Below are 72089 nucleotides of genomic sequence, written 5' to 3' on the forward strand. Positions count from 1 at the left end.
GTTACGTCAAAATGTCATAGAAAACAAAAGATAGAGCAGACTTCAAGCTTTCCAAAAATATCCCCACATGAGTTGATTGATAACACCGTTTGGCCGCTAGAGGGCGTCAAATTTCCTTTACCATAATATCACATATTATATTGTAAATATTTTTTAGTCAGATTTCATGTAAATCTTAATCCGGCCGAGTTTCTGGCAAAGAAATCGTTAAAATGTTTAATTTTAGGTCTGACTCTGTTAGTTTTTGAGATATCAAAAAACCGACTGCACCAGCGTCTTTTCCGGGAAATTCTAACATAAAATGACACCGAAACGTCAACTGTAACTTGACAAATAAAAAAGTTGTATTTTTTGACAGTTCCAGGCCGCCATTTTGAATTTTCTGTCAAAATATTGACTTGCACCTCATTTTAAAGGAAATTTCACGTAGTTTCAAGAAATGACCGACAAAATGGCGTTTCAGGCCGCCATTTTTAATTTTCTGTCAAAATATTGACTTGAACCTCATTTTAAAGGAAATTTCACGTAGTTTCAAGAAGGGACAGACAAAATGGCGTTCCAGGCCGCCATTTTGAATTTTCTGTCAAAATATTGACTTGCACCTCATTTTAAATGAAATTTAACGTAGTTTCAAGAAGGGACAGACAAAATGGCTTTTGAGGCCGCCATTTTGAATTTTTTGTCAAAATATTGAGTTTGCATTCTGAAGGAAATTTAACACAAAATCACATATTTTGGGACACACCTTGCTTTGATCCTAAACTACTATCTTACTTGACAAGTTACGTCAAAATGTCATAGAAAACAAAAGATAGAACAGATTTCATGCTTTCCAAAAATATCCCCACATGAGATGATTGGTCATACCGTTTGGCCGCTAGAGGGCGTCAAAGTTGCTTCACCATAAAATCACTGATTTTTAGACACCCGCTTCTTTCACCCTAATTTACTCTCTTACTTGACAAGATACGTTAAAATGTCATAGAAAACAAAAGATAGAGCAGATTTCAAGCTTTCCAAAAATATCCCCGCATGAGTTGATTGATAACACAGTTTGGCCGCTAGAGGGCGTCAAAGTTGCTTCACCATAAAATCACTAATTTTTAGACACCCGCTGCTTTCACCCTAATTTACTCTCTTACTTGACAAGATACGTTAAAATGTCATAGAAAACAAAAGATAGAGCAGATTTCAAACTTTCCAAAAATATCCCCACATGAGTTGATTGGTCATACCGTTTGGCCGCTAGAGGGCGTCAAAGTTGCTTCACCATAAAATCACTAATTTTTAGACACCCGCTTCTTTCACCCTAATTTACTCTCTTACTTGACAAGATACGTCAAAATGTTATAGAAAACAAAAGATAGAGCAGATTTCAAGCTTTCCAAAAATATCCCCGCATGAGTTGATTGATAACACCGTTTGGCCGCTAGAGGGCGTCAAAGTTGCTTCACCATAAAATCACTAATTTTTAGACACCCGCTTCTTTCACCCTAATTTACTCTCTTACTTGACAAGATACGTTAAAATGTCATAGAAAACAAAAGATAGAGCAGATTTCAAGCTTTCCAAAAATATCCCCCCATGAGTTGATTGGTCATACCGTTTGGCCGATCTCGAACTGAGTGACAGCTACTGTCAGTTTGACAGCTGTAATGGATTCCCCGTCCCCAAATTAGTCGAAAATGAGTACCATCAACCCTAGTGAAATCGGACTGGTTTTGACGTTATTAGCTGTCAAAGTGACAGAATAACAATAACGAGTCTCAAGCGTTATTAACCGGAACCAAATAAGTGAAGTGGTTTATTTGGCCAAAATTGCACAAAATTCCGTTTGGACTCGTTTTAGACTAAATCGAGGGTGGTTAATCCAACCAGTTTGGTTAATTTTGGACAAAATTGGTTTAAAAACTAAAAAATGAGCAAAATCATAAAAATTTATCAAAATCACGAAAATTGGGTTGAAAACTAAAAAATAGCAAAATTATGAAAATTGATCAAAATCATGAAAATTATGAAATTTTGCTTATTTTTTAGTTTTTATACCAATTTTCATGGTTTTGAACCAATTTTCATGATTCATTTCCATTCATTTTCATTTTTCATTTTTTTTTTTTTTTTAATTTTTCCATCCTGTGCATTGGAGCAAATTAAAAATTTGCCAAAAATGCCCTTTTTGTCGAAATAGCATATTTTTTGACACACGTCGCTTTCACCCTAATTTACTCTCTTACTTGACAAGTTACGTCAAAATCTCATAGAAAACAAAAGATAGAGCAGACTTTAAGCTTTCTAAAAATATCCCCGCATGAGTTGATTGGTCATATCGTTTGACCGCTAGAGGGCGTCAAATTTCCTTTACCATAATATCACATATTATATTGTAAATATTTTTTAGTCAGATTTCATGTAAATCTTAATCCGGTCGAGTTTCTGGCAAAGAAATGGTTAAAATGTTTAATTTTAGGTCTGACTCTGTTAGTTTTTGAGATATCAAGAAACCGACTGCACCAGCGTCTTTTCCGGGAAATTCTAACATAAAATGACACCGAGACGTCAAATATAACTTGACAAATAAAAAAGTTGTATTTTTTGACAGTTCCAGGCCGCCATTTTTAATTTTCTGTCAAAATATTGACTTGTACCTCATTTTAAAGGAAATTTCACGTAGTTTCAAGAAATTACTGACAAAATGGCTTTCGAGACCGCCATTTTGAATTTTCTGTCAAAATATTGACTTGCACCTCATTTTAAAGGAAATTTCACGTAGTTTCAGGAAATGACTGACAAAATGGCATTCCAGACCGCCATTTTGAATTTTCTGTCAAAATATTGAGTTTGCATTCTGAAGGAAATTTATCACAAAATCACATATTTTTTGAACCTCTATGTTCACCCGGTATAACAGTAGGAAATTGCGTCCACGTGCTATTTTAGCACGTTTTCTAGTACCAAAGCAAATACAGACATTATATTATCATATTAAGGTCCTTTGGTGTAAATATGTCCTTTGCATTGGAACCCTTCTGAAGTAAAATAAAAAAATTGCACTTTTTGTAAAAATAGCATATTTTTTGACACACGTCGCTTTGATCTTAAATTACTCTCTTACTTGACAAGTTACGTCAAAATGTCATAGAAAACAAAGGATAGAGCAGACTTTAAGCTTTCCAATCATATCCCCATACGAGTTGATCGGTCACACCGTCTGGACACTAGAGGGCGTCAAATTTCCTTCACCATAAAATCACATATTTTGTGACACCCACTGCTTTAATCCTAAATTACTCGATTATTTGACAAGTTACGTCAAAATGTCATAGAAAACAAAAGATAGAGCAGATTTCAAGCTTTCTAAAAATATCCCCACATGAGTTGATCGATAACACCGTTTGGCCGCTAGAGGGCGTCAAATTTCCTTTACCATAAAATCACATATTATATTGTAAATATTTTTTAGTCAGATTTCATGTAAATCTTAATCCGGCCGAGTTTCTGGCAAAGAAATGGTTAAAGTGTTTAATTTTAGGGCTGACTCTGTTAGTTTTTGAGATATCAAAAAACCGACTGCACCAGCGTCTTTTCCGGGAAATTCTAACATAAAATGACACCGAGACGTCAACTGTAACTTGACAAATAAAAAAGTTGAATTTTTTGACAGTTCCAGACCGCCATTTTGAATTTTCTGTCAAAATATTGACTTGCACCTCATTTTAAAGAAGTTTTCACGTAGTTTCAGGAAATGACAGACAAAATGGCGTTCCAGGCCGCCATTTTGAATTTTCTGTCAAAATATTGAGTTTGCATTCTGAAGGAAATTTATCACAAAATCACATATTTTGGGACACACCTTGATTTGATCCTAAACTACTCTCTTACTTGACAAGTTACGTGAAAATGTCATAGAAAACAAAAGATAGAGCAGACTTCAAGCTTTCTAAAAATGTCCCCCCTTTAGATTTAACTCTGTTAGTTTTTGAGATATCAAAAAACCGACTGCACCAGCGTCTTTTCCGGAAAATTCTAACATAAAATGACACCGAGACGTCAACTGTAACTTGACAAATAAAAAAGTTGTATTTTTTGACAGTTCCAGGGCGCCATTTTGAATTTTCTGTCAAAAACCGAGTTGCACCTCATTTTAAAGGAAATTTCACGTAGTTTCACGAAATGTCAAAAACAAAATGGCGTTGCTGGCCGTCATTTTGAATTTTCTGTCAAAATATTGACTTGCACCTCATTTCAAAGAAAATTTCTGGTAGTTTTAAGAAAAAACATCTCAAAGTTTCTGTCAAAAAAAAAAAATGTTGTCTGACAAGCCCGGAAAATCTAATACAAATTCTACTTAATTTTTTCTACCGAATTATTTTTCTACCAAAAATCCACGCCGCAAATTACGCAACAATAAACGAATCAACCGTCAATCAAGTTGCCATGGCAAACGGTCCCAGACAAAAGACGGCGGTACCGCGACGTGGGTATTCCCCTCCTACCTCTTCCATCCCACCCAGACAGGTGAACCCAGGTTACCAGCGGTTTGGGTATCAGTCTCCAAACGGTACCCGAGCACGTCGCCCCAAAAATCGGTAGAAAAAAAAATCGCAATAGTGAGTGAGAGTGTGATTTTTGAGTGAAAATTTAGTAGATTTTTGGATGGTTCTAGTGGATTTTTCCGGTAAGTTTTTCTACCGATTTCCGTGTTTTTATACCGAAACCGACTTAGTGTGATCGCCTTATGGTGATGGTTTTACGTAATTTTAGTTGGAATTCGCCAAAACTGTAATCTACCGAAAAATCGGTAGATTCGTTTTTTTCCTCACTTTTACCGATTCAGTTCCTTGTAACGGTATGAAAAGTAAAAGTAAGGTCATACATGATTGTATTATATGCATTCCGACCTCGATCGGTAGATTATGCGGCTGTCAAGGTTCGATTCCCCGTCCCTCTAGTTCGATTCTATTGCTGGCACAACCCCCAGTCACTTTAACCCCCTGTAACTCGGTTTCTGGTCGAGTTACTGTTAAAGTGTATAGAAGTAAAATTGTAGGAAATTTAATTCTCTACAGGATTCGTAGAAAGCGTTTTTGTCCTACGGGGTCTACCAAGGAAGATATTTGCCAAAAACTGTTCTTAAAACAGCAAAGTGCTTCGAGATAGCTCCATTCAAACCCCCCCGCCCCCTTTATTTGTAAAGATACCAAAAAAATGTAAAGAAGGAAAGTTGTAGAGAATCTTATTCTCTACAAGATTGCTCCTAAGCATTTTTGTCATATAAGGTCGTCCAAGGAAGATATTTGCCAAATTTGCCAACACTAACACAAAAAAAAAAATATCTTGATTACGGCCCTGATTTCTAATTAATTTAACTGAAAATGTTTGTGGGTGTAAATCAGGCTTAAGTGAGCATACACTAGAAATTTTACGGTCATAGCGTGTACGCAGGTCCAGAGTAGTAAATTTTGGAAATATTATCACTTTTGTCAAGATTTTCTGCACAAAAAGACTAAAAACTGAAATTTTTGAAAAAGAAAAAAAAAATTGTTTGCCATATAAAATCAAAGAAAAAAATCGGAAAAATCGTTTATAAGCTAATTTGGACCAGCCCAACATAATGCCCTAATCAGAAAATTTTTATCTCCTCTCGTTCACGAGATACCATTTCTAGCAACGGTTGCCTTGGGCTGTACAGCCATATACAATCAATGGAAAAATTTGTAAAAATCGTTTTTAAGCTAATTTGGACCTACCCAACATAACGCCGGAATCACAAATTTTTTTATCTCCTCCCGTTCCCGAGATGTCGTTTATAGCAACAGTTGCCTTGGGCTGTACAGCCATATACAATCAATGGAAAAATTTGGAAAAATCGTTTTTAAGCTAATTTGGATCTGCCCAACATAATGTCGTAATCAGAAAATTTTTATCTCCTCCCGTTCCCGAGATATCGTTCTTAGCAACGGTTGCTTTGGGCTGTACCGCCATATACAATCAATGGAAAAATTTGGAAAAATTATTTTTAAGCTAATTTGGACCTACCCAACATAACGCCGGAATCAGAAATTTTTTATCTCCTCCCGTTCCCGAGATATCGTTTTTAGCAACGCTTGCTTTGGGCTGTACAGCGATAAACATTGAATGGAAAAATTTAGAAAAATCATTTTTATGCTAATTTGGACCTGCCAAACATAATGCCACAATCAGAACATTGTTATCTCCTCCCGTTCCCGAGATGTCGTTTATAGCAACAGTTGCCTTGGGCTGTACAGCCATATACAATCATTGGAAAAATTTGGAAAAATCGTTTTTAAGCTAATTTGGATCTGCCCAACATAATGTCGTAATCAGAAAATTTTTATCTCCTCCCGTTCCCGAGATATCGTTCTTAGCAACGGTTGCTTTGGGCTGTACCGCCATATACAATCAATGGAAAAATTTGGAAAAATTGTTTTTAAGCTAATTTGGACCTACCCAACATAACGCCGGAATCAGAAATTTTTTATCCTCCCATTCCCGAGATATCGTTCTTAGCAACGGTTGTTTTGGGCTGTACAGTCCTAAACATTCAATAGAAAAATTTAGAAAAATCGTTTTTATGCTAATTTGGACCTGCCAAACATAATGCCGTAATCAGAATTTTTTTTATCTCCTCCCGTTCCCGAGATATCGTTTTTAGCAACGGTTGCTTTGGGCTGTACAGCCATAAATATTCAATAGAAAAATTGAGAAAAATCATTTTTATGCTAATTTGGACCTGCCAAACGTAATGCCGTAATCAGAAAATATGTATCTCCTCCCGTTCCCGAGATATCGTTTCTAGCAACGGTTGCCTTGGGCTGTACCGCCATATACAATCAATGGAAAAATTTGGAAAAATTGTTTTTAAGCTAATTTGGACCTACCCAACATAACGCCGGAATCAGAAATTTTTTATCCTCCCATTCCCGAGATATCGTTCTTAGCAACGGTTGTTTTGGGCTGTACAGTCCTAAACATTCAATAGAAAAATTTAGAAAAATCGTTTTTATGCTAATTTGGACCTGCCAAACATAATGCCGTAATCAGAATTTTTTTTATCTCCTCCCGTTCCCGAGATATCGTTCTTAGCAACGGTTGCTTTGGGCTGTACCGCCATATACAATCAATGGAAAAATTTGGAAAAATTGTTTTTAAGCTAATTTGGACCTACCCAACATAACGCCGGAATCAGAAATTTTTTATCCTCCCATTCCCGAGATATCGTTCTTAGCAACGGTTGTTTTGGGCTGTACAGTCCTAAACATTCAATAGAAAAATTTAGAAAAATCGTTTTTATGCTAATTTGGACCTGCCAAACATAATGCCGTAATCAGAATTTTTTTTATCTCCTCCCGTTCCCGAGATATCGTTTTTAGCAACGGTTGCTTTGGGCTGTACAGCCATAAATATTCAATAGAAAAATTGAGAAAAATCATTTTTATGCTAATTTGGACCTGCCAAACGTAATGCCGTAATCAGAAAATATGTATCTCCTCCCGTTCCCGAGATATCGTTACTAGCAACGGTTGCCTTGGGCTGTACCGCCATATACAATCAATGGAAAATTTTGGAAAAATCATTTTTAAGCTAAATTGGATCTGCCCAACATAATGTCGTAATTAGAAATTTTTTATCCCCTCCCGTTCCCGAGATATCGTTTTTAGTAGCGGTTGCTTTGGGCTGTACAGCCATATACAATCAATGGAAAAATTTAGAAAAGTCGTTTTTATGCTAATTTGGACCTGCCAAACATAATGCCGCAATCAGAACATTGTTATCTCCTCCCGTTCCCGAGATATCGTTTCTAGCAACGGTTGCCTTGGGCTGTACAGCCATATACAATCAATGGAAATTTTCTGAAAAATCATTTTTAAGCTAATTTGGACTTGCCCAACATAATGTCGTAATCAGAACATTTTTATCTTCTTCCGTTCTCGAGATATCGTTCTTAGCAACGGTTGCTTTGGGCTGTACAGCCATATACAATCAATGGAAAAATTTAGAAAAATCGTTTTTAAGCTAATTAAGACCTGCCCAACAAGGTGCCACAAACACAAAAATTCTACCGCATACCATTTTGGAAAAACCGTCCGTAGCAACGGTTGCTGTGGGCTGTACAGGCATAAACAACAAATAAAAAAAAAACGAAAAAATCATTTTTTGACAAATTCGAACCTGCTCTGCGCGATGCCGCAAACAGAAGTATATTACCTCTAACCGTTTCGGAGATATCGTTCCTAGCAACGGTTGCTAAGGACAGATGTTTTACTAATTTTAGCGACACGAGTCGCCACTGACCCAACAAACGTAAAAAAGTATTCAAACGGTCTGGTTTAAGCCTTTCCCAACCCATAAAGCCGACCGACAGGCGAGATCAAGCAAGCCTTGTCTGGGCCGTTATTCTTTTGTTTTTCTTGTTTTTTTTTTCTTTGCGTTATTGTTGCGTAAGTTGCACGTAAAACAGATTTTTACTAAATTAAACTTGGAATGTCCGAATAAATGCGTTTTCTCCGTAACCAAATAAGATGCGACTTTCACTATACCGGTTGAACCCTCGGGCTAAATTAACCGGTCGTTTTAACTACGTTATCTCGTAAACGGTTAAAGGTAGAATTTTTCTGTTAGCTGCATCGCGTTCAGCAGGTCCGAATTAGTCAAAAAACAATTTTTTCCAATTTTTCCATTGATTGTATATGGCTGTACAGCCCAAGGCAACCGTTGCTAGAAACGATATCTCGCGAACGGGAAGAGGTACAAATTTTCTGATTACGGCATTATGTTGGGCAGGTCCAAATTAGCATAAAAATGATTTTTCTAAATTTTTCCATTCAATGTTTATAGCTGTACAGCCCAAAGCAACCGTTACTAAAAACTATATCTCGGGAACAGGAGGAGATAAAAATTGTCTGATTACGACATTATGTTGGGCAGATCTAATTTAGCTTAAAAATGATTTTTCAGAAATTTACCATTGATTGTATATGGCGGTACAGCCCAAGGCAACCGTTGCTAGAAACGATATCTCGGCAACGGGAGGAGATAACAATTTTCTGATTACGTCATTGTGTTGGGCAGGTCTGAATTAGCTTAAAAACGATTTTTCCAAATTTTTCCATTGATTGTATATGGCTGTACAGCCCAAGGCAAGCGTTGCTGGAAACGGTATCTCGTGAACGGGAAGAGATACAAATTTTCTGATTACGTCATTGTGTTGGGCAGGTCTGAATTAGCTTAAAAACGATTTTTCCAAATTTTTCCATTGATTGTATATGGCTGTACAGCCCAAGGCAACCGTTGCCAGAAAAGGTATCTCGCGAACGGGAGGAGATACAAATTTTCTGATTACGGCATTATGTTGAGCGGGTCCAAATTAGCATAAAAACAATTTTTTCCAATTTTTCCATGGATTGTATATGGCTGTACAGCCCCAGGCGACTGTTGCTAGAAATGGTATCTCGCGAACGGGAGGGGATAAAAATTTCTGATTACGTCATTGTGTTGGGCAGGTCCAAATTAGCTTAAAAACGATTTTTCCAAATTTTTCCATTGATTGTATATGGCTGTACAGCCCAAGGCAACCGTTGCTAGAAACGGTATCTCGCGAACGGGAGGAGATAAAAATTTTCTGCTTGCGGCATCGTATTCAGCAGGTCCGAATTAGCCAAAAAAAACCGTTTGATTTCCAGTTTGCCAATTAATTTCCACTAATTAGCGCATTCACCATTTTGTCAAGAAAAAAAAACATTTTGTGTGGAATAAATTCAATTAAAATTCATCTTTCAGAAAAGGGTGTACCAAAATTGAGCTACAAACCAAACTTATAATTTTTTAAATAGGATGACATTGACTTTTTATTGGATTTTTGGAATCTAAAAAAAAATTGGAAAATCGTGAATAACTCGCTTATTTGAACCATCCGGTATATATGACTCGTATAACAAAAAAAAGCTGATGAATGGTACTCTCACGTGACGTTGAGCAAACCCGGACAAGTTTCCCGGTTCGGCCGCTAGAGAGCGTCAAAGTTGTTTTTTATAGTTTTTTCGAAATATCTCAGGAACGCTTCAAGTTAGAAGTCTGAAATTTTTACCACAAACCTAACTTGAGGAAGTGCAACTTTTACCTTCTATGCGCTTTTTTGGTACCAGGTACCGTTTGTCTTTGAAAAATTAAAAAACAAAAATTTGTCAAAACATTTTGGACACGCTGTATAATAAATGACGTTCCGATTGGTCTAGAAAAAACATGGCGGAATGCCAACAATTGGGCAGCGTTGCCGCTTCCTACGCCGATTGCATTAGAAAAGAATGCGGTCGCGGTGTTGCGCAATTTACCGGTTTCAGCGGCGGCCATTTTGGTTTTTTTCTTGCACGTGCACGTAAAGCGAGCTAAAATGCGCGTTTTTTTCCTCTCGTACAATCTTTGTATTGTAATTATTGCAACGAAGCGTAAATTGAATTATTGTTATTTAATTTTATACGGAAATCATTTTTGAGGTTATTAAAAATTACGTAAAAATTAATTGAAAATTCAAATTTTGTTTGTTATTTCTTTAATCTACCAGAAATTTCCTTTAAAATGAGATGCAACATCGCTTTTTGACAGAAAATTCAAAATGGCCGAGCTGGGACGCCATTTTGGTTGTCATTTCTTTAATCTACCAGAAATTTCCTTTAAAATGAGATGCAACATCGTTTTTTGACAGAAAATTCAAAATGGCCGAGCTGGGACCCCATTTTGGTTGTCATTTCTTTAATCTACCAGAAATTTCCTTTAAAATGAGATGCAACATCGCTTTTTGACAGAAAATTCAAAATGGCCGAGCTGGGACGCCATTTTGGTTGTCATTTCTTTAATCTACCAGAAATTTCCTTTAAAATGAGATGCAACATCGTTTTTTGCCAGAAAATTCAAAATGGCCGAGCTGGGACGCCATTTTGGTTGTCATTTCTTTAATCTACCAGAAATTTCCTTTAAAATGAGATGCAACATCGTTTTTTGACAGAAAATTCAAAATGGCCGAGCTGGGACGCCATTTTGGTTGTCATTTCTTTAATCTACCAGAAATTTTCTGTGAAATGAAATGTAACATCATTTTTTGACAAAAAATTCAAAATGGCCGGCCTGGGACGCCATTTTGGTTGTCATTTCTCCGACACTTGAAATGTTGAAAATGACAGTTGAAACACAAAATGGCGGCCATTACGTCATTCTGACACTTGAAATGTTAAAAATGACAGTTAAAACACAAAATGGCGGCCATTACGTCATTCTGACACTTGAAATGTTGAAAATTACAGTTGAAACACAAAATGGCGGCCATTACGTCATTTTGACACCTGAAATGTTGAAAATTACAGTTGAAACACAAAATGGCGGCCATTACGTCATTCTGACACTTAAAAGGTTAAAAATGACAGTTGAAACCCAAAATGGCGGCCTTTACGGCATTCTGACACTTCAAATGTTGAAAATGACAGTTAAAACACAAAATGGCGGCCATTACGTCATTCTGACACTTGAAATGTTAAAAATGACAGTTAAAACACAAAATGGCGGCCATTACGTCATTCTGACACTTGAAATGTTGAAAATTACAGTTGAAACACAAAATGGCGGCCATTACGTCATTTTGACACCTGAAATGTTGAAAATTACAGTTGAAACACAAAATGGCTGCCATTACGTCATTCTGACACTTAAAAGGTTAAAAATGACAGTTGAAACCCAAAATGGCGGCCTTTACGGCATTCTGACACTTCAAATGTTGAAAATGACAGTTAAAACACAAAATGGCGACCATTACGTCATTCTGACACTTGAAATGTTAAAAATTACAGTTAAAACACAAAATGGCGGCCATTACGTCATTCTGACACTTGAAATGTTGAAAATGACAGTTAAAACACAAAATGACGGCCATTACGTCATTCTGACACTTGAAATGTTAAAAATGACAGTTAAAACACAAAATTGCGGCCATTACGTCATTCTGACACTTGAAATGTTGAAAATTACAGTTGAAACACAAAATGGCGGCCATTACGTCATTTTGACACCTGAAATGTTGAAAATTACAGTTAAAACACAAAATGGCTGCCATTACGTCATTCTGACACTTAAAAGGTTAAAAATGACAGTTGAAACCCAAAATGGCGGCCTTTACGGCATTCTGACACTTCAAATGTTGAAAATGACAGTTAAAACACAAAATTGCGGCCATTACGTCATTCTGACACTTGAAATGTTGAAAATTACAGTTAAAACACAAAATGGCGGCCATTACGTCATTCTGACACTTGAAATGTTAAAAATTACAGTTAAAACACAAAATGGCGGCCATTACGTCATTCTGACACTTGAAATGTTGAAAATTACAGTTGAAACACAAAATGGCGGCCATTACGTCATTTTGACACCTGAAATGTTGAAAATTACAGTTGAAACACAAAATGGCTGCCATTACGTCATTCTGACACTTAAAAGGTTAAAAATGACAGTTGAAACCCAAAATGGCGGCCTTTACGGCATTCTGACACTTCAAATGTTGAAAATGACAGTTAAAACACAAAATGTCGGCCATTACGTCATTCTGACACTTGAAATGTTAAAAATTACAGTTAAAACACAAAATGGCGGCCATTACGTCATTCTGACACTTGAAATGTTGAAAATGACAGTTAAAACACAAAATGACGGCCATTACGTCATTCTGACACTTGAAATGTTAAAAATGACAGTTAAAACACAAAATTGCGGCCATTACGTCATTCTGACACTTGAAATGTTGAAAATTACAGTTGAAACACAAAATGGCGGCCATTACGTCATTTTGACACCTGAAATGTTGAAAATTACAGTTGAAACACAAAATGGCTGCCATTACGTCATTCTGACACTTAAAAGGTTAAAAATGACAGTTGAAACCCAAAATGGCGGCCTTTACGGCATTCTGACACTTCAAATGTTGAAAATGACAGTTAAAACACAAAATGGCGGCCATTACGTCATTCTGACACTTGAAATGTTGAAAATGACAGTTAAAACACAAAATGACGGCCATTACGTCATTCTGACACTTGAAATGTTGAAAATTACAGTTAAAACTCAAAATGGCGTCCAGCTGCCGCCATTTTGATTTTTAAACCAAAAATTGTAATTTTTAAAATGCGATATCTCGGGAACGAAACAAGCTACCCGGATCGTTCAAGCGCCATTTTAAAGCGTTTTTAATGCTCTTTTCAACGTTATACTACAACACCCTGTATAATTTCACCTAAACAGCGCAAACTTGTAAATTTCTCTAACAAGCAATTAATGCGAAAATAAGAAAAAACAACGTTACAATCAACATGTTTTACTGTTTTTTTTTTGCATTGTCGCTATGCTAGAAAGTAGGAAATGAGGGAAAACTTATCGTTCAACTGAAAATTTCTAGGTTATTATGATTGGTTAAGTAACGAAAGTTCCAACCAATCAGGGCCGAACTTTGGAAAATTCATATTTCCAAAACAGGTAGAGGCACGTGACAACTCATTTAAATGCCATTTTGTAGATATTTTCATCCTCTTTCCAATGACGTGTTAAAAGTCAAAATTGGAGTACAAATTACAGCTACACAAGGATTTAAACCTGGCAACAACGCTGCAAACTCAGACAATTTTTGAACTAAAATATCTCAGAAACTAAAAATACTAGAAAAATAATTTAAACGCCATTTTGTAGCATTTTTCATCCTCTTTCCAATGACGTGTTAAAAGTCAAAATTGGAGTACAAATTACAGCGACACAAGGATTTAAACCTGGCAACAACGCTGCAAACTCAGACAATTTTTGAACTAAAATATCTCAGAAACTAAAAATACTAGAAAAATAATTTAAACGCCATTTTGTAGCATTTTTCATCCTCTTTCCAATGACGTGTTAAAAGTCAAAATTGGAGTACAAATTACAGCTACACAAGGATTTAAACCTGACAACAACGCTGCAAACTCAGACAATTTTTGAACTAAAATATCTCAGAAACTAAAAATACTAGAAAAATAATTTAAACGCCATTTTGTAGCATTTTTCATCCTCTTTCCAATGACGTGTTAAAAGTCAAAATTGGAGTACAAATTACAGCGACACAAGGATTTAAACCTGGCAACAACGCTGCAAACTCAGACAATTTTTGAACTAAAATATCTCAGAAATTAAAAATGCTAGAAAACCCATTTAAACGCCATTTTGTAGCATTTTTCATCCTCTTTCCAATGACGTTTTAAAAGTCAAGATTTCTGTTTAAATTACAGCGTCACAAGAATTTAAACCTGGCAACAACGCTGCAAACTCAGACAATTTTTGAACTAAAATATCTCAGAAACTAAAAATACTAGAAAAATAATTTAAACGCCATTTTGTAGCATTTTTCATCCTCTTTCCAATGACGTGTTAAAAGTCAAAATTGGAGTACAAATTACAGCGACACAAGAATTTAAACCTGGCAACAACGCTGCAAACTCAGACAATTTTTGAACTAAAATATCTCAGAAACTAAAAATACTAGAAAAATAATTTAAACGCCATTTTGTAGCATTTTTCATCCTCTTTCCAATGACGTGTTAAAAGTCAAAATTGGAGTACAAATTACAGCGACACAAGAATTTAAACCTGGCAACAACGCTGCAAACTCAGACAATTTTTGAACTAAAATATCTCAGAAACTAAAAATACTAGAAAAATAATTTAAACGCCATTTTGTAGCATTTTTCATCCTCTTTCCAATGACGTGTTAAAAGTCAAAATTGGAGTACAAATTACAGCGACACAAGGATTTAAACCTGGCAACAACGCTGCAAACTCAGACAATTTTTGAACTAAAATATCTCAGAAATTAAAAATGCTAGAAAACCCATTTAAACGCCATTTTGTAGCATTTTTCATCCTCTTTCCAATGACGTGTTAAAAGTCAAAATTGGAGTACAAATTACAGCGACACAAGGATTTAAACCTGGCAACAACGCTGCAAACTCAGACAATTTTTGAACTAAAATATCTCAGAAACTAAAAATACTAGAAAAATAATTTAAACGCCATTTTGTAGCATTTTTCATCCTCTTTCCAATGACGTGTTAAAAGTCAAAATTGGAGTACAAATTACAGCGACACAAGAATTTAAACCTGGCAACAACGCTGCAAACTCAGACAATTTTTGAACTAAAATATCTCAGAAACTAAAAATACTAGAAAAATAATTTAAACGCCATTTTGTAGCATTTTTCATCCTCTTTCCAATGACGTGTTAAAAGTCAAAATTGGAGTACAAATTACAGCGACACAAGAATTTAAACCTGGCAACAACGCTGCAAACTCAGACAATTTTTGAACTAAAATATCTCAGAAACTAAAAATACTAGAAAAATAATTTAAACGCCATTTTGTAGCATTTTTCATCCTCTTTCCAATGACGTGTTAAAAGTCAAAATTGGAGTACAAATTACAGCGACACAAGGATTTAAACCTGGCAACAACGCTGCAAACTCAGACAATTTTTGAACTAAAATATCTCAGAAATTAAAAATGCTAGAAAACCCATTTAAACGCCATTTTGTAGCATTTTTCATCCTCTTTCCAATGACGTATTAAAAGTCAAGATTTCTGTTTAAATTACAGCGTCACAAGAATTTAAACCTGGCAACAACGCTGCAAACTCAGACAATTTTTGAACTAAAATATCTCAGAAACTAAAAATACTAGAAAAATAATTTAAACGCCATTTTGTAGCATTTTTCATCCTCTTTCCAATGACGTGTTAAAAGTCAAAATTGGAGTACAAATTACAGCGTCACAAGAATTTAAACCTGGCAACAACGCTGCAAACTCAGACACTTTTTGAACTAAAATATCTCAGAAACTAAAAATACTAGAAAAATAATTTAAACGCCATTTTGTAGCATTTTTCATCCTCTTTCCAATGACGTGTTAAAAGTCAAAATTGGAGTACAAATTACAGCGACACAAGGATTTAAACCTGGCAACAACGCTGCAAACTCAGACAATTTTTGAACTAAAATATCTCAGAAACTAAAAATACTAGAAAAATAATTTAAACGCCATTTTGTAGCATTTTTCATCCTCTTTCCAATGACGTGTTAAAAGTCAAAATTGGAGTACAAATTACAGCGACACAAGGATTTAAACCTGGCAACAACGCTGCAAACTCAGACAATTTTTGAACTAAAATATCTCAGAAACTAAAAATACTAGAAAAATAATTTAAACGCCATTTTGTAGCATTTTTCATCCTCTTTCCAATGACGTGTTAAAAGTCAAAATTGGAGTACAAATTACAGCTACACAAGGATTTAAACCTGACAACAACGCTGCAAACTCAGACAATTTTTGAACTAAAATATCTCAGAAACTAAAAATACTAGAAAAATAATTTAAACGCCATTTTGTAGCATTTTTCATCCTCTTTCCAATGACGTGTTAAAAGTCAAAATTGGAGTACAAATTACAGCGACACAAGGATTTAAACCTGGCAACAACGCTGCAAACTCAGACAATTTTTGAACTAAAATATCTCAGAAATTAAAAATGCTAGAAAACCCATTTAAACGCCATTTTGTAGCATTTTTCATCCTCTTTCCAATGACGTATTAAAAGTCAAGATTTCTGTTTAAATTACAGCGTCACAAGAATTTAAACCTGGCAACAACGCTGCAAACTCAGACAATTTTTGAACTAAAATATCTCAGAAACTAAAAATACTAGAAAAATAATTTAAACGCCATTTTGTAGCATTTTTCATCCTCTTTCCAATGACGTGTTAAAAGTCAAAATTGGAGTACAAATTACAGCGACACAAGGATTTAAACCTGGCAACAACGCTGCAAACTCAGACAATTTTTGAACTAAAATATCTCAGAAACTAAAAATACTAGAAAAATAATTTAAACGCCATTTTGTAGCATTTTTCATCCTCTTTCCAATGACGTGTTAAAAGTCAAAATTGGAGTACAAATTACAGCTACACAAGGATTTAAACCTGACAACAACGCTGCAAACTCAGACAATTTTTGAACTAAAATATCTCAGAAACTAAAAATACTAGAAAAATAATTTAAACGCCATTTTGTAGCATTTTTCATCCTCTTTCCAATGACGTGTTAAAAGTCAAAATTGGAGTACAAATTACAGCGACACAAGGATTTAAACCTGGCAACAACGCTGCAAACTCAGACAATTTTTGAACTAAAATATCTCAGAAATTAAAAATACTAGAAAACCCATTTAAACGCCATTTTGTAGCATTTTTCGTCCTCTTTCCACTGCCGTGTAAACAAACTTAAAATTCAGTTTCAGATCGTACCAGGCTGAGAACAAACATTGCCAACCAATGCTAATTGGACCCAACGAATTAACATAGAAAAGGTGAGTAGTCATGGGATTAAATTTTTAAATTAAACAGTAAATAATCGCGATTTAGTGCCACGGAAAAAGGAAAAAATTATAGAACTTTACCGGTTATCCGTAAGGTTAAGGAGAGAAAGAGCGAACATCAAAATTACTTTCCATTTTAAACGAAAGTATTGATAATAGTCTTGATGACATCATTTAATAAAACGACACACTGTATACACATAGTTTTGAAGAAATTTCCACTTTTTTTGACAGTTTTCTAGGCGATTTTCAACGATTTTACTGGTTTGCGAAATATTGACGTGATGACAAATTTGACAGTCCGTATCTCGGTTGTTTTTTGGGTTAGATGGTTCGTTCGCCAACCAAACGAAAGCCCTCAAAATTCCCTATAAATTTGCTTTTTAAGTTTTTTCTGGTCCAATGTACTGGACATGAGTTATTTGGTGTTTTATTCGACAGTGCAGCTTTGGTGCAGTGCTTCTTTCAATCGTGAATAACTCGCTTGTTTGGTACACTCTGTATACACTTTTGTATATCATTGGATAGCCAATGAAATGAGCTTTCCAATGATATGGCAACATTGGTTGATTGGTTTAACGTTTTGGCCGCTAGAGGGCTTCAAACTTGACCTATAATTTTTTTCACTTTTTTGATGCACTCCTTTATTCAGTCGCAAATAAATCGCTTTTTTGGTACACTCGGTATAACATTTTATATATCGTTGGATAGCCAGTGAAATGAGCTTTCCAAAGATATGGCAACATTGATTGATTGGTTTAACCTTTTGGCCGCTAGATGGCTTAAATTTGACAGTAAAAAATGATTTTCTTAATATGACTTATTCGAGACACCGACCAGTAGAATAGCGTATAACTCCTTTCGAATGCATTTCTCAAAAATATTATATAAATACAAATTTTTATAGAATTTCAGGGGCTATCGATTGGTTATAGAAGGAACTTTCTAACCCAAAAACTAACCGAGTTATGACGTTTCAAACATCGAGACCAATCAGGTTTGTAGTGGCCTGCACGTTCACCCGACCTAAATCTGCTCGATTTTTTTTCGGTTTTTTCTTGGTTTTTCCTTATTTACAACGTTATTCCTATCAGTCTAGGCCAACTTGTCCATTCTAGACCAACATATAAGTTAATGTAACCAGTGACGTAGATGTGGGGAATTTTTTCTTCGGAAAAAATGGTTGTGCAGTGCAAAATTCACAGTAATTTGACAGTTTTTAAATTTATGAAAATTTCTCTAAGTAGAACAGGTCAGGACGCAACTTTTTTGATTCTTGACATTTTGGCGTGCAATGCACCGTTTTTTGAAAAAATCGCATTTTTTTTTGAAAATCTTCCCCAGATGTGTGGTGCAACAAAATGGCGCCTAACTTTTTTCCAGTGAGTTTTATGAAAAAACTTAATAAATACGAATTTTTGTAGAATTTTAAGGGCTTCCCAATGATGTATTGAATCATCCTGTAACTGCCCAAATAACGAAGTTACCGTTGATTTTCTGCTAGAAACCACACATTTTGAGCAATATCTCAGAAACACTGTAAAGGAACATTTTTAAAAACATTTCTCTAAGTAGAACAGGTCAGGATGCAACTTTTTTGATTCTTGACATTTTGACGTGAGACGCACCGTTTTTGAGAAAATGGCAATTTTTTGAAAATCAGGGTTATGGTGCAACACGGTGCCCTAAAATGGCGCCCAACTCCATTCCAGTGCGTTTTACGGAAAAAACACAAAAATACAAATTTTTAGAAAATTTAAGGGGCTTTCGATTGCCGCGCGAACGAACCGCTTAACCTAAAAAACAACCGAGTTACGGAGCGTCAAAGTTTGGTTAGTGAATATCTCGAAAACTGCTGGAGAAAGGTTGTCCGAACTTGATTCACCGTCACTCCTTTCAATTGTGACGTCACCCGTACAACGAAACAATCGAAAGTCGTCGTGAAATCGACAGTTTTGATCAAGTAGCAGTGGCAATATGGCGGATGGGGAAACAAGTGTACATAACCTCAATTTTTGACCAATTATCGACGTTTTCTTTAAATAAAAATTTGATAGTAATAATTAATGAATTATGCTAAACCGTTTAATTATTTAATAAGCGAGTTATTTAAGGTTAAATGGAACAGTGCATAAAAATTTCTAAGAAAAATATTGGTAAATTTTGACGCCCTCTAGCGGCCAAATCCTTTAACCTACTCGACCATGTTGCCATATCGTTGGAAAGCCCTTTTCATTGGCTATCCACTGGCATAAAAAAATGTATACATAGTGGACCAAATAAGTGAGTTATTTGAGATTAACTGGAACAGTGCATGGAAATTTTCATGATAAAGTTGAGCCAACTTTGACGCCCTCTAGCGGCCAAACCGTGCAACCTTTTCAACAGTGTAATCATATTGTTGGAAAGCCCTTTTCATTAGCTTTCCATTGACGTATAAAATTTTATACAGAGTGGACCAAATAAGCGAGGCATTTATGGTTAAATGGAAAAGTGCATAAAAATTTCGAAGAAAAACATTGGTAAACTTTGACGCCCTCTAGCGGCCAAACCTTTTAACCTACTAGACCATGTTGCCATATCGTTGGAAAGCTCTTTTCATTTGCTATCCACTGGCATAAAAAAATGTATACAGAGTGAACCAAATGAGTGAGTTATTCACGATTGTTTGAACCAGTGCACCAAAAATGTGCAAAAAAAAACAATCGTTAATAACTCACTTATTTGGTCCACTCTGTATAAACTTTTATACGGCATAGGATAGCCAATGAAATGGGCTTTCCAATGGTATGTCCCTATTGGTTGATTGGTTAACAAATTTGGCCGCTAGAGGGCGTCAAAGTTGACCATAGATTTTTTGCACATTTTTGGTGCAGTGGTCCAAACAATCGTAAATAACTCAGTTCTTTGGTCCACTCTGTATAAACTTTTATTCGGCGTTGGATAGCCAATAAAATGCGCTTTCCAACGGTATGTCCCTATTGGTTGATTGGTTAACAAATTTGGCCGCTAGAGGGCGTCAAATTTGACCATAGATTGTTTGCACATTTTAGGTGCAGTGGTTCAAACAATCGTGAATAACTCACTTATTTGGTCCACTCTGTATAAACTTTTATACGGCGTTGGATAGCCAATGAAATGGGCTTTCCAACGGTATGTCCCTATTGGTTGATTGGTTAACAAATTTGGCCGCTAGAGGGCGTCAAAGTTGACCATAGATTTTTTGCACATTTTTAATTAATGAATTATGCTAAACGGTTTCCGCGCTTAAAATGCGTCATTTTGGTACCGTTTGGTGCTGCTATTGGTACCATTTTCTCTCTCGGTACCATTTGCGGAGAAAAGTGGTCGTCCTTGGGTACCCACAGTATCCCATTCATACATCTCGTGTATTTCTACACATAGAACGCATATTGGAACCGCTTTGAACGGTTGCGGCGTTGCCAGTTTGACCGATTTGTTGCCGGTTCTAAGAAAAACTCGTTTCAGTCCTAACTCGGTTATTCGTGCAGTTATGGGGTGGTTCAATATATCATTGGAAAGCCCTCTAAATTCTCTACAAATTTGTATTTCTATGGTTTTTCCGTAAAACACACTGCAAGGGAGTTGGACGCCAATTAACCAGAGTTGACGTATAAAGAAAAAATCAACAATTTTAGGGAAAAATTTCTTTAAATTTGGGAACAACCATTTGGCAACACTGTCCACTTTTAACCGTTGCACAAAACCTTTTCGTGTGTCATTCCAGTCTGAGGCAAAATTCCCCACATCTACGTCACCGGCTACCGTAACCTATATGTTGGTGTAGAATGGACAAGCTGGCCTAGACTGGGACTGTGAATCAGAAAAAAAAAAAAAAAAAAGTCGAACGGATTCAGATCGGGTGTGCGTGCAGGCCACTACAAACGTTGGATTGTTTGGGGTTGATGTTTGACGCGTCATAACTCTGTTAGTTTTCAGGTTAGGAGGTTCCTTCTTGAACCAATCGAAAGTCCTTAAAATTCTCTATATATTTGAATTTTTGAGGTTTCTTTGAGAAACGTACTGGAAATGAGTTATGAGCTATTCTAGTGCACGAGTGCACCAAAAAGTGCAAACAAACTTTAGTCAATTTTGACGACCTCTAGCGGTCAAACGGTTCAACCAATCAAGTTATGTAGCCATTTCGTTGGAAAGCCCATTTCATTGGCTATCCAACGCCGTATAAAAGTTTATACAGAGTGGACCAAATAAGTGAGTTATTCACGATTGTTTGAACCACTGCACCAAGAATGTGCAAAAAATCTATGGTCAACTTTGACGCCCTCTAGCGGCCAAATTTTTTAACCAATCAACCAATAGGGTCATACCGTTGTAAAGCCCATTTCATTGGCTATCCAACGCCGTATAAAAGTTTATACAGAGTGGACCAAATGAGTGAGTTATTCACGATTGTTTGAACCACTGCACCTAAAATGTGCAAAAAATCTATGGTCAACTTTGACGCCCTCTAGCGGCCATATTTTTTAACCAATCAACCAATATTGCAACACTGTTGGAAAGCCCATTTCATTGGCTATCCAACGCCGTATAAAAGTTTATACAGAGTGGACCAAATAAGTGAGTTATTAACGATTGTTTTTTTTGCACATTTTTGGTGCACTGGTTCAAACAATCGTGAATAACTCACTCATTTGGTTCACTCTGTATACATTTTTTTATGCCAGTGGATAGCAAATGAAAAGGGCTTTCCAACGATATGGCAACATGGTCTAGTAGGTTAAAGGGTTAGGCCGCTAGAGGGCGTCAAAGTTTACCAATGTTTTTCTTCGAAATTTGTATGCACTTTTTCATTTAATCATAAATAACTCGCTTATTTGGTCCACTCTGTATAAAATTTTATACGTCAATGGATAGCCAATGAAAAGGGCTTTCCAACGATATAGCAGCATGGTCTAGTAGGTTAAAGGGTTTGGCCGCTAGAGGGCGTCAAAGTTTACCAATGTTTTTCTTCGAAATTTGTATGCACTTTTTCATTTAATCATAAATAACTCGCTTATTTGGTACACTCTGTATAAAATTTTATACGTCAATCGAAAGCCAATGAAAAGGGCTTTCCAACGATATGGCAACATGGTCTAGTAGGTTAAAAGGTTTGGCCGCTAGAGGGCGTCAAAATTTACCAATGTTTTTCTTCGAAATTTTTATGCACTATTCCATTTAACCTTAAATAACTCGCTTATTTGGTCCACTCTGTATACAATTTTATACGTCAATGGAAAGCTAATGAAAAGGGCTTTCCAACAATATGATTACACTGTTGAAAAGGTTGCACGGTTTGGCCGCTAGAGGGCGTCAAAGTTGACTCAACTTTATCATGAAAATTTTCATGCACTGTTCCAGTTTACCTCAAATAACTCACTTATTTGGTCCACTCTGTATACATTTTTTTATGCCAGTGGATAGCCAATGAAAAGGGCTTTCCAACGATATGGCAACATGGTCGAGTAGGTTAAAGGACTTGGCCGCTAGAGGGCGTCAAAGTTTACCAATGTTTTTCTTAGAAATTTATATGCACTGTTCCATTTAACCTTAATTAACTCGCTTATTTGGTCCACTCTGTATACAATTTTATACGTCAATGGAAAGCTAATGAAAAGGGCTTTCCAACAATATGATTACACTGTTGAAAAGGTTGCACGGTTTGGCCGCTAGAGGGCGTCAAAGTTGTCTCAACTTTATCATGAAAATTTTCATGCACTGTTCCAGTTTACCTCAAATAACTCACTTATTTGGTCCACTCTGTATACATTTTTTTTATACCAGTGGATAGCCAATGAAAAGGGCTTTCCAACGATATGGCAACATGGTCTAGTAGGTTAAAGGATTTGGCCGCTAGAGGGCGTCAAAGTTTACCAATGTTTTTCTTAGAAATTTTTATGCTCGGTTCCATTTAACCTTAAATAACTCGCTTATTTGGTCCACCCTGTATAAACTTTTTTACACCAATAGAAAGCTAGTAAAAAGGGCTTTTCAAAGATATGGTAAAATTCCAGATTATGGAGGCTGTCCCCGATGGAAACCACGTGACCACCTCCAGCGTCACCCCCCCAACCGTTGACGTCACAGACCACCAGAGTGACGTCACCCCCGACCATCACAGTGACGTCAGCACGACAACCAACCAGTACTACCACAAAAACGAGGTTACCATGCCAATTCACTATGGCGACGATGACGTCACACCCCAACAGGACCATAACCTCAAACAGCCGCATTACATGTCCACCATCAATTTGAATATTAAGCAAAGTTTGGAAAATCACAGTAATTTGGAGGTTATGAGCCGAAATTACCGTAGCACGAGTCGATTGAATGGGGATGAGTCGCCGGGGAGTGTCAAAAAAGTGTTGGGGGTGGAAAATGACGGTTTCGAGCCCGAGGAACCGTACAGTAACGGAGATGGTGAGTTGTTTAGGTTTTTGTTGAATATCTCAGCGAGGGGACGTTTTAGGGCAAAAGTGCCTTCTAGTGAGTTGATAGAGCGTGAAATTCCCTACAGCTTTCCATATTAACAATTTTTTGATATTTTTCAAAATAACCGAGTTATGCGTGGTTGAACTTGTTGAGGGTGGTTTAAAAGCACTTTTTTGTGCTTTGACACAGTTTTTAAGGAATATCTCCCTTTGGAAACCTTTTAGAGCAAAAACTCATGAATACAATCTGATAGAGAATGAAATTTCCTACAACTTTCTCTTTTCACAATTTTTTTATATTTTCCAAAATAACAGAGTTATGCGTGGTTGAACTTGTTTAGGGTGGTTTAAAAGCACTTTTTTGTGCTTTGACACAGTTTTCAGGAAAAATCTCCCTTAGGAGGCCCTTCAGGGCAAAAATACCTGAATACAATCTAATAGAGAATGAAATTCCTCACAACTTTCCCTTTTAACAATTTTTTGATATTTTCCAAAATAACCGAGTTATGCGTGGTTGAACTTGTTTAGGGTGGTTTAAAAGCACTTTTTTGTGCTTTGACACAGTTTTTAGAAAAAATCTCCCTTAGGAGGCCCTTAACGACAAAAACATCTGAATACAATCTGATAGAGAATGAAATTCCCTACAACTTTCTGTATTAACGATTTTTTTATATTTTCCAAAATAACCGAGTTATGCGTGGTTGAACTTGTTTAGGGTCGTTTAAAAGCACTTTTTTGTGCTTTGACACAGTTTTTAGGAAAAATCTCCCTTAGAAGGCCCTTAAGGGCAAAAACGCCTGAATACAATCTGATAGAGACTGAAATTCCCTACAACTTTCTATATTAACGATTTTTTGATATTTTTCAAAATAACCGAGTTATGCGTGGTTGAACTTGTTTAGGGTCGTTTAAAAGCACTTTTTTGTGCTTTGACACAGTTTTTAGAAAAAATCTCCCTTAGGAGGCCCTTAACGACAAAAACATCTGAATACAATCTGATAGAGAATGAAATTCCCTACAACTTTCTGTACTAACGATTTTTTGATATTTTCCAAAATAACCGAGTTATGCGTGATTGAACTTGTTTAGGGTCGTTTAAAAGCACTTTTTTGTGCTTTGACACAGTTTTTAAGGAATATCTCCCTTTGGAAACCTTTTAGAGCAAAAACTCATGAATACAATCTGATAGAGAATGAAATTTCCTACAACTTTCTCTTTTCACAATTTTTTTATATTTTCCAAAATAACAGAGTTATGCGTGGTTGAACTTGTCTAGGGTCGTTTAAAAGCACTTTTTTGTGCTTTGACACAGTTTTTACGAAAAATCTCCCTTAGGAGGCCCTTCAGGGCAAAAACACCTGAATACAATCTGATAGAGAATCAAATTCCCTACAATTTTCCATATTAACTATTTTTTATATTTTCCAAAATAACGAAATTACGCGTTGTTGAACTTGTCTAGGGTCGTTTAAAAGCACTTTTTTGTGCTTTGACACAGTTTTTACGAAAAATCTCCCTTAGGAGGCCCTTAAGGGCAAAAACACCTGAATACAATCTGATAGAGACTGAAATTCCCTACAACTTTCTATATTAACGATTTTTTGATATTTTTCAAAATAACCGAGTTATGCGTGGTTGAACTTGTTTAGGGTGGTTTAAAAGCACTTTTTTGTGCTTTGACACAGTTTTCAGGAAAAATCTCCCTTAGGAGGCCCTTCAGGGCAAAAATACCTGAATACAATCTAATAGAGAATGAAATTCCTCACAACTTTCCCTTTTAACGATTTTTTGATATTTTCCAAAATAACCGAGTTATGCGTGGTTGAACTTGTTTAGGGTTGTTTAAAAGCACTTTTTTGTGCTTTGACACAGTTTTTAGAAAAAATCTCCCTTAGGAGGCCCTTAACGACAAAAACATCTGAATACAATCTGATAGAGAATGAAATTCCCTACAACTTTCTATATTAACGATTTTTTTATATTTTCCAAAATAACCGAGTTATGCGTGGTTGAACTTGTTTAGGGTGGTTTAAAAGCACTTTTTTGTGCTTTGACACAGTTTTCAGGAAAAATCTGCCTTAGGAGGCCCTTCAGGGCAAAAATACCTGAATACAATCTAATAGAGAATGATATTCCTCACAACTTTCCCTTTTAACGATTTTTTGATATTTTCCAAAATAACCGAGTTATGCGTTGTTGAACTTGTTTAGGGTGGTTTAAAAGCACTTTTTTGTGCTTTGGCACAGTTTTTAGGAAAAATCTCCCTTAGAAGGCCCTTAATGGCAAAAACGCCTGAATTCAATCTGATAGAGAATGAAATTCCCTACAACTTTCCATATTAACGATTTTTTGATATTTTCCAAAATAACCGAGTTATGCGTGATTGAACTTGTTTAGGGTCGTTTAAAAGCACTTTTTTGTGCTTTGACACAGTTTTTACGAAAAATCTCCCTTAGGAGGCCCTTAAGGGCAAAAACACCTGAATCCAATCTGATAGAGGATGAAATTCCCTACAACTTTCCATATTAACGATTTTTTGATATTTTCCAAAATAACCGAGTTATGCGTGGTTGAACTTGTTGAGGGTGGTTTAAAAGCACTTTTTTGTGCTTTGACACAGTTTTCAGGAAAAATCTCCCTTAGGAGGCCCTTAAGGGCAAAAACACCTGAATCCAATCTGATAGAGGATGAAATTCCCTACAACTTTCCATATTAACGATTTTTTGATATTTTCCAAAATAACCGAGTTATGCGTGATTGAACTTGTTTAGGGTCGTTTAAAAGCACTTTTTTGTGCTTTGACACAGTTTTTACGAAAAATCTCCCTTAAGAGGCCCTTAACGACAAAAACATCTGAATACAATCTGATAGAGAATGAAATTCCCTACAGCTTTCCATATTAACGATTTTTTGATATTTTCCAAAATAACCGAGTTATGCGTGGTTGAACTTTGTTGAGGGTGGTTTAAAAGCACTTTTTTGTGCTTTGACACAGTTTTCAGAAAAAATCTCCCTTAGGAGGCCCTTAAGGGCAAAAACATCTGAATACAATCTGATAGAGAATGAAATTCCCTACAACTTTCTGTATTAACGATTTTTTTATATTTTCCAAAATAACCGAGTTATGCGTGGTTGAACTTGTTTAGGGTTGTTTAAAAGCACTTTTTTGTGCTTTGACACAGTTTTTACGAAAAATCTTCCTTAGGAGGCCCTTAACGACAAAAACATCTGAATACAATCTGATAGAGAATGAAATACCCTACAGCTTTCCATATTAACAATTTTTTGATATTTTCCAAAATAACCGAGTTATGCGTGGTTGAACTTGTTTAGGGTGGTTTAAAAGAACTTTTTTGTGCTTTGACACAGTTTTCAGGAAAAATCTCCCTTAGGAGGCCCTTAAGGGCAAAAACACCTGAATACAATCTGATAGAGACTGAAATTCCCTACAACTTTCTATATTAACGATTTTTTGATATTTTTCAAAATAACCGAGTTATGCGTGGTTGAACTTGTTTAGGGTCGTTTAGAAGCACTTTTTTGTGCTTTGACACAGTTTTTAGGAAAAATCTCCCTTAGAAGGCCCTTAAGGGCAAAAACACCTGAATACAATCTGATAGAGAATCAAATTCCCTACAACTTTCCATATTAACGATTTTTTGATATTTTCCAAAATAACCGAGTTATGCGTGGTTGAACTTGTTTAGGGTTGTTTAAAAGCACTTTTTTGTGCTTTGACACAGTTTTTAGAAAAAATCTCCCTTAGGAGGCCCTTAACGACAAAAACATCTGAATACAATCTGATAGAGAATGAAATTCCCTACAACTTTCTATATTAACGATTTTTTTATATTTTCCAAAATAACCGAGTTATGCGTGGTTGAACTTGTTTAGGGTGGTTTAAAAGCACTTTTTTGTGCTTTGACACAGTTTTCAGGAAAAATCTGCCTTAGGAGGCCCTTCAGGGCAAAAATACCTGAATACAATCTAATAGAGAATGATATTCCTCACAACTTTCCCTTTTAACGATTTTTTGATATTTTCCAAAATAACCGAGTTATGCGTTGTTGAACTTGTTTAGGGTGGTTTAAAAGCACTTTTTTGTGCTTTGGCACAGTTTTTAGGAAAAATCTCCCTTAGAAGGCCCTTAATGGCAAAAACGCCTGAATTCAATCTGATAGAGAATGAAATTCCCTACAACTTTCCATATTAACGATTTTTTGATATTTTCCAAAATAACCGAGTTATGCGTGATTGAACTTGTTTAGGGTCGTTTAAAAGCACTTTTTTGTGCTTTGACACAGTTTTTACGAAAAATCTCCCTTAGGAGGCCCTTAAGGGCAAAAACACCTGAATCCAATCTGATAGAGGATGAAATTCCCTACAACTTTCCATATTAACGATTTTTTGATATTTTCCAAAATAACCGAGTTATGCGTGGTTGAACTTGTTGAGGGTGGTTTAAAAGCACTTTTTTGAGCTTTGACACAGTTTTCAGGAAAAATCTCCCTTAGGAGGCCCTTAAGGGCAAAAACACCTGAATCCAATCTGATAGAGGATGAAATTCCCTACAACTTTCCATATTAACGATTTTTTGATATTTTCCAAAATAACCGAGTTATGCGTGATTGAACTTGTTTAGGGTCGTTTAAAAGCACTTTTTTGTGCTTTGACACAGTTTTTACGAAAAATCTCCCTTAAGAGGCCCTTAACGACAAAAACATCTGAATACAATCTGATAGAGAATGAAATTCCCTACAGCTTTCCATATTAACGATTTTTTGATATTTTCCAAAATAACCGAGTTATGCGTGGTTGAACTTTGTTGAGGGTGGTTTAAAAGCACTTTTTTGTGCTTTGACACAGTTTTCAGAAAAAATCTCCCTTAGGAGGCCCTTAAGGGCAAAAACATCTGAATACAATCTGATAGAGAATGAAATTCCCTACAACTTTCTGTATTAACGATTTTTTTATATTTTCCAAAATAACCGAGTTATGCGTGGTTGAACTTGTTTAGGGTTGTTTAAAAGCACTTTTTTGTGCTTTGACACAGTTTTTACGAAAAATCTTCCTTAGGAGGCCCTTAACGACAAAAACATCTGAATACAATCTGATAGAGAATGAAATACCCTACAGCTTTCCATATTAACAATTTTTTGATATTTTCCAAAATAACCGAGTTATGCGTTGTTGAACTTGTTTAGGGTGGTTTAAAAGCACTTTTTTGTGCTTTGGCACAGTTTTTAGGAAAAATCTCCCTTAGAAGGCCCTTAAGGGCAAAAACGCCTGAATCCAATCTGATAGATAATGAAATTCCCCACAACTTTCCCTTTTAACGATTTTTTATATTTTCCAAAATAACGAAATTAAGCGTGGTTGAACTTTTTTAGGGTCGTTTAAAAGCACTTTTTTGTGCTTTGGCACAGTTTTTAGGAAAAATCTCCCTTAGAAGGCCCTTTAGGGCAAAAACGCCTGAATTCAATCTGATAGAGAATGAAATTTCCTACAACTTTTCTTCCATACACTTTCCGACTCCGGCCACAAATAACGGGGCTACGCCCCCTCAAACTTAAGAGTGTGTAATTTCCATTTCCCAGCACATTTTTTGGTACTAAAAAGTGTTTTTTTGACGCAGTAAAAAGCACATTCGACCACTCCAAGCCGTACAACGAGAAACCGATGACGGAAACTGTCAATTTGGAACTAATCAACATGAAACCACCTGGGGTCGATGTGGTGGGGACCCATCAAAATGGCGTCATCAACGAAATCCCAGTGAAAAAGGACGAAGACGTGGAAATTGGCAATCCTTACGACGAATACTTTGTGCCGGTCAACGAGCACCGAAAATATATGAGGTAAGCTCTAAACTACCAACTGACGCAAAAATCACCTGAATCGGACGTTTAGAATGTGAGTTATGGCATTTTTGCCGTTCGCGGACACTAAATTTCACGATTTTGCTTTTTTTTTTGGATTTCTTGGGCTGCTACGCCCCTGTATTAAATCTGACCAAGTTGATTTTTTACTGTAGATTGAATACATTCTAAGCTACCAACTGACCCAAAAATCGCCTGAATCGGACGTTTAGAATGTGAGTTATGTCATTTTTGCCGTTCGCGGACACTAAATTTCACAATTTTGCTTTTTTTTTTGGATTTCTTGGGCTGCTACGCCCCTGAATTAGATCCGACCAAGTTGATTTTTTACTGTGGATTGAGTACAGTCTAAGCGACCAACTGACGCAAAAATCATCTCAAACGGACGTTTAGAATGTGAGTTATGGCATTTTTGCCGTTCGCGGACATTTAATTTCACGATTTTGCTTTTTTTTTTTGGATTTCTTGGGCTGCTACGCCCCTGTAATAGATCCGATGAAGTTGATTTTTTAATGTGGAGTGAGTACAGTCTAAGCTACCAACTGACGCAAAAATCACCTGAATCGGACGTTTAGAATGTGAGTTATGGCATTTTTGCCGTTCGCGGACACTAAATTTCACGTTTTTGCTGTTTTTTTGGATTTTTTGGGCTGCTACGCCCCTGTATTAAGTTTGACCAAGCTGATTTTTTTTCTGTGGATTGAGTCCAGTCTAAGCTACCAGCTGACGCAAAAATCACCTGAATCGAACATTTAGAATGTGAGTTATGGCATTTTTGCCGTTCGCGGACACTAAATTTCACAATTTTGCTTTTTTTTTTTGGATTTCTTGGGCTGCTACGCCCCTGTATTAGATCCGACCAAGTTGATTTTTTACTGTGGATTAAGTACAGTCTAAGCTACCAGCTGACGCAAAAATCATCTCAAACGGACGTTTAGAATGTTAGTTATGGCAGTTTTGCCGTTCGCGGACACAAGTTTCACAATTTTGCTTTTTTTTTTTTGGATTTCTTGGGCTACTACGCCCCTGTAATAGATTCGACCAAGTTGATTTTTTACTGTGGATTGAGTACAGTCTAAGCTACCAACTGACGCAAAAATCATCTCAAACGGACGTTTAGAATGTGAGTTATGGCATTTTTGCCATTCGCGGACACTAAATTTCACGATTCTGCTTTTTTTTGGATTTTTTGAGCTGCTACGCCCCTGTATTAGATCCGACAAAGTTGATTTTTTACTGTGGATTGAGTACAGTCTAAGCTACCAACTGACGCAAAAATCATCTCAAACGGACGTTTAGAATGTGAGTTATGGCAGTTTTGCCGTTCGCGGACACATTTCACAATTTTGCTTTTTTTTTTGGATTTCTTGGGCTGCTACGCCCCTGAATTAGATCCGACCAAGTTGATTTTTTACTGTGGATTGAGTACAGTCTAAGCTACCAACTGACGCAAAAATCATCTCAAACGGACGTTTAGAATGTGAGTTATGGCAGTTTTGCCGTTCGCGGACACATTTCACAATTTTGCTTTTTTTTTTGGATTTCTTGGGCTGCTACGCCCCTGTATTAGATCCGACCAAGTTGATTTTTTACTGTGGATTGAGTACAGTCTAAGCTACCAACTGACGCAAAAATCATCTCAAACGGACGTTTAGAATGTGAGTTATGGCAGTTTTGCCGTTCGCGGACACATTTCACAATTTTGCTGTTTTTTTGGATTTCTTGGGCTGCTACGCCCCTGTATTAGATCCGACCAAGTTGATTTTTTTACTGTGGATTGAGTACAGTCTAAGCTACCAACTGACGCAAAAATCATCTCAAACGGACGTTTAGAATGTGAGTTATGGCAGTTTTGCCGTTCGCGGACAGATTTCACAATTTTGCTTTTTTTTTTGGATTTCTTGGGCTGCTACGCCCCTGAATTAGATCCGACCAAGTTGATTTTTTACTGTGGATTGAGTACAGTCTAAGCTACCAGCTGAAGCAAAAATCACCTGAATCGGACGTTTAGAATGTGAGTTATGGCATTTTTGCCGTTCGCGGACATTTAATTTCACGATTTTGCTTTTTTTTGGATTTCTTGGGCTGCTACGCCCTTGTAATAGATCCGACCAAGTTAATTTTTTACTGTGGATTGAGTACAGTCTAAGCTACCAGCTGACGCAAAAATCATTTCAAACGCACGTTTAGAATGTGAGTTATGGCAGTTTTGCCGTTCGCGGACGCAAATTTCACAATTTTGCTTTTTTTTTTTGGATTTCTTGGGCTGCTACGCCCCTGTATTAGATCCGACCAAGTTGATTTTTTACTGTGGATTGAGTACAGTCTAAGCTACCAACTGACGCAAAAATCATCTCAAACGGACGTTTAGAATGTGAGTTATGGCAGTTTTGCCGTTCGCGGACAGATTTCACAATTTTGCTTTTTTTTTTGGATTTCTTGGGCTGCTACGCCCCTGAATTAGATCCGACCAAGTTGATTTTTTACTGTGGATTGAGTACAGTCTAAGCTACCAGCTGAAGCAAAAATCACCTGAATCGGACGTTTAGAATGTGAGTTATGGCATTTTTGCCGTTCGCGGACATTTAATTTCACGATTTTGCTTTTTTTTGGATTTCTTGGGCTGCTACGCCCTTGTAATAGATCCGACCAAGTTAATTTTTTACTGTGGATTGAGTACAGTCTAAGCTACCAGCTGACGCAAAAATCATTTCAAACGCACGTTTAGAATGTGAGTTATGGCAGTTTTGCCGTTCGCGGACGCAAATTTCACAATTTTGCTTTTTTTTTTTGGATTTCTTGGGCTGCTACGCCCCTGTATTAGATCCGACCAAGTTGATTTTTTACTGTGGATTGAGTACAGTCTAAGCTACCAACTGACGCAAAAATCATCTCAAACGGACGTTTAGAATGTGAGTTATGGCAGTTTTGCCGTTCGCGGACAGATTTCACAATTTTGCTTTTTTTTTTGGATTTCTTGGGCTGCTACGCCCCTGAATTAGATCCGATCAAGTTGCTTTTTTACTGTGGATTAAGTACAGTCTAAGCTACCAGCTGACGCAAAAATCACCTGAATCGGACGTTTAGAATGTGAGTTATGGCATTTTTGCCGTTCGCGGACTAAATTTCACGATTTTGCTGTTTTTTTGGATTTCTTGGGCTGCTACGCCCCTGTATTAGATCCGATCAAGTTGCTTTTTTACTGTGGTTTAAGTACAGTCTAAGCTACCAGCTGACGCAAAAATCACCTGAATCGAACGTTTAGAATGTGAGTTATGGCATTTTTGCCGTTCGCGGACACAAATTTCACGATTTTGCTTTTTTTTTTGGATTTCTTGGGCTGCTACGCCCCTGAATTAGATCCGACCAAGTTGATTTTTTACTGTGGATTGAGTACAGTCTAAGCTACCAACTGACGCAAAAATCATCTCAAACGGACGTTTAGAATGTGAGTTATGGCAGTTTTGCCGTTCGCGGACACATTTCACAATTTTGCTTTTTTTTTTGGATTTCTTGGGCTGCTACGCCCCTGAATTAGATCCGACCAAGTTGATTTTTTACTGTGGATTGAGTACAGTCTAAGCTACCAACTGACGCAAAAATCATCTCAAACGGACGTTTAGAATGTGAGTTATGGCAGTTTTGCCGTTCGCGGACACATTTCACAATTTTGCTTTTTTTTTTGGATTTCTTGGGCTGCTACGCCCCTGAATTAGATCCGACAAAGTTGATTTTTTACTGTGGATTGAGTACAGTATAAGCTACCAACTGACCCAAAAATCGCCTGAATCGGACGTTTAGAATGTGAGTTATGGCATTTTTGCCGTTCGCGGACTAAATTTCACGATTTTGCTGTTTTTTTGGATTTCTTGGGCTGCTACGCCCCTGTATTAGATCCGACAAAGTTGATTTTTTACTGTGGATTGAGTACAGTCTAAGCTACCAACTGACGCAAAAATCATCTCAAACGGACGTTTAGAATGTGAGTTATGGCAGTTTTGCCGTTCGCGGACACATTTCACAATTTTGCTTTTTTTTTTTTGGATTTCTTGGGCTGCTACGCCCCTGTATTAGATCCGATCAAGTTGCTTTTTTACTGTGGTTTAAGTACAGTCTAAGCTACCAGCTGACGCAAAAATCAAGTGAATCGAACGTTTAGAATGTGAGTTATGGCATTTTTGCCGTTCGCGGACACTAAATTTCACAATTTTGCTTTTTTTTTTTTGGATTTCTTGGGCTGCTACGCCCCTGTATTAGATCCGATCAAGTTGCTTTTTTACTGTGGTTTAAGTACAGTCTAAGCTACCAGCTGACGCAAAAATCAAGTGAATCGAACGTTTAGAATGTGAGTTATGGCATTTTTGCCGTTCGCGGACACTAAATTTCACAATTTTGCTTTTTTTTTTTTGGATTTCTTGGGCTGCTACGCCCCTGTATTAGATCCGATCAAGTTGCTTTTTTACTGTGGTTTAAGTACAGTCTAAGCTACCAGCTGACGCAAAAATCAAGTGAATCGAACGTTTAGAATGTGAGTTATGGCATTTTTGCCGTTCGCGGACACTAAATTTCACAATTTTGCTTTTTTTTTTTTGGATTTCTTGGGCTGCTACGCCCCTGTATTAGATCCGACCAAGTTGATTTTTTACTGTGGATTGAGTACAGTCTAAGCTACCAACTGACGCAAAAATCATCTCAAACGGACGTTTAGAATGTGAGTTATGGCAGTTTTGCCGTTCGCGGACAGATTTCACAATTTTGCTTTTTTTTTGGATTTCTTGGGCTGCTACGCCCCTGAATTAGATCCGACCAAGTTGATTTTTTACTGTGGATTGAGTACAGTCTAAGCTACCAGCTGACGCAAAAATCACCTGAATCGGACGTTTAGAATGTGAGTTATGGCATTTTTGCCGTTCGCGGACATTAATTTCACGATTTTGCTTTTTTTTGGATTTCTTGGGCTGCTACGCCCTTGTAATAGATCCGACCAAGTTAATTTTTTACTGTGGATTGAGTACAGTCTAAGCTACCAACTGACGCAAAAATCATCTCAAACGGACGTTTAGAATGTGAGTTATGGCAGTTTTGCCGTTCGCGGACAGATTTCACAATTTTGCTTTTTTTTTTGGATTTCTTGGGCTGCTACGCCCCTGAATTAAATCTGACCAAGTTGATTTTTTTACTGTCGATTGAGCACAGTCTAAGCTACCAGCTGACGCAAAAATCGCCTGAATCGGACGTTTAGAATGTGAGTTATGGCATTGTTGCCGCTCGCGGACACTAAATTTCACGATTTTGCTTTTTTTTTTGGATTTCTTGGGCTGCTACGCCCCTGTATTAGATCCGACCAAGTTGATTTTTTAATGTGGAGTGAGTACAGTCTAAGCTACCAACTGACGCAAAAATCGCCTGAATCGGACGTTTAGAATGTGAGTTATGGCATTTTTGCCGTTCGCGGACACTAAATTTCACGTTTTTGCTGTTTATTTGGATTTTTTGGGATGCTACGCCCCTGTATTAAGTTTGACAAGCTGATTTTTTTTCTGTGGATTGAGTACAGTCTAAGCTACCAGCTGACGCAAAAATCATCTCAAACGGACGTTTAGAATGTGAGTTATGGCAGTTTTGCCGTTCGCGGACAGATTTCACAATTTTGCTTTTTTTTTGGATTTCTTGGGCTGCTACGCCCCTGTATTAGATCCGATCAAGTTGCTTTTTTACTGTGGATTAAGTACAGTCTAAGCTACCAGCTGACGCAAAAATCACCTGAATCGAACGTTTAGAATGTGAGTTATGGCATTTTTGCCGTTCGCGGACACTAAATTTCACGATTTTGCTTTTTTTTTTTGGATTTCTTGGGCTACTACGCCCCTGTAATAGATCCAACCAAGTTGCTTTTTTACTGTGGATTGAGTACAGTCTAAGCTACCAGCTGACGCAAAAATCACCTGAATCGGACGTTTAGAATGTGAGTTATGGCATTTTTGCCGTTCGCGGACTAAATTTCACGATTTTGCTGTTTTTTTTGGATTTCTTGGGCTGCTACGCCCCTGTATTAGATCCGATCAAGTTGCTTTTTTACTGTGGTTTAAGTACAGTCTAAGCTACCAGCTGACGCAAAAATCACCTGAATCGAACGTTTAGAATGTGAGTTATGGCATTTTTGCCGTTCGCGGACACAAATTTCACGATTTTGCTTTTTTTTTTTGGATTTCTTGGGCTGCTACGCCCCTGAATTAGATCCGACCAAGTTGATTTTTTACTGTGGATTGAGTACAGTCTAAGCTACCAACTGACGCAAAAATCATCTCAAACGGACGTTTAGAATGTGAGTTATGGCAGTTTTGCCGTTCGCGGACACATTTCACAATTTTGCTTTTTTTTTTGGATTTCTTGGGCTGCTACGCCCCTGAATTAGATCCGACCAAGTTGATTTTTTACTGTGGATTGAGTACAGTCTAAGCTACCAACTGACGCAAAAATCATCTCAAACGGACGTTTAGAATGTGAGTTATGGCAGTTTTGCCGTTCGCGGACACATTTCACAATTTTGCTTTTTTTTTTGGATTTCTTGGGCTGCTACGCCCCTGAATTAGATCCGACAAAGTTGATTTTTTACTGTGGATTGAGTACAGTATAAGCTACCAGCTGACCCAAAAATCGCCTGAATCGGACGTTTAGAATGTGAGTTATGGCATTTTTGCCGTTCGCGGACACTAAATTTCACAATTTTGCTTTTTTTTTTTTGGATTTCTTGGGCTGCTACGCCCCTGTATTAGATCCGATCAAGTTGCTTTTTTACTGTGGTTTAAGTACAGTCTAAGCTACCAGCTGACGCAAAAATCAAGTGAATCGAACGTTTAGAATGTGAGTTATGGCATTTTTGCCGTTCGCGGACACTAAATTTCACAATTTTGCTTTTTTTTTTTTGGATTTCTTGGGCTGCTACGCCCCTGTATTAGATCCGATCAAGTTGCTTTTTTACTGTGGTTTAAGTACAGTCTAAGCTACCAGCTGACGCAAAAATCAAGTGAATCGAACGTTTAGAATGTGAGTTATGGCATTTTTGCCGTTCGCGGACACTAAATTTCACAATTTTGCTTTTTTTTTTTTTGGATTTCTTGGGCTGCTACGCCCCTGTATTAGATCCGATCAAGTTGCTTTTTTACTGTGGTTTAAGTACAGTCTAAGCTACCAGCTGACGCAAAAATCAAGTGAATCGAACGTTTAGAATGTGAGTTATGGCATTTTTGCCGTTCGCGGACACTAAATTTCACAATTTTGCTTTTTTTTTTTTGGATTTCTTGGGCTGCTACGCCCCTGTATTAGATCCGACCAAGTTGATTTTTTTCTGTGGATTGAGTACAGTCTAAGCTACCAACTGACGCAAAAATCATCTCAAACGGACGTTTAGAATGTGAGTTATGGCAGTTTTGCCGTTCGCGGACAGATTTCACAATTTTGCTTTTTTTTGGATTTCTTGGGCTGCTACGCCCCTGAATTAGATCCGACCAAGTTGATTTTTTACTGTGGATTGAGTACAGTCTAAGCTACCAGCTGAAGCAAAAATCACCTGAATCGGACGTTTAGAATGTGAGTTATGGCATTTTTGCCGTTCGCGGACACAAATTTCACGATTTTGCTTTTTTTTTTGGATTTCTTGGGCTGCTACGCCCCTGTATTAGATCCGACCAAGTTGATTTTTTTACTGTGGATTAAGTACAGTCTAAGCTACCAACTGACGTAAAAATCACCTGAATCGGACGTTTAGAATGTGAGTTATGGCATTTTTGCCGTTCGCGGACATTTAATTTCACGATTTTGCTTTTTTTTTGGATTTCTTGGGCTGCTACGCCCCTGTATTAGATCCGACCAAGCTGATTTTTTACTGTGGATTGAGTACAGTCTAAGCTACCAGCTGACGCAAAAATCATTTCAAACGCACGTTTAGAATGTGAGTTATGGCAGTTTTGCCGTTCGCGGACACATTTCACAATTTTGCTTTTTTTTTTGGATTTCTTGGGCTGCTACGCCCCTGAATTAGATCCGACAAAGTTGATTTTTTACTGTGGATTGAGTACAGTATAAGCTACCAGCTGACCCAAAAATCGCCTGAATCGGACGTTTAGAATGTGAGTTATGGCATTTTTGCCGTTCGCGGACACTAAATTTCACAATTTTGCTTTTTTTTTTTTGGATTTCTTGGGCTGCTACGCCCCTGTATTAGATCCGATCAAGTTGCTTTTTTACTGTGGTTTAAGTACAGTCTAAGCTACCAGCTGACGCAAAAATCAAGTGAATCGAACGTTTAGAATGTGAGTTATGGCATTTTTGCCGTTCGCGGACACTAAATTTCACAATTTTGCTTTTTTTTTTTTGGATTTCTTGGGCTGCTACGCCCCTGTATTAGATCCGATCAAGTTGCTTTTTTACTGTGGTTTAAGTACAGTCTAAGCTACCAGCTGACGCAAAAATCAAGTGAATCGAACGTTTAGAATGTGAGTTATGGCATTTTTGCCGTTCGCGGACACTAAATTTCACAATTTTGCTTTTTTTTTTTTGGATTTCTTGGGCTGCTACGCCCCTGTATTAGATCCGATCAAGTTGCTTTTTTACTGTGGTTTAAGTACAGTCTAAGCTACCAGCTGACGCAAAAATCAAGTGAATCGAACGTTTAGAATGTGAGTTATGGCATTTTTGCCGTTCGCGGACACTAAATTTCACAATTTTGCTTTTTTTTTTTTGGATTTCTTGGGCTGCTACGCCCCTGTATTAGATCCGACCAAGTTGATTTTTTTCTGTGGATTGAGTACAGTCTAAGCTACCAACTGACGCAAAAATCATCTCAAACGGACGTTTAGAATGTGAGTTATGGCAGTTTTGCCGTTCGCGGACAGATTTCACAATTTTGCTTTTTTTTTGGATTTCTTGGGCTGCTACGCCCCTGAATTAGATCCGACCAAGTTGATTTTTTACTGTGGATTGAGTACAGTCTAAGCTACCAGCTGAAGCAAAAATCACCTGAATCGGACGTTTAGAATGTGAGTTATGGCATTTTTGCCGTTCGCGGACACAAATTTCACGATTTTGCTTTTTTTTTTGGATTTCTTGGGCTGCTACGCCCCTGTATTAGATCCGACCAAGTTGATTTTTTTACTGTGGATTAAGTACAGTCTAAGCTACCAACTGACGTAAAAATCACCTGAATCGGACGTTTAGAATGTGAGTTATGGCATTTTTGCCGTTCGCGGACATTTAATTTCACGATTTTGCTTTTTTTTGGATTTCTTGGGCTGCTACGCCCCTGTATTAGATCCGACCAAGCTGATTTTTTACTGTGGATTGAGTACAGTCTAAGCTACCAGCTGACGCAAAAATCATTTCAAACGCACGTTTAGAATGTGAGTTATGGCAGTTTTGCCGTTCGCGGACACATTTCACAATTTTGCTTTTTTTTTTTGGATTTCTTGGGCTGCTACGCCCCTGTATTAGATCCGACCAAGTTGATTTTTTACTGTGGATTGAGTACAGTCTAAGCTACCAGCTGAAGCAAAAATCACCTGAATCGAACGTTTAGAATGTGAGTTATGGCATTTTTGCCGTTCGCGGACACTAAATTTCACAATTTTGCTTTTTTTTTTTGGATTTCTTGGGCTGCTACGCCCCTGTATTAGATCCGACCAAGTTGATTTTTTACTGTGGATTGAGTACAGTCTAAGCTACCAGCTGACGCAAAAATCACCTGAATCGAACGTTTAGAATGTGAGTTATGGCATTTTTGCCGTTCGCGGACACTAAATTTCACAATTTTGCTTTTTTTTTTTGGATTTCTTGGGCTGCTACGCCCCTGTATTAGATCCGACCAAGTTGATTTTTTACTGTGGATTGAGTACAGTCTAAGCTACCAGCTGACGCAAAAATCACCTGAATCGAACGTTTAGAATGTGAGTTATGGCATTTTTGCCGTTCGCGGACACTAAATTTCACAATTTTGCTTTTTTTTTTTGGATTTCTTGGGCTGCTACGCCCCTGTATTAGATCCGATCAAGTTGATTTTTTACTGTGGATTAAGTACAGTCTAAGCTACCAGCTGACGCAAAAATCACCTGAATCGAACGTTTAGAATGTGAGTTATGGCATTTTTCGTCAAACTTGACTTCCTGATGGTTGTGCATAAAAATGGCAAATAACTATCTCCCAGAGCGTTTTACAGAAAAACCGCAAAAATAGAAATTTGTAGGGAATTTTAAGAGCTTTCGAATGGTATATTGATTCACCCTGTAACTGTTTAAATAACCGAGTTATCGAAGAAAAACCGTAAAAGTCTTTCCAGCGGGGGGAGGGGAGGGGGAGCTTAAACTTTCCCAGTTTTTCCAGCAAACACTGCCACGATTTTTCCGCATAACAATTTCGGTTAAGTCCGTTAACAATGCAGGTGACCCATCAAAACAAGTGAACGAACCATCTGATTGGAAAACAATTGAAAAAATTCCTAACTATTACTGTTTATTAGTGAATAATGCATTTTTCTCGGAAAAAATGACTATAACTTCGTTGTTTTTCCAGTTACAGAGTTTATTAAAAAACCATTCGAAAGCTCTAGAAATTCTCTTTAAATCACTTAACCACACTTTTTCCTGTAACTGTCACTGGAACAAAGTTACAAGTTTTTGAACTTGGTGACTTGAAGTTTCTCTAGTGAAATGCAGTTTGTTACTTTGACAGCTCATAACTTTGTTGTTTGTCAAGTTACAAAGTTCCGTAAAAAACCGTTCGAAATCTCTGGAAATTCTCTTTAAATCACTTAATTACACTTTTTCTTGTAATTATCACTGAAACGGAGTTACAAGCGTTTGAACTTGATGATTTGAAAAAATGATGAAAAAAAAAACAAATGAGGAAATAATGTCAAATATGGCGGATTTGTGGGTTTCCGTACCGTAACGAAACCAAATCTGGGCTGTTGACCGGTCCAGGTGATATAATTCTGTTTCTGGGCCACCAAGGCCAATCAAATCAACCATAACCTGATTGTTTAACATTGGACAAGTGAAAGTGTATGATTAAAATTTAAAAAATTAAATATTTTCCTTAAGGAACGGTTTAGGACAAAATATCCTTCTAGCTTTATTGTGGGGAATTTAATTCCCTACAACTTTTCCCTCTTGTACTTTTGCAAAATTTCGCTAAATAACCGAATTAAAGCAGAAATTATGCCTCTCTTAGCAGTTTTTTGAGTGTAACTCGCTTATTTGACGTTTTTCGGCAAAAACCCTATGAAGCTTTTCTGTAGAGCATGAAATTCTCTACAAATCTCCTCTGTAAAGTTTTTGTCCAGATTTACAAATAACAGAGTTAATTTGAAAAAAAAAAAAGCTTGACAATGTGGTGGATGCGCTTTAAATTGAAATAAATTTTATTTGAAACTTGGCAAAGTTAAAATAAATAAAAAAACTATAAAAAGAGACTAAAAAACCAAATCAAATTTTAGATAATTAAGACATTAAACAAAACAAAACTTGTTCAACCAGTTTTTAGCTGTCAATTTGTCATTTCTGAGGTTAGGATCGATGTGACGGTAATTATTTCACTTGCATTGAATTCCTCATTCCCAAATTAGTCGAAAACGAGTATAAACTCAATTTTTTGACATTTTGACGTTAAATGTCATTTTGACAGCTGTCAAACAAAAAAATTGAGTTTATACTCCTTTCCTACTAATTCGGGGATAAGGAATCCAATAAAACTAAAAGTAACTGCCTAACTGTCAACCAAACGTCAAAAATGACAATTTTGACAATTTAAGAAGTTTTTAGCTGTCAATTTGTCATTTCTGAGGTTAGGGTCAAAGTGACGGCAATTATTTTACGTGCATTGAATTCCTCATCCCCGAATTAGTCGAAAACGAGTATAAACTCAATTTTTTGACATTTTGACGTTAAATGTCATTTTGACAGCTGTCAAACAAAAAAATTGAGTTTATACTCCTTTCCTACTAATTCGGGGATGAGGAATCCAATAAAACTAAAAGTAACTGTCTAACTGTCAACCAAATGTCAAAAATGACAGTTTTGACAATTTAAAATGTGTTACGACTAGATTGAGCTGTTTTTCGTGTCTAATTCAACATTTTTTACACTCCCCACCAGCGAATTAGACGAAAACGAGTATAAACTCAATTTTTTTGACATTTTGACGTTAAATGTCATTTTGACAGCTGTCAAACAAAAAATTGAGTTTATACTCCTTTCCTACTAATTCGGGGATGAGGAATCCAATAAAACTAAAAGTAACTGTCTAACTGTCAACCAAACGTCAAAAATGACAATTTTGACAATTTAAGAAGTTTTTAGCTGTCAATTTGTCATTTCTGAGGTTAGGGTCGAAGTGACGGCAATTATTTCACTTGCATTGAATTCCTCATCCCCGAATTAGTCGAGAACGAGTATAAACTCAATTTTTTGACATTTTGACGTTAAATGTCATTTTGACAGCTGTCAAACAAAAAAATTTAGTTTATACTCCTTTCCTACTAATTCGGGGATGAGGAATCCAATAAAACTAAAAGTAACTGTCTAACTGTCAACCAAACGTCAAAAATGACAATTTTGACAACTCGTTCCCGTTCTGTTACAGGGGCGAAAAACTGTACGTCACCGTCGATAAAAGGAACAAAAAAAGCCGCAACAAATGCCTGTGCTGGACCGTTTGTTTGTGCGTTGTCATAGCCGCCCTCGTCATAGGAATTCTAGCGGCAGGTAAGTTGTCAAAACTATGATCCTGACGATAAATATCCGAAACGTTGCACTAATTTTGCAACACGTCAAAATTGCCATAAAAGTTGACAGTGACGTTGCTGACAACTGTCAAAACTGTTATGACAGTTGTCAAACATGATACTATTAAATTTTGACATTTTGTACAGCAACGGTTGCTCTGGGCACTCTAGCAATAGTTTTAAGGTTCAGAACAACATATGTGTAGCAACCGTTGCTCTGAGCACCTTTAAAAACTGTTGTCAAGACTCAGAAAACAATATTTAATTAAGTGTCATAGCAACGGAGTTCCTTAGAAAATAGTTTTTGTGTCTCAGAACAATGTTTTTAAAGCAACCGTTGCTCTGAGCACCCCAACAACAATTGCCATTATCCAGAGTAACGTTTGACTAATTTGATTTGTATTCTGAGCCTTCCGGCAACCGGTTGTCAACAACTCAGAACAACATTTGTCTGATGTGTATTACGACGAATGTTCTGAGCCTTTCAGTAATGGTTCAGAACAACGTTTGACCAATTTTCTTAACAAACCGTTGCTCTAAAAACAATTGTTATTGCCCCAGAATAATATTTGAATAATTTCCATTGTATTAGATGCTCTGAGCCTTCCAGCAACTGTTGCACAGTCTCAGAACCACTTTTTAGCAACCGTTGCTCTGAACACCCCGACAACAGTTGTCATTGCTCAGAGTAACGTTTGACTAATTTGATTTGTTTTCTGAGCCTTCCAGCAACCGGTAGTCAACAACTCAGAACAACATGAGTACGAAAAAGAGAAATGTAAATTTTTTTTTCTTGACAATTTTGGTAAATTACGGCTCCTCCATCAAATTGTCAAAGAAAAATCAATTTTTCCAGAAAATATCAAATATTTTACATTTTTCTTGACAATTTTGGTAAATTATGGCTTCTTCGTCAAACAGTTAAAAAAACTTTTCTTAAAAATGCGTACCAGACAGAAAAATGCAAATTTTGATTAATTACGGCTCCGTCGTCAAACTGTCAAGAAAAATCAATTTTTCCAAAAAATAAGCAGCAAAAAGGAAATTGTCAATTTTTTTAAATTTTGCTTGACAATTTTGATAAATTACGGCTCTGCGGTCAAATTGTCAAGAAAAATCAATTTTTCCAGAAAATATAAATTTTTTACATTTTTCTTGACAATTTTGGTAAATTACGGCTTCTTCGTCAAACTGTCAAAAAAAAATGTTCTTAAAAATACGTACCAGACAGAAAAATGCAAATTTTGATTAATTACGGCTCCGTCGTCAAACTGTCAAGAAAAATCAATTTTTCCAAAAAATAAGCAGCAAAAAGGAAATTGTCAATTTTTTTAAATTTTGCTTGACAATTTTGATAAATTACGGCTCTGCGGTCAAATTGTCAAGAAAAATCAATTTTTCCAGAAAATATCAAATTTTTTACATTTTTGTTAACAATTTTGGTAAATTACGGCTTCTTCGTCAAACTGTCAAGAAAAATCAATTTTTCCTAAAAATAAGTAGCAAAAAGGAAATTGTCAATTTTTCTTGACAATTTTGATAAACTACGGTTTCTCCGTCAAATTGTCAAGAAGAAACAATTTTTCCGGAAAATGAATGAAAAATGTCAAATTTTTTATATTTTTTTGACAATTTTTGATAGATTACGGTTTTTTTCGTTAAATTGTCAAGAAAAATCAATTCTTAAAATAAAAAATTGATAGTATTTGACTAATTTGCATTGTATTAGCTGCTCAGAGCCTTCCAGCAACAGTTGCACAGGCTCAGAACAACATTTCACCAGTTGGCGATGCAACTATTGCTCTGAGCCTTCCTGCAAACGGTTGTCAAGGCTCAGAACAATAGTTGCTGAGCAACGTGATGTCATTGTTGCAGTGGGCGCCATCGGCGTAAAGGAACCAATCAAGGAGATTAGCGCGCGGCATTTTAGCGGCAACGAGGCGCCAATCAAAGGGGCCGCCGTGTTTGGTGACGTCAACGCGACGTCAACCGACCCCCCCACCACTCCGCCCGGCCTACTATTCGGTAAGTGTGCTCAGAAATGTGTCTTCTGATCCCTGAAAAATGGAATTTTACAGTTCCGCGAGCGTTGGAAGCGGTAATGGTCGTGGACAATCTGGAATATTCCGAGTCGTTGGCTCAGAAGCACAGCTCAGAGTATCGCGCGTTGGCCGAATCGTTGGCGGAACAGCTCAAGGTCACCCTGTTCACCGGCGATTACCTGAAATACGGTTCGGCCGGAATTAACCTCAAAATTATGAATTTCCGGCCTGGTAGCGTGGTGGCGCGTTTCAGGGTGGCGTGGTCCTTCAAACCGGGCATTCACGACGTGCGCGATCCCATCACCGCGGAAACGGTGCGCAGAAAGTTCCGAAACGTTCGCGAACGTCACGGCGGCTATCTGGCCAACTATCACGTGACCCTGACCAACGTCACCATGGTGATTGATGAGTGCGCGGAGCGCCGCGAATGCGAGTGGCGCTGTCAGTTCGACTATCTGGACAGTTTGGAGTTTGTTTGCGCCTGTCCCCATGGACAACGGTTGGGCGGGGACGGGACAAGCTGCGAGGAACCGGAAGTTGTCCCAGAACCGGAAGCAACCCTTGAGACGAGTCAGGATGCTGGGCAACGCGTGGAACCGGAAGTAGAACCTAGAATTCCAGTGAAGGACGAGACTGAACCGGAAACTGTTCCCGAACCGGAAGTAGCCTCCGAGACGACTCAGAATATTGTTCAAAGCGTGGAACCGGAAGTAGAGGAGGGAAGAGAGTCCCGAAGACCTGAATCTGAACCTGGAATTCCAGAAAGATATCCGACTGAACCGGAAGTTGTCCCAGAACCGGAAGCAACCCTTGCGACGACTCAGGATGTGGGTGAACCGGAAGTAGGGGAAAGAGAACACGGAAAACCTGAACCTGAGCCTTCCCATGAACCTGGAATTCTAGTAAAGGACACGACTGAACCGGAAGCTTCCCCCGAACCGGAAGTAGAACCTGGAATTCCAGCGAAGAACGAGAGTGAACCGGAAGTTGCTCCTGAACCGGAAGCAACCCCTGTGACGACTCAGAATGTTGGTCAAAGCGAGAAACCGGAAGGTGAAGGAATAGGAAGATCTCAATCTGTATCTTCTACTGAACCTGGAATGCCAGTGAGAGATCCGACTGAACCGGAAGTTGTCCCAGAACCGGAAGCAACCACTGAGACGAGTCAGGATGCCAGGCAACGCGTGGAACCGGAAGTAGGGGGAAGAGAAGAACCGGAAGCAACTCTAGAGACGACTCAGGATGTTGGCGAACCGGAAGTAGAGGGAAGAGAACACGGAATACCTGAACCTGAGCCTTCTCCTGAACCTGGAATTCCCGTGATGAAACCGACTGAACCGGAAGTTGTTCCAGAACCGGAAGCAACCACTGAGACGAGTCAGGATGCTAGGCAACGCGTGGAACCGGAAGTAGAAGGAAGAGAATCCGGAAAATCTGAATCTGAGCCTTCTTCTGAATCTGGAATTCCCGTGATGAAACCGACTGAACCGGAAGTTTTCCCAGAACCGGAAACAACTCTAGAGACGACTCAGGATGTTGGCGAACCGGAAGTAGAGGGCAGAGAACACGGAAAACCTGAACCTGAGCCTTCTCCTGAACCTGGAATGCCAGTGAGAGATCCGACTGAACCGGAAGTTGTTCCAGAACCGGAAGCAACCACTGAGACGACTCAGGATGCTGGGAAAAGTGAGAAAATGCGAGTAGAGGAAAAAGAGTCCAGAAAGTCTGAACTGACTGACCTGGAAGTTGCTCCAGAACCGGAAACAACCACCGAGCCTACACAAACATCTGGACACGAACCGGAAGTAGTTATAGAGGAGCACCAAGGAACAGAAGAACCGGAAATCACGACACTCGACCCTGAACAACCGGAAACAACCACTGAACCACAAAAACAGCTTGTGGTAGACGGAAAAACTCTTAGAGAACCGGAAATCAAGTCCAACAGACCGGAAGTTCTGTTGGACGCGACCACACAAACAAGTTTCTCCCCTGATCCGGAAGTACCTGTCACACAAACTGAACCCGAGGTGACCACAAACGTATATTTGCCAGTGACTGTTAAACCGGAAGTGTTTGGAAAATATCAAGTTTTGACTCAGTCAGTTGAACCGGAAGTAACCCAACCGGAAGTGACGACGGAAGTGATGTCCGTCACTGATCACACTGATAAGAAACCGGAAGTGGTAACTGTGTCAGACGAGTCTAAAGAACCGGAAGTGGTTGATGGGAAGAAACCGGAAGTGTCTACCGATCGAACGGAAGTCACTACGATCAAAGTGAGGGAAATGGACAGTCCCGAGATGATTCTAACCTCAAATGCGCAGGACCAAGCATCGATTGAGGTTAGAGTGGTGACGCCTGCGGCTGAAATAGTCGCCTCGAACGAACTAAACTCGCTGTTTGTCACCGAACACCCGATCGAGCACAACATGTCACCGTTTCTGCCCGACATCGAAAACGACACTCTGATCGGTATTTTGCATTCGGATGGCAATTTTATCGGTCACCCGTACACCAACAGTGAAACGAACGAGTCGAGAACGTACAATCTGGCCAACGATCAGCTAAACCACACCAATCCCCTTGACGCTAGTCGGGAGGATGTGACAGATCTGAGCGTGCAAGGATTGAATAATGACGTTTCGGGGAAAATCCAGGACGCCATCTTGGATAAGCCAGAAAGTGGGGGGGGAACTATCGATCCTGGTAGCCCTGACAGTGGTCTACCACCTCCGGTGGTCAGCAACCATAATGGTTCAGGTTTGTTCTCCACAGAGGGGAAAGTCTCTTGCATTGAAAACTTCGTGAATTTCAGGTTTTGTCGAATTATTCAGCTCAACCCAACCACCAATGGTTCCAATCACTGAAACCATGTTGGGGGACCTGAGAGAAGTTCTGACCACCCTACCAGACCAGTCTGGGATGGCTAGTTTTGACCAAACTACCACAAGAACTTCCCAGGGTTTGACTAATGAAATTTCAACAAAAACCAGTAGCGCCGGGTTGAGTGAGCCTGGAAGGGATGGGGAAAATGTGGTCCCTGGTAGCCCATACAATGGTCTACCACCTCCAGTGGTCAGCAACCATAATGGTTCAGGTTTGTTCTCCATAGAGGGAAAAGTCTCTTGCATTGAAAACTTCGTGAATTTCAGGTTCTGCCGAATTACCCAGCTCCACCCAACCACCAATGGTTACAACCACTGAAACCATGTTGGGGGATATCATAGAAGTCCCGACCACCCTACCAGACCAATCTGGGATGGCTAGTTTTGACAGAACCAGCACAGCATCTTCCCAGGGTTTAACTAATGAAGTTTCAGCAAAAACGTTGGAAACCATCTTGGATAAGCCTGGAAAGGATGGGAAAAATATGGTCCCTGGTAGCCCAGACAATGGTCTACCACCTCCGGTGGTTAGCAACCAGAATAGTACAGGTTTGTTCTCCAGAGAGGAGAAAGTCTCTTGCATTAAAAACTTCGTGAATTTCAGGTTCTACGGAAATACCCAGCTCCACCCAACCACCAATGGTCCCGACTACCAAAACCATGTTGGGGGATCTCAAAGCAATCCCAACCACCCTACCAGACCAGTCTGGGTTGGCTAGTTTTGACCAAACCACCACAGCAACTTCCCAGGGATTGACTAATGAAATTTCAACAAAAACCAGTAGCGCCGGGTTGAGTGAGCCTGGAAGGGATGGGGAAAATATGGTTCCTGGTAGCCCAGACAATGGTCTACCACCTTCGGTGGTCAGCAACCATAATGGTTCAGGTTTGTTCTCCACAGAGGGGAAAGTCTCTTGCATTGAAAACTTCGTGAATTTCAGGTTCTGTCGAATTACCTAGCTCCACCCAACCACCAATGGTCCCAATCACTGAAACCATGTTGGGGGACCTCAGAGCAGTCCCAACGACCCTACCAGACCAATCTGGGATGGCAAGTTTTGACAGAACCAGCACAGCATCTTCCCAGGGTTTAACTAATGAAATTTCAACAAAAACCAGTAGCGCCGGGGTAAGTGACCTTGGAATGGTTGGGGAAAATATGGTCCCTGGTAGCCCAGACAATGGTCTACCACCTCCAGTGGTCAGCAACCATAATGGTACAGGTTTGTTCTCCACAGAGGGGAAAGTCTCTTGCATTAAAAACTTCGTGAATTTCAGGTTCTGCCGAATTACCCAGCTCCACCCAACCACCAATGGTCCTGACTACCAAAACCACGTTGGGGGACCTCAGAACCGTCCAAACCACCCTACCAGACCAGTCTGGGTTGGCTAGTTTTGACCAAACCACCACAAGAACTTCCCAGGGATTGACTAATGAAATTTCAACAAAAACGTTGGAAACCATCTTGGATAAGCCTGGAAGGGATGGGGAAAATATGGTCCCTGGTAGCCCAGACAATGGTCTACCACTTCCGGTGGTCAGCAACCATAACAACTCAGGTTTGTTCTCTGCAAGACATTTTCCTCTATATGAGAGGAAAATCTCTTGCACTGAAAACTTCGTGAATTTCAGATTCTGTTCTACTCCCCATTCTATCAATTTTTTTGAAAGATGAAAAGTGTTAAAGTGCTTTATTTGTACGTATTTCACCTAATTTAAGGTCACATGATTGATCCACCATTTGGCCGCTAGAGGGCGTCAAAGTTCCTTCATCATAAAATCACATAGTTTTTGACAACCGCTGCTTTGACTCTAAATTACTCCCTTATTTGACCAGTTACGTGAAAATGTCATAGAAAACAAAAGATAGAGCAGATTTCAGGCTTTCCAAAAATATCCCCCCTCGAGTTGATTGATTCCACCGTTTGGCCGCTAGACGGCGTCAAAGTTCCTTCACCATGAAATCATGGATTTTTTGACACACGTTGCTTTGACTCTAAATTACTCCCTTATTTGACAAGTTAAGTGAAAATGTCATAGAAAACAAAAGATAGAGCAGATTTCAAGCTTTCCAAAACTATCCCCACATGAGTTGATTGATCACACCGTTTGGCCGCTAGAGGGCGTCTTTACCATAAAATAATATATTTTCGTGAATTTCAGCTGCTGTCGAACTACCCAACTCCACGCAACCACCAATGGTCGCAATCACCGAAACCACGTTGGGGGACCTCAGAACAGTCCCGACCACCCTACCGGACCGCTCTGAGCTGTCAAACTTTGACAGGACAACCGTAGAAATTCCGTCAAACGGTGACGAGGATCTGTCCGTCGATCCGGTGGACAGTTTTAACGCAATTTCGGTGGAGGAACAGAGCGTAATGGACAAGTTCAGACCGGTTACCACCACAATGGTGACGTCAGCAGATCGGACCAATCAAACGGGTCCAAATCTGGACCGTACGACCGGTTAAGGCGGAGGCGCCGGTCTACGACAAGTCCTGTCTGGTTAGTAAACCAAACCATTTTTGGCGGTAATTTTGAGGTCAAAGTCACACGTGACCTCTTATTACAGTTTCCTACAAAAATTTGACGTTTATAAGTGTCAATGTCACGTGACTTTCACATTTTTCCCGCAAACTGTCCAGAACCAACACTTTGGGAGTGGCCTAGAAGTTTCTGGAATGATCCAGAATTTCTTTTAGCTTCTAAGAGTGTCCAAAACGCTTTAAAAACTTTAAAGAAGCTTCTAGAGTAGTTTAGAAGTTTCAGGAAGTTTTTGGAACGTTCTAGAAACTTTCCAAATGCTTCTAAAATATTCTAGAAGCTTCTGGAAAGTTTCTAAAGCTTCTACGACGTTCTAGAAGCTTTTCAATTACCTCTACAACGTTCCAGTCACTGCTATAAGCTTGCAAAAGTTTCTGGAATGATCTAGAAGAGATTCAGAGTTTCTGAAAGCTTCTAAGAGTGTCCAAAACGCTTTAAAAACTTTAAGGAAGCTTCTAGAGTAGTTTAGAAGTTTCAGGAAGTTTGTGGAACGTTCTAGAAACTTTTAAATGCTTCCACAACGTTCTCAAACCATCCAACTGCTTCTAGAAAGTTTCAGAAACTTTCAAAGGCTCCTACAATGTTCTAGAAGCTTCTGGAAAGTTTCTAGAGCTTCTACGACGTTCTAGAAGCTTTTCAATTACCTCTATAACGTTCCAGTAACTGCTATAAGCTTCCAAAAGTTTCTGGAATGTTCTAGAAGAGATCCAGAGTTTCTTAAAGCTTCTAAGAGTGTCCGAAACGCTTTAAAAACTTTAAGGAAGCTTCTAGAGTAGTTTAGAAGTTTCAGGAAGTTTGTGGAACGTTCTAGAAACTTTTAAATGCTTCCACAACGTTCTCAAACCATTCAACTGCTTCTAGAAGGTTTCAAAAACTTTCCAAATGCTCCTACAATATTCTAGAAGCTTCTGGAAAGTTTCTAAAGCTTCTACGACGTTCTAGAAGCTTTTCAATTACCTCTATAACGTTCCAGTAACTGCTATAAGCTTCCAAAAGTTTCTGGAATGTTCTGGAAGAGATCCAGAGTTTCTGAAAGCTTCTAAGAGTGTCCAAAACGCTTTAAACACTTTAAGGAAGCTTCTAGAGTAGTTTAGAAGTTTCAGGAAGTTTGTGGAACGTTCTAGAAACTTTTAAATGCTTCCACAACGTTCTCAAACCATCCAACTGCTTCTAGAAAGTTTCAGAAACTTTCAAAGGCTCCTACAATGTTCTAGAAGCTTCTGGAAAGTTTCTAAAGCTTCTACGACGTTCTAGAAGCTTTTCAATTACCTCTATAACGTTCCAGTAACTGCTATAAGCTTCCAAAAGTTTCTGGAATGTTCTAGAAGAGATCCATAGTTTCTGAAAGCTTCTAAGAGTGTCCAAAACGCTGTAAAAACTTTAAGGAAGCTTCTAGAGTAGTTTAGAAGTTTCAGGAAGTTTGTGGAACGTTCTAGAAACTTTTAAATGCTTCCACAACGTTCTCAAACCATTCAACTGCTTCTAGAAGGTTTCAAAAACTTTCCAAATGCTCCTACAATATTCTAGAAGCTTCTGGAAAGTTCCTAAAGCTTCTACGACGTTCCAGTAACTGCTATAAGCTTCCAAAAGTTTCTGGAATGTTCTAGAAGAGATCCAGAGTTTCTGAAAGCTTCTAAGAGTGTCCAAAACGCTTTAAAAACTTTAAGGAAGCTTCTAGAGTAGTTTAGAAGTTTCAGGAAGTTTGTGGAACGTTCTAGAAACTTTTAAATGCTTCCACAACGTTCTCAAACCATCCAACTGCTTCTAGAAAGTTTCATAAACTTTCAAAGGCTCCTACAATGTTCTAGAAGCTTCTGGAAAGTTTCTAAAGCTTCTACGACGTTCTAGAAGCTTTTCAATTACCTCTATAACGTTCCAGTAACTGCTATAAGCTTCCAAAAGTTTCTGGAATGTTCTAGAAGAGATCCAGAGTTTCTGAAAGCTTCTAAGAGTGTCCAAAACGCTTTAAAAACTTTAAGGAAGCTTCTAGAGTAGTTTAGAAGTTTCAGGAAGTTTGTGGAACGTTCTAGAAACTTTTAAATGCTTCCACAATGTTCTCAAACCATCCAACTGCTTCTAGAAAGTTTCATAAACTTTCAAAGGCTCCTACAATGTTCTAGAAGCTTCTGGAAAGTTTCTAAAGCTTCTACGACGTTCTAGAAGCTTTTCAATTACCTCTATAACGTTCCAGTAACTGCTATAAGCTTCCAAAAGTTTCTGGAATGTTCTAGAAGAGATCCAGAGTTTCTGAAAGCTTCTAAGAGTGTCCAAAACGCTTTAAAAACTTTAAGGAAGCTTCTAGAGTAGTTTAGAAGTTTCAGGAAGTTTGTGGAACGTTCTAGAAACTTTTAAATGCTTCCACAACGTTCTCAAACCATTCAACTGCTTCTAGAAGGTTTCAAAAACTTTCCAAATGCTCCTACAATATTCTAGAAGCTTCTGGAAAGTTCCTAAAGCTTCTACGACGTTCCAGTAACTGCTATAAGCTTCCAAAAGTTTCTGGAATGTTCTAGAAGAGATCCAGAGTTTCTGAAAGCTTCTAAGAGTGTCCAAAACGCTGTAAAAACTTTAAGGAAGCTTCTAGAGTAGTTTAGAAGTTTCAGGAAGTTTGTGGAACGTTCTAGAAACTTTTAAATGCTTCCACAACGTTCTCAAACCATCCAACTGCTTCTAGAAAGTTTCAGAAACTTTCAAATGCTTCTACAATATTCTAGAAGCTTCTGGAAAGTTCCTAAAGCTGCTGGAAGGTTCCTAAAGCTTCTACGACTTTCTAGAAACAGCTATAAGCTTTAAAAAGCTTCTGAAATATTCCAAAAGCTTCTACAACCTTCCAGAAGCTACATAAAGCTTCCAAAAGCTGCTGGAACGTTCCTTATGCTTCTGGAATTTTCCAAAAGCTTCTACAACGTTCTAGAAACAACTATAAGCTTTCAAAAGCTTCTGAAATATTCCAGAAGCTACATAAACCTTCCAAAAGCTGCTGGAACGTTCCTAAAGCTGCTGGAACGTTCCTAAAGCTGCTGGAAGGTTCCTAAAGCTTCTACGACGTTCTAGAAACAGCTATAAGCTTTCAAAAGCTTCTGAAATATTCCAAAAGCTTCTACAACCTTCCAGAAGCTACATAAAGCTTCCAAAAGCTGCTGGAACATTCCTAAAGCTTCTACGACGTTCTAGAAACAGCTATAAGCTTTCAAAAGCTTCTGGAATGTTCCTAAAGCTTCTACGACGTTCTAGAAATTTGCAAAAGCTTCTATAGGTTCTATAACCTTCCAAATGCTTCAAGAACATTCTAGAAACTGCTAAAAACTCTCAAAAGCTTCTGGAATGTTTGAAAAAGCTTCTAAGACGTTTTAGAAGCTGCTAAAAGCTTCTAGAATGTTCCAAAAGTTTCTATGACGTTCTAGAAACTTTTAATAGCGTTTTATAACCTTCCGAATGCTTCTACGACCTTCTAGAAGCTTTCTAGGAGGTCTTTCTAGAAAGCTTCTAGAAGGTTCCTAAAACATGAAAAAAAAAAAACTTGTCAACTGTCAAAAAAGTGTCACTTTTGACGTTTCTGTCTCACACAGGTACGACCCTCGTGACCTGTGAATGGGACCGTCCACCCATCACTGTGACAGCTGTCAAAGTGTGACGTCAGCGTGGTTTGGCAACAGTGTAGAACCGGCCTTAGATCCAGTTTCAACTTATTGTTTATTTGTTCTAAAATCGAGCTGTGATGTGTTTTGCAATTGTTTTTACTGTTTATAGACTGTATAATAGTAGTTTTTAAGGTAGGGGGGGCGCATCCGCCAAATGTCAGGAAAATCGCGCGCGTATCTCCGTTATTTGGCCAGTTATCAAAAAAGTGTAAAGAAGGAAAGTTGTAGGGAATTTTACTCTCTACAAGATTTGTATAAGACACTTTTGCCCTTAAGGGTCACGCAACAGAGATATTTGCAAATAACTGACTTTGTGTCGAGTGCTTCTCAAACCACCAGTAGTTCAACCGAGCGTAACTCGGTTATTTGGCAAAATATCGAAAAAGTGTAAAGAAGGAAAGTTGTAGGGAATTTAATTCTCTGCAAGACTTCTTTATAACACTTTTGCCCTAAAAGGCCTCCTCAGCGAGATATTGGCCAAAAACCGCGTCAAAACAACACATTTGTAAATATTAATTGTGACCACCCTGTATATTTTTTTTTTAACGTAAAAACTGGTTTCCGATTGGCAATGCCTTTCCCCGCTCCCCAAAAAAACGGCAATTTTAATCTTAACATACAGGGTGTGCATGTAAATATAACCATTTACAAAACACTATAATTTTACATTTTTTGAGACACCCTGTATATAAAACGCTCAATTACTTTTTTTTTTGTGTGATTAGGAATAGATCGTAGTTACCCTTGACTAATTAAAAAAATTAAATTAATTACTCAATTATATATTAATTTGTAATTTTATAAATACTATTTATAGTACTCACCCTGTATATTATAAATATATATGTTATATATAATATACAGGGTGGTTTAATAAATTTAGCAGTTTTATTTATAGAAACATTTAGAGACCATACGGACAGACTTTATTTGAGACACCCTGTATAACATTCAAAAGTACAATAATTGTATACAGGGTGACCCAAAAATTTTTTTTTTAAATGTTACCCTGTATTTTTCCTCTAACCACACTTTTCCAAGTGTTCGTATTTTTTGTATAAATTTTATTATTAATTAGTGAACACTCGGTATATTAAGGCCATATACTGTATTTTTCTAATGATATTTGTTAATAATAATAATAATTGTAATATAAATTATTCTCAAAACCGCTGACAGTTAACGTCAAATTGACACTTTTAATGGATTCCCTGACCTTAAATCAGTCGAAAACGAGTATAAACTCAACTTTTGACATTTTGAGCCGCCATCTTGGATTTCTACTTTTAAAGTGACAGTTAACGTCAAATTGACAGTTTTAATGGATTCCTTGACATTAAATTAGTCGAAAACGAGTATAAACTCAACATTTGACATTTGGAGCCGCCATCTTGGATTTCTACTTATAAAGTGACAGTTAACGTCAAATTGACAGTTTTAAAGGATTCCCTGACCTTGAATTAGTCGAAAACGAGAATAAACTCAATTTTTAACATTTTGGGCCGCCATCTTGGATTTCTACTTTTAAAATGGCAGTTAACGTCAAATTGACAGTTTTCAATGGATTCCCTGACCTTAAATTAGTCGAAAACGAGTATAAACTCAACTTTTGACATTTTAGGCCGCCATCTTGGATATCTACTTTTAAAATGACAGTTCACGTCAAATTGACAGGTTTAATGGATTCCCTGACCTTAAATTAGTCGAAAACGAGTATAAACTCAATTTTTGACATTTTCGGCCGCCATCTTGGATTTCTACTTTTAAAATGACAGTTCACGTCAAATTGACAGTTTTAATGGATTCCCTGAAGTTAAATTAGTCGAAAACGAGTATAAACTCAATTTTTGACATTTTAGGCCGCCATCTTGGATTTGTACTTATAAAGTGACAGTTAACGTCAAATAGATTTGTTCCTGGCCGCCATTTTGAATTTCTTGTCAAAAAACGATATTGCACCTCATTTTAAAAGAAATTTCCGGTAGCTTTAAGAAAAACCAAACAAAATACAGTTTTTGTGCCGCCATCTTGAATTTTCTGTCAAAAAACCATGTCGTAATCGGTAAATTTTTTGAATTTTGGCAGAAACATTTTTTCTACAAAGTTGATTGATTTTTTCGTAATTTAATTTTTAATCGACTTTTTTGGTGTAGTGTTTTGTTTAAACGCGAATAACTCGCTTATTTGACTGACAAGATGTGATATTTTATACGTCAATGGATAGCCAATAAAATGGGCTTTCCAACGATATGGCAACATTGGTTGATTGGTTTAACAGTTTGGCCGCTAGAGGGCTTCAAAGTTGACCAACATTTTTTGCTGAAATTTTCATGCAATGTTTCGTTTGAACTTAAATAACTCCCTTATTTGATCGACGTGATATAAACTTTTATATGTCAATGGATAGACAATGAAATGGACTTTCCAACGATATGGCAACATTGGTTAGTTGGTTAATTCGTTTGGCCGCTAGAGGGCGTCAAAGTTGATCAATTTATTTCTCATTCTTTAAGTGCAGGGTTTCATTCAAACGTAAATATCTCACTTATTTGGTCCACCCTGTATAAACTTTTATACATCATTGGAAAGCCAATAAAACGGGCTTTTTAACGATATGACAACACTGGTCAATTAGTTGATTCGTTTGGCCGCTACAGGGCGTCAAAGTTACTGAATGATCAAATCGGTAATTTTTCTGCCACTTGTCGCTTTGATCTTGAATAACTCGCTTATTTGACAGCTGACGTCAAAATGTCATAGAAGCAAAAATATAGCTTCGATTGTCAGCTTTCAGAAAATATAGTCAAATTACTTGATTGGTTATACGGTTTGGCTGCTTGAGGCTCAAATTTGTTGGGACACCTTGTACAGTATTTTAGGTTAGAAGGTGTCGCCCCCTCGCGACAACCCTTTAAACCACGTGACTGTTGGTAAAGGAGGCGCAGACAAGGCGCGCGCATTCGTCGCATTCCATTTTAACAATCATCTGGTTGGTTTGGCAACGTTGCCAAGTCTAAAAATTTAACGGCAGGAAGAATGTTGTTGTACCCTTTTTGTCTTGTTAATCGCTTAAGGAAGCACCTGAGAGCAAAAACAGCTTAATACAATCTTGTAGAGCGTGAAATTTTCTACAATTTTCATTTATTACACTTTTTTGTGACTTCAAATAACGAAGCTATCATCAGTCGAAGTAGAGTTAGTTTAAAAAAAGCCTGTAACACCCTGTAACTTCGGAACTTAGAATGGTTTAGAACTTACAAAAGTTTCTAGAACAGTTTGAAATTCAGTGATGATTCCAAAAATGTGCTTAAAACTGTCATTTTCTTATTCCACGTGAGTTTTGCAGGTGATTTTGTCCCTGACTGTCCTTTCAAACAGAGTATCTGGAAATTTAAATTTTGACATCGTTTTTCTCCCTGACTATACTAAATTTGGTAGCGTTTTTTACTGTCATTAGATAGGAAATTCAGTGAGGATTCCAAAAATGTGCTTAAAAACATGATTCGGTTACTTCAACTGGGTTTTACAGGCAATTTTGTCCCTGACTGTTCTTTCACACTGTGTTTCTAGCAGTGCAAACTTTGACACCTCTTTTCTCTCTGACTGTATTTGATTTTGTAGTGTTTTTTAGTGTCATTAGATAGGAAATTTAGTGTGAATTTCAAAAATGTGCTTAAAACTGTCATTTTCTCATTCCAAGTGGGTTTTGCAGGTGATTTTGTTCCTGACTGTCCTTTCAAACTGTGTTTCTGACATTTCAAACTTTGACACCACTTTTCTCTCTAACTGTATCTGATTTTAAAGTGTTTTTTAGTGTCATTAGATAGGAAATTTAGTGAAGATTCCAAAAATGTGCTTAAAAACATGATTCGGTTACTTCAACTGGGTTTTACAGGCAATTTTGTCCCTGACTGTTCTTTCACACTGTGTTTCTAGCAGTGCAAACTTTGACACCGCTTTTCTCCCTGACTGTACCAAATTTCTTAGTGTTTTTTAGTGTCATTAAATAGGAAATTTAGTGTGGATTTCAAAAATGTGCTTAAAACTGTCATTTTCTCTTTCCAAGTGGGTTTTGCAGGTGATTTTTTCCCTGACTGTCCTTTCAAACTGTGTTTCTGTCAATTTAAACTTTGACACCGCTTTTCTCCCTGACTGTACCTGATTTTGTGGTGTTTTTTAGTGTCATTAGATAGTAAATTTAGTGAGGATTCTAAAAATGTGCTTAAAAATATGATTCGGTCACTCCATCTGGGTTTTACAAGCAATTTTGTCCGTGACTGTACTTGCAAATTGTGTTTCTAGCAGTTCAAATTTTGACACCGCTTTTCTCCCTGACTGTATTTGATTTTGTAGTGTTTTTTAGTGTCATTAGATAGGAAATTTAGTGTGGATTTCAAAAATGTGCTTAAAACTGTCATTTTCTCTTTCCAAGTGGGTTTTGCAGGTGATTTTGTTCCTGACTGTCCTTTCGAACTGTGTTTCTGTCAATTTAAACTTTGACACTGCTTTTCTCTCTGACTGTACCCGATTTTTTAGTGTTTTTTCGTGTCACTGGATAGGAAATTTAGTGAGGATTCCAAAAATGTGCTTAAAACTGTCATTTTCTTATTCCAAGTGAGTTTTGCAGGTGATTTTGTCCCTGACTGTCCTTTCAAACCGTGTTTCCAGCAGTTTAAATTTTGACACCGCTTTTCTCCCTGACTATAACAAATTTTGTAGTAGTTTTAGTGTCATTAGATAGGAAATTTAGTGTGGATTTCAAAAATGTGCTTAAAACTGTCATTTTCTCTTTCCAAGTGGGTTTTGCAGGTGATTTTGTTCCTGACTGTCCTTTCGAACTGTGTTTCTGTCAATTTAAACTTTGACACTGCTTTTCTCTCTGACTGTACCTGATTTTGTAGTGTTTTTTAGTGTCATTAGATAGGAAATTTAGTGAAGATTCCAAAAATGTGCTCAAAAACATGATTCGGTCACTCCAACTGGGTTTTACAGGCAATTTTGTCCCTGACTGTCCTTTTAAAAAGTGTTTCTGGAAATTTAAATTTTGACACCGCTTTTCTCCCTGACTATAACAAATTTTTTAGTATTTTTAGTGTCATTAAATAGGAAATTTAGTGTGGATTTCAAAAATGTGCTTAAAACTGTCATTTTCTCTTTCCAAGTGGGTTTTGCAGGTGATTTTTTCCCTGACTGTCCTTTCAAACTGTGTTTCTGTCAATTTAAACTTTGACACCGCTTTTCTCCCTGACTGTACCTGATTTTGTGGTGTTTTTTAGTGTCATTAGATAGTAAATTTAGTGAGGATTCTAAAAATGTGCTTAAAAACATGATTCGGTCACTCCATCTGGGTTTTACAAGCAATTTTGTCCGTGACTGTACTTGCAAATTGTGTTTCTAGCAGTTCAAATTTTGACACCGCTTTTCTCCCTGACTGTATTTGATTTTGTAGTGTTTTTTAGTGTCATTAGATAGGAAATTTAGTGTGGATTTCAAAAATGTGCTTAAAACTGTCATTTTCTCTTTCCAAGTGGGTTTTGCAGGTGATTTTGTTCCTGACTGTCCTTTCGAACTGTGTTTCTGTCAATTTAAACTTTGACACTACTTTTCTCTCTGACTGTACCCGATTTTTTAGTGTTTTTTCGTGTCACTGGATAGGAAATTTAGTGAGGATTCCAAAAATGTGCTTAAAACTGTCATTTTCTTATTCCAAGTGAGTTTTGCAGGTGATTTTGTCCCTGACTGTCCTTTCAAACCGTGTTTCCAGCAGTTTAAATTTTGACACCGCTTTTCTCCCTGACTATAACAAATTTTGTAGTAGTTTTAGTGTCATTAGATAGGAAATTTAGTGTGGATTTCAAAAATGTGCCTAAAACTGTCATTTTCTTTTTCCAAGTGAGTTTTGCAGGTGATTTTGTCCCTGACTGTCCTTTCAAACTGTGTTTCTGTCAATTTAAATTTTGACACCGCTTTTCTCCCTGACTATAACAAATTTTTTAGTATTTTTAGTGTCATTAGATAGGAAATTCAGTGAGGATTCCAAAAATGTGCTTAAAACTGTCATTTTCTCTTTCCAAGTGGGTTTTCCAGGTGATTTTGTCTCTGACCGTCCTTTCAAACTGTGTTTCTGGCAGTTTATACTTTAACACCGTTTTTCTCTGTGACTGTACCTGATTTTTTAGTGTTTTTACACGTTATTGGATAAGAAATTGAAAAAGGATTCCAAAAATGTGCTTAAAACTGTCATTTTCTTACTCCTAATTAACTTTCAAAAGGTTCCGGAAGCTTCCAAAAAGTTGTAGTAGATGCTTGTTCTAGATGTTCTAGTTCTGAAGACTGCAAACTTCCATATGATTCTAGAAGCTTTAAGGCAGTTTCGCGACCATCTAGAATCTTCTAGAACGTTTTAGAAGCATCAGGACATTTCTACACTGTTCTAGAAACTTTTGGAAGCTTCTACTAGGCGTTTTCAAAAGTATCAGACATCTTCTCAAACATCCTAGAAGTTTTTGGATGTTTCAAGCAGTTGCGAGAGCATCTGGAAGCTTCTAGATCGTTTCGGAAGGTTCTAGGAGCTTCTAGACAATTTCAAAATAATCTGGAAGGTTCTGGAAGCTTCTAAACTGCTCTAGAAGCTTCTAGGCAGTTTCAAGGGAATTTGGAAGCTTCTAGATAGTTTCGGAAGGTTCTGGAAGCTTCTAAACTACTCTAGAAGCTTCTAGACCGTTTCAAGAGGATCTGAAAACTTCTCGATAGTTTCGGAAGGTTCTGGAAGCTTAAAGAACAGTTTCGAAGCTTCCAGAACCTGCCAAAACTATCTAGAAGCTTCCAGATGCTCTTAAAACTGCCCAAAAACTTCTAGGATGGTAGAGAAGATTCCAGATACTTTTGAAAACACCTAGAAGCTTCCAAAAGTTTCTAGAAGATATTGGATGGTCTTGAAACTGCCTTAAAACTTCCAAAAGCTTCCAGAACCATATGGAAGTTTGAAGTTTTTCTTGAAACTGTCTAGGAGCTTCCAAACGTTTCTAGATCTTTTTAGAAGTTTCCGGAACGTTTCGAAAGTTAATTTGGAGTGAGAAAATGACACTTTTAAGCACATTTTTGGAATCTTTGTTCAATTTTTTATTCGTAACATAAAAAAAAACACTAAAAAATTACGTACAGTCTGCCAGAAACACTGTTTGAAAGGACAGTCAGGGACAAAATCATCTGCAAAACACACTTGGAATGAGAAAATGACTGCTTTAAGCAAATTTTTGGAATCCTCACTAAATTTCCTATCTAATGACACTAAAAACACACAAAAATCAGGTACAGTCAGGGAGAAAAGCGGTGTCAAAATTTGAACTGCTCGAAACACAGTTTGAAAGGACAGTCAGGTACAAAATCACCTGCAAAACACACTTGAAGTGACAAAATGACAGTTTTAAGCACATTTTTGGAATCCTCACTAAATTTCCTATCTAATGACACTAAAAACACTCAAAAATCAGGTACAGTCAGGGAGAAAAGCGGGGTCAAAATTTGAACTGCTAGAAACACAGTTTGCAAGTACAGTCACGGACAAAATCACTTGTAAAACTCACTTGGAGTGACCGAATCATGTTTTTAAGCACATTTTTGGAATCCTCACTAAATTTGCTATCTAACGACACTAAAAACACTCAAAAATCAGGTACAGTCAGGGAGAAAAGCGGTGTCAAAATTTGAACTGCTAGAAACACAGTTTGAAAGGACAGTCAGGTACAAAATCACCTGCAAAACACACTTGGAGTGACCGAATCATGTTTTTAAGCACATTTTTGGAATCCTCACTAAATTTCCTATCTAATGACACTTAGATACACTAAAAAATCAGGTACAGTCAGGGAGAAAAGCGGTGTCAAAATTTGAACTGCTAGAAACACAGTTTGAAAGGACAGTCAGGGACAAAATCACTTGTAAAACCCACTTGGAATGGGAAAATGACAGTTTTAAGGACATTTTTGGAATTCTCACTAAATTTACTATCAAATGACATAAAAAATACAAAAAAATCATGTACAGTCAGGGAGAAAAGCGGTGTCAAAATTTGAACTGCTAGAAACACAGTTTGAAAGGACAGTCAGGGACAAAATCACTTGTAAAACCCACTTGGAATGGGAAAATGACAGTTTTAAGGACATTTTTGGAATTCTCACTAAATTTACTATCAAATGACATAAAAAATACAAAAAAATCATGTACAGTCAGGAAGAAAAGTGGTGTCAAAGTTTGAAAGGACAATCACGGACAAAATCACTTGTAAAACTCACTTGGAGTGACCGAATCATGTTTTTAAGCCATTTTTGGAATCCTCACTAAATTTCCTATCTAATGACACTTAGATACACTAAAAAATCAGGTACAGTCAGCGAGAACGGTAGACGAACCGCAAAAACGCTAAATCTGGCAACGTTGGAATTTTTCGGTCCTGGCTTTATACACACGCACACTTTATTCACTTGGTTGGTTATTTCAGTTCCAAGCTGAATGCGATACGGTCCGGGCCGACGCCCCCTTCCCCTGAAAGTGACCGCGTTTGCCCCCGTTTCCCCCGCCGGAAAAATGCTGTTTTCAGTGTATTTTTTAGTGTTTGTGTGGTGTACAGATGGCGCCAGGATTAACACTAATTCGGAACAGTCTTGCGATGGTGTTTTGCAGTTTTTCCACGCCAAAAATATCACTTACAAACCGGCGCAGACGTCACAAAAAGGTATTTTTGACCAACCCAATTTTCGACCACTTTTTTTGCAATTATTATTACGTCACTTGTTTATTATTATGTGTTGGATTATTGTATAGAGTGCAATGTGTTATCGGATGAGCGTGCAGCGTTGCCAATTCGCAGCTAAACCAAACCAAACACCCTGGTTTCCCTACTGAAATTTGAACACCCTGTAACTCGGTTATTTTCTAACGTACAGGGTGGTTGAACCACTCAAATTAACCGTCTTGAACTGCTCTTTCCAGTGGTGTAGAGCAAAAAAATCTATCACAAAAATTGAGTACAGGGTGACCAAAAACAGTGAACTACCATAATTTTCATGCACACCCTGTATAGTGGAAGCAAAAACGGTCCTGGAAACTTACAGTGTTGGGTTAAGAAGTCGATTACGAACATTTTTGCTCTCTTGCAATTTTTTTGTAACTTTAACCGTTTTCGAGTTATTTAGAAAAAACTGGTTTGGTGCAACAAATTTTTACAAATCAGTTGAAATTGTGGTTAGAACTTTGAACACCCTGTAACTCGGTTATTTTCTAACGTACAGGGTGGTTGAACCACTCAAATTAACCGCCTTGAGCTCCTCTTTCCAGTGGTGTAGAGCAAAAAAATCTATCTAAAAAATTGAGTACAGGGTGACCAAAAATAGTGAACTACCATAATTTTCATGCACACCCTGTATAGTGGAAACAAAAACGGTCCTGGAAACTTACGGTGTTGGGTTAAGAAGTTCATTAGGAACGTTTTTGCTCTCTTGCAATTTTTTTGTAACTCTAACCGTTTCTGAGTTATTTAAAAAAAACTGGTTTGATGCAACAAATTTACAAATCGGTTGAAATTGTGGTTTGAACTTTGAACACCCTGTAACTCGGTTATTTTTAAGAGTTCAAGGAGGTTGAACCACTCAAATTAACCGTCTTGAGCTGCTCGTTCCAGTGGTGTAGAGCAAAAAAATCTATCTCAAAAATTGAGTACAGGGCGACCAAAAATAGTGAACTACCATAATTTTCATACACACCCTGTATAGTGGAAACAAAAACGGCCCTGGAAACTTACAGTGTTGGGTTAAGAAGTCGATTACGAACATTTTTGCTCTCCTGCAATTTTTTTGTGACTCTAACCGTTTTCGAGTTATTTAGAAAAAACTGGTTTGGTGCAACAAATTTTTACAAATCAGTTGAAATTGTGGTTAGAACTTTGAACACCCTGTAACTCGGTTATTTTCTAACGTACAGGGTGGTTGAACCACTCAAATTAACCGTCTTGAGCTCCTCTTTCCAGTGGTGTAGAGCAAAAAAATCTATCTAAAAAATTGAGTACAGGGTGACCAAAAATAGTGAACTACCATAATTTTCATGCACACCCTGTATAGTGGAAACAAAAACGGTCCTGGAAACTTACGGTGTTGGGTTAAGAAGTTCATTAGGAACGTTTTTGCTCTCTTGCAATTTTTTTGTAACTCTAACCGTTTCTGAGTTATTTAAAAAAAACTGGTTTGATGCAACAAATTTACAAATCGGTTGAAATTGTGGTTTGAAATTTGAACACCCTGTAACTCGGTTATTTTTAAAAGATCAAGGTGGTTGAACCACTCAAATTAACCGTCTTGAGCTGCTCTTTTCAGTGGTGTAGAGCAAAAAAATCTATCACAAAAATTGAGTACAGGGTGACCAAAAATAGTGAACTACCACATTTTTCATGCACACCCTGTATAGTGGAAGCAAAAACGGTCCTGGAAACTTACAGTGTTGGGTTAAGAAGTTCATTGGGAACGTTTTTGCTCTCTTGCAATTTTTTTGTAACTCTAACCGTTTTCGAGTTATTTAGAAAAAACTGGTTTGGTGCAACAAATTTTTACAAATCAGTTGAAATTGTGGTTAGAACTTTGAACACCCTGTAACTCGGTTATTTTCTAACGTACAGGGTGGTTGAACCACTCAAATTAACCGCCTTGAGCTCCTCTTTCCAGTGGTGTAGAGCAAAAAAATCTATCTAAAAAATTGAGTACAGGGTGACCAAAAATAGTGAACTACCATAATTTTCATGCACACCCTGTATAGTGGAAACAAAAACGGTCCTGGAAACTTACGGTGTTGGGTTAAGAAGTTCATTAGGAACGTTTTTGCTCTCTTGCAATTTTTTTGTAACTCTAACCGTTTTCGAGTTATTTAGAAAAAACTGGTTTGGTGCAACAAATTTACAAATCAGTTGAAATTGTGGTTTGAACTTTGAACACCCTGTAACTCGGTTATTTTTAAGAGTTCAAGGTGGTTGAACCACTCAAATTAACCGTCTTGAACTGCTCTTTTCAGTGGTGTAGAGCAAAAAAATCTATCTCAAAAATTGAGTACAGGGTGACCAAAAATAGTGAACTACCACAATTTTCATGCACACCCTGTATAGTGGAAGCAAAAACGGCCCTGCAAATTTACGGTGTTGGGTTAAGAAGTTCATTGGGAACGTTTTTGCTCTCTTGCAATTTTTTTGTAACTCTAACCGTTTTCGAGTTATTTAGAAAAAACTGGTTTGGTGCAACAAATTTACAAATCGGTTGAAATTGTGGTTTGAACTTTGAACACCCTGTAACTCGGTTATTTTTAAGAGTTCAAGGAGGTTGAACCACTCAAATTAACCGTCTTGAGCTGCTCTTTCCAGTGGTGTAGAGCAAAAAAATCTATCTAAAAAATTGAGTACAGGGTGACCAAAAATAGTGAACTACCATAATTTTCATGCACACCCTGTATAGTGGAAACAAAAACGGTCCTGGAAACTTACGGTGTTGGGTTAAGAAGTTCATTAGGAACGTTTTTGCTCTCTTGCAATTTTTTTGTAACTCTAACCGTTTCTGAGTTATTTAAAAAAAACTGGTTTGATGCAACAAATTTACAAATCGGTTGAAATTGTGGTTTGAAATTTGAACACCCTGTAACTCGGTTATTTTTAAAAGATCAAGGTGGTTGAACCACTCAAATTAACCGTCTTGAGCTGCTCTTTTCAGTGGTGTAGAGCAAAAAAATCTATCACAAAAATTGAGTACAGGGTGACCAAAAATAGTGAACTACCACATTTTTCATGCACACCCTGTATAGTGGAAGCAAAAACGGTCCTGGAAACTTACAGTGTTGGGTTAAGAAGTTCATTGGGAACGTTTTTGCTCTCTTGCAATTTTTTTGTAACTCTAACCGTTTTCGAGTTATTTAGAAAAAACTGGTTTGGTGCAACAAATTTTTACAAATCAGTTGAAATTGTGGTTAGAACTTTGAACACCCTGTAACTCGGTTATTTTCTAACGTACAGGGTGGTTGAACCACTCAAATTAACCGCCTTGAGCTCCTCTTTTCAGTGGTGTAGAGCAAAAAAATCTATCTAAAAAATTGAGTACAGGGTGACCAAAAATAGTGAACTACCATAATTTTCATGCACACCCTGTATAGTGGAAACAAAAACGGTCCTGGAAACTTACGGTGTTGGGTTAAGAAGTTCATTAGGAACGTTTTTGCTCTCTTGCAATTTTTTTGTAACTCTAACCGTTTCTGAGTTATCTAAAAAAAACTGGTTTGGTACAACAAATTTACAAATCAGTTGAAATTGTGGTTTGAACACCCTGTAACTCGGTTATTTTTAAGAGTTCAAGGTGGTTGAACCACTCAAATTAACCGTCTTGAGCTGCTCTTTTCAGTGGTGTAGAGCAAAAAAATCTATCTCAAAAATTGAGTACAGGGTGACCAAAAACAGTGAACTACCATAATTTTCATGCACACCCTGTATAGTGGAAGCAAAAACGGTCCTGGAAACTTACAGTGTTGGGTTAAGAAGTTCATTGGGAACGTTTTTGCTCTCTTGCAATTTTTTTGTAACTCTAACCGTTTCTGAGTTATTTAAAAAAAACTGGTTTGATGCAACAAATTTACAAATCAGTTGAAATTGTGGTTTGAACACCCTGTAACTCGGTTATTTTTAAAAGATCAAGCTGGTTGAACCACTCAAATTAACCGTCTTGAGCTGATCTTTTCAGTGGTGCAGAGCAAAAAAATCTATCTAAAAAATTGAGTGCAGGGTGACCAAAAACAGTGAACTACCATATTTTTTTTTCACTGACTGTTTTTTAAAACTGTGTTTCTGCTGGTTTTCTCCCTGACTGTACCAAATTTTGTTTGTGTTTTTTTGTGTTTTTTTCCGGTTATTGGATAGGAAATTCAATGAGAATTCCAAAAATGTGCTTAAAAGTGTCATTTTCCCATTCCAAGTGGGTTTTACAAGCAATTTTGTCCCTGACTGTCCTTTCAAACTGTGTTTCTGTCAATTTAAATTTTGACACCGCTTTTCTTCCTGACTGTACCTGATTTTGTAGTGTTTTTTTAGTGGCATTAGATAGGAAATTTAGTGAGGATTCCAAAAATGTGCTTAAAAACATGATTCGGTCACTCCAAGTGAGTTTTACAAGTGATTTTGTCCCTGACTGTCTTTTCAAACTGTGTTTCGGTCAATTTACACTTTGACACTGCTTTTCTCCCTGACTGTACCTGATTTTTTAGTGTTTTTTTATGTCATTTGATAGGAAATTTAGTGAGGATTCCAAAAATGTGCTTAAAACTGTCATTTTCCCATTCCAAGTGGTTTTTACAAGCAATTTTGTCCCTGACTGTCCTTTCAAACTGTGTTTCGGTCAATTTAAACTTTGACCCTGCTTTTCTCTCTGACTATACCTGATTTTTTAGTGTCACTGGATAGGAAATTTAATGAGGATTCCAAAAATGTGCTTAAAACTGTCATTTTCTTATTCCAAGTGGGTTTTACCAGTGATTTTGTCTGTGACTGTCCTTTCAAACTGTGTTTCTGTCCTTTCAAACTTTGACACCACTTTTTTCTCTGACTGTACCTGCTTTTTTTGTATTTTTTATGTTATTTGATAGGAAATTTAATGAGAATTCCAAAAATGTGCTTAAAAGTGTCATTTTCCCATTCCAAGCGGGTTTTACAAGCGATTTTGTCCCTGACTATCCTTTCAAACTGTGTTTCGGTCAATTTAAACTTTGATCCTGGTTTTTTCTCTGACTGTACCTGATTTTTTAGTGTTTTTTAGTGTCACTGGATAGGAAATTTAGTGAGGATTCCAAAAATGTGCTTAAAACTGTCATTTTCCCATTCCAAGTGGGTTTTACAAGCAATTGTGTCCCCGACTGTCAAACCACAATTTCAACCGATTTACAAGTTTGTTGCACCAAACCAGTTTTTTCTAAATACCTCGGAAACGGTTAAAGTTACAAAAAATTTGCAAGAGAACAAAAATGTTCCCAACCAACTTCTTAACCCAACACGGTAAGTTTGAAGGACCGTTTTTGCTTCCAGTATACACGGTGTGCAAGATAAATAATAAAATAATCGGAATCGGATATTTTTCGATCAAACGGCGTGAAATCGGGCGGTCTGACCGGCCGTTTCGCGGCAAAATGACCCTGAAAACTTGTTTTTTTCCCGGTTATAATCAAATAAACGATAATTTGTTGCGGAAAACTAACGAAACGTTTAAAATAGTCGAAAGATAACGAAATTGATTAAATTTCGATAAAAGTTGGCTGTTTTCTATTTGACATTTGTGCTATCAACTGTCAGATTTTGTGCAACGTTGTCAAACGGACTATTTTACTAATTTAGTAGTAAATTTTTGCCATGTTGCCAAATCGACCATTTTTCTAAAATTAATTATTTACGAACAATTGTCACAGTTTGGCAACACTGCCAAATTGATCATTTTCTGAGTAAAATGGTAAATTTGTACAATGTTGCCAAATCGACAATTTCCCTAAAATTACTCGTTTACGAACAATTTATCACAGTTTGGCAACGTTGGCAAATTAACCATTTTCCTAATTTAGTAGTAAATTTGTACAATGTTGTCAAATCGACAATTTCCCTAAAATTACCCGTTCACAAACAATTATCACAGTTTGGCAACACTGCCAAATTGACCATTTTCTGAGTTAAATGGTAAATTTTTGCAATGTTGCCAAATCGTCAATTTCCCTAAAATTAATTTTTTACGAACAATTGTCACAGTTTGGCAACACTGCCAAATTGACCATTTTCTGAGTAAAATGGTAAATTTTTGCAATGTTGTCAAATCGACAATTTTCCTAAAATTACCCGTTCACAAACAATTATCACAGTTTGGCAACACTGCCAAATTGACCATTTTCTGAGTTAAATGGTAAATTTTTGCAATGTTGCCAAATCGTCAATTTCCCTAAATTTATTTTTTTACGAACAATTGTCACAGTTTGGCAACACTGCCAAATTGACCATTTTCTGAGTAAAATGGTAAATTTTTGCAATGTTGTCAAATCGACAATTTTCCTAAAATTACTCGCTAACAAACAATTATCACAGTTTGGCAACGTTGCCAAATTGATCATTTTGTTTTGCATTTATTACAGATAAAAATAATGATTTATCGCTCTGTATATTTAATAAAATACTTGCCTGACCGCACATTATAATTGCCATTGTCCCGGCTTCCTTAGTTACATGTCTAAGGTCGGTTTTTATCAAGTTTAGTTAACTTTAACCTTGCTGGTTATTTTTAGTCACCCTTTTTTCTTTGATCCGTCATAACTCGGTTATTTGTCGAGATACGAGCAAAAGGCATAGAAACGAAAAGATAGTACAGACTGCGAGCTTTCCGAAAATATCCCCTTTTACTCAAATAAGTTTCACCGTTCGGCCGCTAGAGGGCGTTGAAGTTGACCGTTATTTTGAAATTTGTCCGAACCAATCAGCTGCGCAGTCGTCTGTTTTAACGTAAATAACTTGGTTATTTGACAAGATACAGTAAAAGTGCATAGAAGTAAACTTGTAGACGAGAATGTAAGCTTTCCAAAAATGTCCTTATTTACTAAAATAAGTTTCACCGTTCGGCCGCTAGAGAGCGTTGAAATTGACCGTTATTTTGAAATTTGTCTGAACCAATCAGCTGCGCAGTCGTCTCTTTTAACGTAAATAACTTGGTTATTTGACAAGATACAGTAAAAGTGAATAGAAGTTAATTTGTAGAGGAGATTGTAAGCTTTCCAAAAATGTCCTTATTTACTCAAATAAGTTTTACTGTTCAGCCGCTAGAAGGCGTTGAAGTTTAAAACTTGTCTGAACTAATCAGCTACGCAGTCGTCTATTTAAACGTAAATAACTTTGTTATTTAACAAGTTACAGTAAAAGTGCATAGAAGTAAATTTGTAGACGAGAATGTAAGCTTTCCAAAAATGTCCTTATTTACTCTAATAAGTTTCACCGTTTGGCCGCTAGAGGGCGTTGAAATTGATCGTTATTTTGAAATTTGTCTGAACCAATCAGCTGCGCAGTCGTCTGTTTTAACGTAAATAACTTGGTTACTTGACAAGATACAGTAAAAGTGAATAGAAGTTAATTTGTAGAGGAGATTGTAAGCTTTCCAAAAATGTCCTTATTTACTCAAATAAGTTTTACTGTTCAGCCGCTAGAAGGCGTTGAAGTTTAAAACTTGTCTGAAACAATCAGCTACGCAGTCGTCTATTTAAACGTAAATAACTTTGTTATTTAACAAGTTACAGTAAAAGTGCATAGAAGTTAATTTGTAGAGGAAACTGTAAGCTTTCCAAAAATGTCCTTATTGACTTAAATATGTTTCACTGTTCAGCCGCTAGAAGGCGTTGAAGTTTAAAATTTGTCTGAACCAATCAGCTGCGCAGTCGTCTGTTTTAACGTCAATAACTTTGTTATGTGACAAGTTACAGTAAAAGTGAATAGAAGTTAATTTGTAGAGGAGATTGTAAGCTTTCCAAAAATGTCCTTATTTACTCAAATAAGTTTTACTGTTCAGCCGCTAGAAGGCGTTGAAGTTTAAAACTTGTCTGAACTAATCAGCTACGCAGTCGTCTATTTAAACGTAAATAACTTTGTTATTTAACAAGTTACAGTAAAAGTGCATAGAAGTAAATTTGTAGACGAGAATGTAAGCTTTCCAAAAATGTCCTTATTTACTCTAATAAGTTTCACCGTTTGGCCGCTAGAGGGCGTTGAAATTGATCGTTATTTTGAAATTTGTCTGAACCAATCAGCTGCGCAGTCGTCTGTTTTAACGTAAATAACTTGGTTACTTGACAAGATACAGTAAAAGTGAATAGAAGTTAATTTGTAGAGGAGATTGTAAGCTTTCCAAAAATGTCCTTATTTACTCAAATAAGTTTTACTGTTCAGCCGCTAGAAGGCGTTGAAGTTTAAAACTTGTCTGAAACAATCAGCTACGCAGTCGTCTATTTAAACGTAAATAACTTTGTTATTTAACAAGTTACAGTAAAAGTGCATAGAAGTTAATTTGTAGAGGAAACTGTAAGCTTTCCAAAAATGTCCTTATTGACTTAAATATGTTTCACTGTTCAGCCGCTAGAAGGCGTTGAAGTTTAAAATTTGTCTGAACCAATCAGCTGCGCAGTCGTCTGTTTTAACGTCAATAACTTTGTTATGTGACAAGTTACAGTAAAAGTGAATAGAAGTTAATTTGTAGAGGAGACTGTAAGCTTTCCAAAAATGCCGCTACTTTATGCGATAACCCGCACCGATTAGGCGCTAGAGGGCGTTTAAGTTGCTTGAACTAACTTTTACCGGGAATAAACCGAGAAATTCCACTAATAACGTAAAGTGGTCAAAAACCCAACAAATTCCAGTTAAACCACTCGATTTCTACCGTGCAAACGCACTCTCTCTCTCTCTCTCACACACACACACTTGTGTTGTCTCTCTCATACAATCAACATGCAAAATTCGAGACGATTCAGCAGACAGAATGACTAATCCGGACGAGAAAAAGCGAACAAAAACGGGTCGTTGTAACGTGTCAGGAATCTGCTTAAAACGCCTTTGGTTTGTCCTTGAAAACAATTTTTCGATCGTACAGGATCAGCCTACGCGATTAATTTTAGTCGCGTTGGATTCGTCATCCTCGAATTAGTCGAAAACGTGGATAATATCGATTTTTTTGAATTTTTGCGCTGGCGCCGCCATTTTGCCTGTCGCAACTGTCAAACCTGGATCGGCGAAGCTCCTTTAGTGGCTGAGTAGATTGGCGCAAACCGCATTCAAATCGGTCGAGGCGTTTGCGAGCAATCGCAGAAAAACGGTAAAACAGGTTTTTAGCAGTAAAAGTGTCATTTCTGACATTACGGTTGGGGTGACGCAATTTATTTTAGTTGCATCGGATTCCCCGTCCCCGAATTAGTCAAAAACGAGTATAAACTCGATTTTTTGACAAGCTGTCACTTTGACAGGTAATGACAGGTCGAAATGTCAAAAAATTGAGTTTATACTCCTTTTCGACTAATTCGGGGCTGGGAAAGTCAACCACACTAAAATCAACCCTGTACCTACAACCCTAACCTCAAAATTAGAAATTTTCTGGTTAAAATCTGTTTTTAGCAGTAAAAGTGTCATTTCTGACATTACGGTTGGGGTGACGCAATTTATTTTAGTTGCATCGGATTCCCCGTCCCCGAATTAGTCAAAAACGAGTATAAACTCGATTTTTTGACAAGCTGTCACTTTGACAGGTAATGACAGGTCGAAATGTCAAAAAATTGAGTTTATACTCCTTTTCGACTAATTCGGGGCTGGGAAAGTCAACCACACTAAAATCAACCCTGTAGCTACA

The 72089-nt window shown here is 37.5% G+C and overlaps 2 protein-coding genes across 13 annotated transcripts in view; both read left to right on the plus strand.

Moving 5' to 3' along the window:
- The first annotated feature begins 4535 nt into the window (after positions 1 to 4535).
- On the plus strand, positions 4536 to 54860 carry LOC145738090 (uncharacterized). Of its 12 annotated transcripts, none has more exons than XM_081992944.1 (14): positions 4536 to 4675; positions 17359 to 17433; positions 23478 to 23886; positions 29533 to 29755; positions 42410 to 42531; positions 44427 to 44576; positions 44630 to 47356; positions 47412 to 47693; positions 47749 to 48030; positions 48086 to 48367; positions 48423 to 48704; positions 48760 to 49041; positions 49646 to 49990; positions 53599 to 54860. In XM_081992944.1, exons 3-13 carry the CDS (start codon positions 23481 to 23483, stop codon positions 49954 to 49956), a joined length of 5349 nt encoding a protein of 1782 aa, XP_081849070.1. In that variant the 5' UTR covers positions 4536 to 4675; positions 17359 to 17433; positions 23478 to 23480; the 3' UTR covers positions 49957 to 49990; positions 53599 to 54860. The 12 variants fall into 12 exon arrangements, with proteins under 12 accessions (XP_081849070.1, XP_081849072.1, XP_081849073.1 ...); XM_081992946.1 differs by having other exon boundaries at positions 48423 to 48698; XM_081992947.1 differs by having other exon boundaries at positions 47412 to 47687.
- Positions 54861 to 62153: 7293 nt separating this feature from the next.
- dally (division abnormally delayed protein) overlaps positions 62154 to 72089 on the plus strand; it is a 30066-nt gene continuing 20130 nt past the window's right edge. Inside the window, exon 1 of the mRNA XM_081992957.1 lies at positions 62154 to 62404. Coding sequence (XP_081849083.1) covers positions 62182 to 62404 — 223 coding nt within the window. The 5' untranslated portion in view covers positions 62154 to 62181. The remainder of the gene's footprint in view (positions 62405 to 72089) is intronic.

Source organism: Ips typographus, linkage group LG15 (genome assembly GCF_016097725.1).
Source record: "Ips typographus isolate SLU linkage group LG15, UJ_Ityp_2.0, whole genome shotgun sequence".
Classification (NCBI taxonomy): Eukaryota; Metazoa; Arthropoda; class Insecta; order Coleoptera; family Curculionidae; genus Ips; species Ips typographus.

Bases quoted from the DNA above. Each gene is read 5' to 3' on its own strand.
- LOC145738090 (XM_081992944.1), top strand. From the start codon at position 23,481: ATGGAGGCTGTCCCCGATGGAAACCACGTGACCACCTCCAGCGTCACC. The intron at 44,577-44,629 runs GTAAGTGTGCTC...GGAATTTTACAG, and splicing joins TCCGCCCGGCCTACTATTCG to TTCCGCGAGCGTTGGAAGCG. The intron at 49,042-49,645 runs GTTTGTTCTCTG...CGTGAATTTCAG, and splicing joins CAGCAACCATAACAACTCAG to CTGCTGTCGAACTACCCAAC.